A 70,762-nucleotide genomic window follows, 5' to 3' on the forward strand; every position below is an offset into this window, starting at 1 on the left:
CGGATCCTATTTCTGTGCCAAATCTGCTGATGCTGGTTGGGGTGCTGCTGGTGCTGGTTATGGTGATGACCCTGGTGGTTTCTCCACATCGACCCCCCCAGTCCCCAGAGCCCAGACCCTTCCCCCAGACCCCAACCCCAGACCCAGCTCTTGACCATTGATCCCAGCCTGGCACTGCCTTGGCCCCAGTTCTCACCCGCTGACCCCAAACCACAACTCCTGACCCCAAATCTCCACTTTCTTCCCCAAAACCTTGCAATGAAGGTTGGGATTTGAGGCCAAGGGTCCAGATTTGGGGACAAAGGTCGAGTATTGCGGGACGGTTCTGGGGAAACAGTCCAAGGTTAGGGAAAGGCCAAGATTAGGGAAAAATGTTCAAACCTGGGGAGAAACTCCCATTGGGAAGCGGTGAGAGAGTTTTGGGATCATGGTCGAGATTTGAGGGCAGTGCTTGGGATTTGGGAGAAGGATCAGAGAATGCTGGGGTGTTTGGGGACACAGTGGTGGGTGTCTGGAACCAGGACCACAGTCAGAAAGAGGACAAACCGCAGCAGATGCAGCAACAGCATAAGTACCACCAGCACCAGCACATCTGGCACAGAAATAGGATCCGGAATCCTCGTCCTTGCGGTTCGTCATGGCCAATGAGAGGCCAGAAAGATGAGGGGGATTTGGGGCAAATGGTCAAAAAGGGGACGATGTACAACACTGGAGCAATCATGGTGGAGTTTGGCCATGAAATAGCCAAGATTTGAGGGCAATGGATGGGATTTTGTGAGAGGAACAGAAAATTCTGGGACTTTGAGGGCTCTGGGGTGGCCGCTCAGGACAATGACCAGGAGCAGCAACATAAGCAACATAAACAACACCACGAGCACGGACACCACAACCAGAATCAACGCGTTTGGCACAGAAATAGGATCCGGAATCCTCGTCCTTGAGGTTGTTCATGGTCAGCGTCACCGAGCTCTGCCCGTTGTCCCTGGAGATCGTGAACCGGCCCTTGACCGAATCCGCGTAGCCGATGTTTCCACCATCGTTTTTGATCCCCGCGACGTATTCCAGCCCCTGCCCGGGTCTCTGGCGGATCCAGAACATGGAGAAACTCCCAAAACTGAATCCAGACCCTCGGCAGAGGAGGCGCAGGGACCCCCCGGGGGGCTGGAGGTCCCCCCCGGACTCCAGCAGGGTCACGGCCGCCCGGAGCCCTGCGGGGAAAAGGGGAGATGGGGATGAGGAGATGGAAACATCAGGCTGAGGTGTCTAATTAATAAATGAATGGATTTGGCCTAATTGCAGGGTTTACAACGTTTTGTGACACTGGAAGGCTCCAGTAGAAATTGGGGTCCAGACAAAGGGAGTTTGGTACAAAACCAGAGAAGGCTTGGGGATGAGGGATTGGCCGTGACCCTGCTGGAGTCCGGGGGAGACCTCCAGCCCCCCGGGGGGTCCCTGCGCCTCCTCTGCCGAGGGTCCGGCTTCAATTTCGGCAGTTTTTCCATGGAATGGGTGCGCCAGAGACCCGGGCAGGGGCTGGAGTGGATCGCGTGGATCAGGAACGACGCTGCCAGCACCGACTACGCGCCCTCAGTCAAGGGCCGGTTCAGGATCTCCAGGGACAACGGGCAGAGCTCGGTGACGCTGACCATGAACAACCTCAAGGACGAGGATTCCGGATCCTATTTCTGCGCCAAAACTGCTGGTGCTGGTTGGGGCAATGCTGTTTGACCCCATCCCCGTTACCGCGTCCCCACTTGTCCCCATGCCCAGGACACTTCCTTCCACCTCTTGACTCCATCTTTTACCTCCATGGACCCAAATCTGTCTCATTGTCCCCAAATCTCGACCATTTGCACCATGTTTTGCGGACCTTGTTTGTGACTTGGAGCCAGCAGCTGAGGTTTGGCGCCAACAGCTGAGATTTGGGGCAGAACCAGCTGAGTTTGGGCCCAATGGTCACAAGTGAACCCCGCTGAGATCTGGGGCACCAAAGGCAGAGTTTGGGGGATGAACCTTTGAGATTTGGGTCAAATGATCAAAACTGCAGAGAAATGTGAGACTGGAGACAATGATGGCGAAGTTTGGGGGAAAACGGTCAAGATTTGATGCCAAGAGTAATAATTTGGGGGTAGAATGTGGGAATTTTGGGATGTTTGTGGACAGCGTGTCTCAGGGCCAAGTGCACCCATATCGGCAGCATAAAGAGTGATGAAAGTCGATCCACAAGCAGTGCTGGAACATTTGGCACAGAAATAGGATCCGGAATCCTCCTCCTTGAGGCTGTTCACGTGTTTTGGGAAAAATGGGTGATTCCTGCAGAGCTCACGAGAGGATTTCACCCCAAAACCGAGGAGCAGCACCAAGGCACGGCGCCCGGGGAGGGAGCAGTGAGGCGCCAGAGGGGAGGGAGGAGAAGACGCCGAGATTTTGGGGCTCTGCAGCCTCCCCCCACTTCCTTCCTGGCAGCTGCAGGGGCCCGGGCAGGCCGGGGCAGGAAAACAAAAAGTTCTGGGTTTGTGTCATCTTTAACACCTGCGTTTCACGGAGCCGTGTCCAGGTCCTGAGTGGCTCAGCAGAATGTCAGCTGCAGAAAAAGGGGAGATGGGCTTTTCTGCAGATGGGAGATGGGAGATGAGGAGCCAGATTGGCTGTGGGGCTGAACTGGGAGGGCCAGCTGGAAAAAGGGGCAGGACCCACCTGGGAGGACCAGGACAAGCAGCAATATGACAAGAAAGTGTCAAAATTTGGGGCCAAGAGTCAGGATTGGGGTCACTGTTTGAGCTGTTCCCATCCCCATCTCCCCTTTTCCCCGCAGGGCTCCGGGCGGCCGTGACCCTGCTGGAGTCCGGGGGGGACCTCCAGCCCCCCGGGGGGTCCCTGCGCCTCCTCTGCCGAGGCTCCGGGTTTGATTTTGGACGAACCACTTTGGTGTGGATCCGTCAGGGGCCTGGGAAGGGACTGGAATACGTGGCAGGGATGGACTACGATGATGGCACCACCAGATACGCGCCATCGGTCAAGGGCCGGGTCAGGATCTCCAGGGACAAGGGGCAGAGCTCGGTGACGCTGACCATGAACAACCTCAAGGACGAGGATTCCGGATCCTATTTCTGCGCCAAACATTTTGGTGCTTGGGCTGGTTATGGTGCTGATGGTTTTGGCCTCGCCTCCATGGCTTGGACGCCACCTGTCCCGTGTTTCCAGGTCCCTCTTTCAAAGTTCCACCCTTGACCCAATCCTCCAGGATTTTTCTCATTCAGCTTCTCCAAATTGACTGAATTCACAGAATTCACAGATTTTACAGAATTCGCTGAATTAACGGAATTCACAGCATTCACAGCATTCACAGAACCCACAAAATTCACAAAATTCACAGAATTCACAGGTTTGGAAGAGGCCTCCAAGCTCATCATCGAGTCCAGCCCAGCCTCAACACCCCAGCCCTGGCCCCCAGTGCCAGGAGATGAGATTTGGGGTGAGGAGATGAGATTTGGGGGCAGGAAATGGGATTTGGGGCCAAGAGATGAGATTTGGGGTGAGGAGATGAGATTTGGGGCCAGGAGATAAAATTTGGGGCCAGGAGATGAGATTTGGGGCTAAAACAGTTCAAGGCTGGGACAAAGAGACAACAACGGGGTCAAAATTTCTTTGGAAGTGTCTGGGATATGCAGAGAAGTGGAGACGCAGGGATTGGATCGGGGGAAAACCCAAATCTGATGAATGAACAATGCGAAAAGCAGCAGCCCAACCACCAGCACCAGCATATTTGGCACACAAATAGGATCCGGAATCCTCGTCCTTGAGGTTGTTCATGGTCAGCGTCACCGAGCTCTGCCCGTTGTCCCTGGAGATCGTGACCCGGCCCTTGACCGAGGGCGCGTACCAGGTGCTGCCACCACTGCTACTGATATATGCGATGAATTCCAGCGCACTCCCGGGTCTCTGACGTATCCAGTACATCCCATAATTCCCAAAACTGAACCCAGACCCTCGGCAGAGGAGGCGCAGGGACCCCCCGGGGGGCTGGAGGTCCCCCCCGGACTCCAGCAGGGTCACGGCCGCCCGGAGCCCTGTGGGGAAAGGGGAGATGGGGATGAGGGGATGGAAAGCTCAGGCGATGGTGTCCAATTCATTAATGAGTGGATTTGGGCTAATTGTATGGTTTAGGACATTTTACGATACTGGAAAGATCTGTTCGAGATTCAGGGCCAGACAAAGGGAGTTTGGTACAAAACCAGTGATGGTTTGGGGATGGGAGAATGGCCGTGACCCTGCTGGAGTCCGGGGGGGACCTCCAGCCCCCCGGGGGGTCCCTGCGCCTCCTCTGCCGAGCGTCCAGTTTTGATTTTGGCAGTTTTGGGATGGGCTGGTATCGCCAGAGACCCGGACAGGGGCTGGAATATGTAGCACGGATCAGTGACACTGGTGGCTACACCGAGTACGTGCCATCGTTCAAGGGCCGGTTCACGATCTCCAGGGACAACGGGCAGAGCTCGGTGACGCTGACCATGAACAACCTCAGGGACGAGGATTCCGGATCCTATTTCTGTGCCAAAGCTGCTGGTGCTGGTGGTGCTGCTCCTGCTGGTTAAATTGTCGACACGGGTGGTGTCCCTACTCCCATCCCTCAAATCTCCCCCTGTCCCCAGAGCCCAGACCCTTCCCCCAGACCCCAACCCCAGACCCAGCTCTTGACCATTGATCCCAGCCTGGCACTGCCTTGGCCCCAGTTCTCACCCGCTGACCCCAAACCACAACTCCTGACCCCAAATCTCCACTTTCTTCCCCAAAACCTTGCTCTGAAGGTCGGGATTTGAGGCCAAGGTCCAGATTTGGGTCAGGGTGGGGGATTTGTGTCAGCGGCTGATGCTGGGAAGGCAAAATAAAGATTTGGGGAAACCCGGGGCAAGTTCTGGCACCAAACCATTTGGGTTTTGGGCAGAACCTGTTGGGGATGTTGGCTCCGTGGTTGGTGTTGGTGGAAATGGGGCAGATCTGGTTCCATTGGTCAAGAATGAGCTCAAGATTTGAGGTTTGAGGGAAGGGTCTGGGGTGTGGGGCAGGGGGGGCTCAGGCAGGGCTGGTGCCAACCCCGGCAAGGTCAATCTGAGCATCAGCATCAGCGCTACCAGTATGAGGAGATTTCACACAGAAATAGGATCCGGAATCCTCGTCCTTGAGGTTGTTCATGGTCAGCGTCACCGAGCTCTGCCCGTTGTCCCTGGAGATCGTGAACCGGCCCTCGACTGACGGCGCGTAGTAGGTGCTGCCACCTTTGCTGATACTCGCGACAGATTCCAGCCCCTGCCCGGGTCTCTGGCGATGCCAACCCATCCCAAATTGTCCGAAATCAAACCCGGACCCTCGGCAGAGGAGGCGCAGGGACCCCCCGGGGGGCTGGAGGTCCCCCCCGGACTCCAGCAGGGTCACGGCCGCCCGGAGCCCTGCGGCACAAAGGGGAGATGAGACGATGAACCATATCAGGGTGTGGCTGGTGCTGGGCGTGGTCAGATCCAGAGAGAGTCGGGACCCACCTGGCAGAACCAGCAGGAGCAGGAGGAAGAGGATGAAGAAATACAAGGGTCACAATTTGGGGCCAAGAGTCAAGATTTGTGGTCAGTGTTTGAGCTGTTCCCATCCCCATCTCCCCTTTTCCCCGCAGGGCTCCGGGCGGCCGTGACCCTGCTGGAGTCCGGGGGGGACCTCCAGCCCCCCGGGGGGTCCCTGCGCCTCCTCTGCCGAGGGTCCGGGTTCGATTTTGGCAGTTTTGGAATGGGCTGGATGCGCCAGAGGCCCGGGCAGGTGCTGGAATTTGTTGCCGGCATCAGCAAAAGTGGTGTCGACATCAACTACGTGGATTCAGTCAAGGGCCGGTTCAGGATCTCCAGGGACAACGGGCAGAGCTCGGTGATGCTGACCATGAACAACCTCAAGGACGAGGATTCCGGATCCTATTTCTGTGCCAAAAGTGCCCGCACTGGTGTTGCTGCTGCTAATAATGGTGACGATTCCGGTGGCAGCGCCACTGCAGACCCTGTGCCCAAAAACCTCCCTAAGTTCCCACAATCTGCCTTCAAATCTTTACCTTCGGCACCAAATCTTGACCGTTTTCCTGCAAAATCCGCCATCATTTTCTCCACTCTCATATTTCTCTGCAGTTTTGATCATTTGACCCAAATCTCAAAGGTTCATCCCCCAAACTCTGCCTTTGGTGGCCCAGATCTCAGCGGGGTTCACTTGTGACCATTGGCACCAAACTCAGCTGGTTCTGCCCCAAATCTCAGCTGCTGGCTCCAAACCTCAGCTGCTGGCTCCAAATCTTAACCACGGTGTTAAAACTTTGGTGAAAATGGTTGAGATTTGTGGACAATTGGCCAGATTTCTGTTTGTGGGGATCAACAATGGGGTCAAGGGTTAGAGGGAATAATCTGGGATTTGGGGTCAGGTGGGGACACATTGATGGGGACATGGCCCAAAAAAGAACCAGCATGAGCTTCCCAACCACCACCATCATAAGCATTTTTGGCACAGAAATAGGATCCGGAATCCTCGTCCTTGAGGTTGTTCATGGTCAGCGTCACCGAGCTCTGCCCGTTGTCCCTGGAGATCGTGAACCGGCCCTTGACTGAGGGCGCATATCTGGTACCGCCACCATTGCTGTAGATCCCTGCGATGTATTCCAGCCCCTGCCCGGGTCTCTGGCGGATCCAGAACATGGTGTGGCTGCCGAAATCGAAGCCGGAGGCGCGGCACAGCAAGGTCAGGGACCCCCCGGGGGGCTGGAGGTCCCCCCCGGACTCCAGCAGGGTCACGGCCGCCCGGAGCCCTGCAGGGAAAAGGGGAGATGGGGATGAGGAACGGGGTTGGTCGAGGCCTCGGAGTGAGTGTGGCCAGATCCAGAGAAATGGGGTGAACCACTTGGGAAGTCAGCAGGATCAGCAGGATAACAAGAAAATGTCACAATTTGGGGCCAAGAGTCAAGATTTGTGGTCAGTGTTTGAGCCGTTCCCATCCCCATCTCCCCTTTTCCCCGCAGGGCTCCGGGCGGCCGTGACCCTGCTGGAGTCCGGGGGGGGACCTCCAGCCCCCCGGGGGGTCCCTGCGCCTCCTCTGCCGAGGGTCCGGCTTCGATTTCGGACAATTTGCGATGGGCTGGTATCGGCAGAGACCCGGGCAGGCACTGGAGTATATCGCAGACATCAGTAGCAGTGGCAGCACCGCCTACGCGCCCTCGGTGCAGGGCCGGGTCACGATCTCCAGGGACAACGGGCAGAGCTCGGTGACGCTGACCATGAACAACCTCAAGGACGAGGATTCCGGATCCTATTTCTGCGTGAAATCTCCTTATACTGGTGGTGCTGCTGGTGCTGGTTATGGTGACGACACTGGTGGTTTCTCCACATCCACCCCCCTGTCCCCAGAGCCCAGACCATTCCCCCAGACCCCAAGCCCAGACCCAGCTCTTGACCATTGATCCCAGCCTGGCACTGCCTTGGCCCCAGTTCTCACCCGCTGACCCCAAACCACAACTCCTGACCCCAAATCTCCACTTTCTTCCCCAAAACCTTGCTCTGATGGTCGGGATTTGAGGCCAAGGGTCCAGATTTGGGGACAAAGGTTGAGTATTGTGGGACGGTCCTGGGGAAACAGTCCAAGGTTAAGGGAAAGGCCGAGATTTGGGAAAAATGTTCAAACCTGGGGAGAAACTCCCATTGGGAAGCGGTGAGAGAGTTTTGGGTACATGGCCGAGATTTGAGGGCAGTGGTTGGGATTTGGGAGAAGGATCAGAGAATGCTGGGGTGTTTGGGGACACAGTGGTGGGTGTCTGGAACCAGGACCAGAGTCAGAAAGAGGAGAAACCGCAGCAGATGCAGCAACAGCATAAGTACCACCAGCACCAGCACATCTGGCACAGAAATAGGATCCGGAATCCTCGTCCTGGAGGTTCCTCATGGCCAATGAGAGGCCAGAAAGCTGAGGGGGATTTGGGGCAAATGGTCAAAATGGAGACGAAGTCGAACACTGGAGCAATCATGGTGGAGTTTGGCCATGAAATAGCCAAGATTTGAGGACGATATAAGGAATTTTGTGAAAGGAACAGAAAATTCTGGGAGTTTGAGGGCTCTGGGGTGGCAGCTCAGGACAATGACCAGGAGCAGCAACATAAGCAACATAAACAACACCACCAGCACTGACACCACAACCAGAATCAACGCATTTGGCACAGAAATAGGATCCGGAATCCTCGTCCTTGAGGTTGCTCATGGTCAGCGTCACCGAGCTCTGCCCGTTGTCCCTGGAGATGGTGAACCGGCCCTGCACCGACGGCGCGTAGCCGATGTTTCCACCGTCGTTTTTGATCCCCGCAACGTATTCCAGCCCCTGCCCGGGTCTCTGGCGAACCCAGAACATGGAGAAACTCCCGAAATCGAACCCGGAGCCTCGGCAGAGGAGGCGCAGGGACCCCCCGGGGGGCTGGAGGTCCCCCCCGGACTCCAGCAGGGTCACGGCCGCCCGGAGCCCTGCGGGAAAAAGGGGAGATGGGGATGAGGGGAACGGGGTTGGTCGAGGCCTCGCAGTGAGTGTGGCCAGATCCACAGAAATGTGGTGGACCCACATGGGAGGTCAGCAGGGCAAGCAGGATAACAAGAAAACGTCACAATTTGGGGTCAAGAGCCAAGATTTTTGGTCAGTGGTGGAGTTTTGCCGACTCCGGGCGGCCGTGACCCTGCTGGAGTCCGGGGGGGACCTCCAGCCCCCCGGGGGTTCCCTGCGCCTCCTCTGCCGAGGCTCCGGGTTTGATTTTGGCAGGTATGACATGCACTGGGTGTGCCAGAGACCCGGGCAGGGGCTGGAATTCGTCGCAGCGATCGACAGCAATGGCGGCACCAACTACGCACCCTCGGTGCAGGGCCGGGTCACGATCTCCAGGGACAACGGGCAGAGCTTGGTGACGGTGACCATGAACAACCTCAAGGACGAGGATTCCGGATCCTATTTCTGCGCCAGAAACGCTTATGATGTTTGGAATGTTGCTGCTGGTTATGGTGACGATGCCAGGGATGGTCCTTCCCCAATCTCTGAGTCCCCCCTGTCCCCAGAGCCCAGACCCTTCCCCCAGACCCCAGCCCCAGACCCAGCTCTTGACCATTGATCCCAGCCTGGCACTGCCTTGGCCCCAGTTCTCACCCGCTGACCCCAAACCACAACTCCTGACCCCAAAGCTCCACTTTCTTCCCCAAAACTTAGCACTGAAAGTGGAGATTTTGGGTCAACTTTGTGGCCAGGAGCTGAGAATTTGGGGCAGGACCTGTCCAAGGCTGGGACACAGGGTCAGGAATGGAGTCAAGGATTGGGGTTGGGGGGAAGGGTCTGGGCTCTGGGAACAGCAGGGACTCGGAGATGGGGCTGGAGACACCAGAGGAGTTGTCAATATAAGCAGCACTATAAGCACCACCGGTATTAGGAGATTTCCCGCAGAAATAGGATCCGGAATCCTCGTCCTTGAGGTTGTTCATGGTCAGCGTCACCGAGCTCTGCCCGTTGTCCCTGGAGATCCTGAACCGGCCCTGCACCGACGGCGCGTACCAGGTCCAACCACCATTGTTGGTGATACTTGCGACGTATTCCAGCACCTGCCCGGGTCTCTGGCGATACCAGCCCATCCCGAAACTGCCAAAATCAAAGCCAGAGCCTCGGCAGAGGAGGCGCAGGGACCCCCCGGGGGGCTGGAGTTCCCCCCCGGACTCCAGCAGGGTCACGGCCGCCCGGAGCCCTGCGGCACAAAGGGGAGATGAGACGATGAACCATATCAGGGTGTGGCTGCTGGTGGGTGTGGTCAGATCCAGAGAGAGTCGGGACGCACCTGGCAGAACCAGCAGGAGCAGGAGGAAGAGGATGAAGAAATCCAAGGGTCTCAATTTGGGGCCAAGAGTCAGGATTTTGGGTCAATGTTTGAGCTGTTCCCATCCCCATCTCCCCTTTTCCTGCAGGGCTCCGGGCGGCCGTGACCCTGCTGGAGTCCGGGGGGGACCTCCAGCCCCCCGGGGGGTCCCTGCGCCTCCTCTGCCGAGGGTCCGGGTTCGATTTTGGACAATTTGCAATGGGCTGGATGCGCCCGAGACCCGGGCAGGGGCTGGAATACATCGCTGATATTAGCAATGGTGGCACCACCTGGTACGCGCCATCGTTCAAGGGCCGGTTCACGATCTCCAGGGACAACGGGCAGAGCTCGGTGACGCTGACCATGAACAACCTCAAGGACGAGGATTCCGGATCCTATTTCTGTGCCAAACGTGTTGATGGTTATGCTGGCAATGCTGATGCTGCTGTTTTTGGCGACAATTCTGGCCCCACCTCCACGATAGTCCCCAAATGTTTCCAATCTCAGCCATTCTTCACCCAATTCCCAGCCCTTTTCTTCCAGTCTTGGTCATTTTCCCCCAAACTCCCTCCTTCCTGCCCCAATTCTCAATTATTTATCCCAGTTTTGACCATTTCTCCCCAATCTCAGCCTTCCCCTCGCCCTTGGGCCCTTTGCCCAGAACCGTCCCCCAAATCCCAGCCTTTCACCCCAGATTTCCGCTCCCTTCCCTTGTGACCATCGGCCTGAAAATCCCTCTGGGGCAGCCCCAGATCTGCACCCCTGGCGCCAAACCCTGGCTGCTGCGGCCACCCAGGCCTGAGGGTTTGCCCCAACAATTGGCACCAGCGGTGAAGAGGAGGGGCTGAGAGCTGAGAATTTGGGGGAAAATGGGGGAGATTTGGGGCAGAACCAGTTCAGAGCTGGGACAGGGGACAGGAACGGGGTCAGGGGCTGGGGTTTGGGGGAAGGGTCTGGGGCACGGGGACAGGTGGGGACAGAGACACTGGGATGGGATCAAAATGTTCAAAGCAGCAGCACCATCATACCAACCAGTATAAGCAGTTTTGGCGCAGAAATAGGATGAACAACCTCAAGGACGAGGATTCCGGATCCTATTTCTGTGCCAAATGCATTGATGGTGGTTGTGCCAATCGTGATGGCACTCTTGGTGTTGCATTTATTGCTGATTCTGGTCTTGGTCCCAAACCCCCGCCTCTTTGTACCCAAATGTCCCAGAATTCCCTCATCCTTCCCCCAAATCCCAGCTCTTCACCGCAAATCTCACCCATTTTTCCCCCAAACTCCTCCCATGCTGCCCCAACTCTGGAGTTTCCCCCCAATTTTGACCATTTCATCCCAATCTTGGCCTTCCCCTCTGTCCTGGTTTGGAATGGGGGGTAATTCAGGGCAGTGACACAAAGCTTTTTCTGCAGCTGGCATTCTGCTGAGCCACTCAGAACCTGGACACGGCTCCGTGAAACGCAGATGTTAAAGATGACACAAACCCAGAACTTTTTGTTTTCCTGCCCCGGCCTGCCCGGGCCCCTGCAGCTGCCAGGAAGGAAGTGGGGGGAGGCTGCAGAGCCCCAAAATCTCGGCGTCTTCTCCTCCCTCCCCTCTGGCACCTCACTGCTCCCTCCCCGGGCGCCGTGCCTTGGTGCTGCTCCTCGGTTTTGGGGTGAAATCCTCTTGTGAGCTCTGCAGGAATCACCCATTTTTCCTAAAACACGTGAACAGCCTCAAGGACGAGGATTCCGGATCCTATTTCTGTGCCAAATGTTCCAGCACTGGTTGTGGATCGACTTTCATCACTCTTTATGCTGAAAATGTGGGTGCACTTGGACCCCAGACACTCTGTCCACAAACATCCCAAAATTCCCACATTCTACCCCCAAATCATTAGTCTTGGCATCAAATCTTGACCGTTTCCCCCCAAAATCTGACATCATTGTCTCCAGTCTCACATTTCTCTGGAGTTTTGATCATTTGACCCAAATCTCAAAGGTTCATCCCCAAAACTCTGCCTTTGGTGCCCCAGATCTCAGCGGGGTTCACTTGTGACCATTGGGCCCAAACTCAGCTGGTTCTGCCCCAAATCTCAGCTGTTGGCACCAAACCTCAGCTGCTGGCTCCAAGTCACAACCAAGGTCCCCAAACCTTGGTGCAAATGGTTGAGATCTGGGGACAATGGGGCTGATTTTGGTCTGTGGGGGTAAAAAATGGAGTCAAAAGGTGGAAGGAAGTGTCCTGGGCATGGGGACAAGTGGGGACACGGTAACGGGGATGGGGTGAAACAGCATTGCCCCAACCAGCACCAGCAGTTTTGGCACAGAAATAGGATCCGGAATCCTCGTCCTTGAGGTTGTTCATGGTCAGCGTCACCGAGCTCTGCCCATTGTCCCTGGAGATCGTGAACCGGCCCTGCACCGAGGGCGCGTACCAGGTGCTGCCACCACTGCTGCTGATCCCTGCGATGTATTCCAGCGCCTGTCCGGGCCTCTGGCGGATCCAGTACATGTCAAAATTCCCAAAAGTGAACCCAGACCCTCGGCAGAGGAGGCGCAGGGACCCCCCGGGGGGCTGGAGGTCCCCCCCGGACTCCAGCAGGGTCACGGCTGCCCGGAGCCCTGCGGCACAAAGGGGAGATGAGACGATGAACCACATCAGGGTGTGGCTGGTGCTGGGCGTGGTCAGATCCAGGGAGAGTCGGGACCCACCTGGCAGAACCAGCAGGAGCAGGAGGAAGAGGATGAAGAAATCCAAGGGTCACAATTTGGGGCCAAGAGTCAGGATTTTGGGTCAATGTTTGAGCTGTTCCCATCCCCATCTCCCCTTTTTCCCGCAGGGCTCCGGGCGGCCGTGACCCTGCTGGAGTCCGGGGGGACCTCCAGCCCCCCGGGGGGTCCCTGCGCCTCCTCTGCCGAGGGTCCGGCTTCGATTTCGGTCGATTCAGTTTGATGTGGAGTCGCCAGGGGCAGGGGAAGGGGCTGGAATACGTTGCAGGGATTGACAGCGATGGATACACCCAGTACCCGTCATCGTTCAAGGGCAGGGTGACGATCTCCAGGGACAACGGGCAGAGCTCGGTGACGCTGACCATGAACAACCTCAAGGACGAGGATTCCGGATCCTATTTCTGTGCCAAATCAACTGGTGCTGGTTGGACTGCTGGTGCTGGTCTTGTTGACAACGGGGATGGTGTCCTCACCACATCTCCGACTCCCCCCCTGTCCCCAGAGCCCAGACCCTTCCCCCAGACCCCAGCCCCAGCCCCAGCTCTTGACCATTGATCCCAGCCTGGCACTGCCTTGGCCCCAGTTCTCACCCGCTGACCCCAAACCACAACTCCTGACCCCAAATCTCCACTTTCTTCCCCAAAACTTAGGACTGAAAGTGGAGATTTTAGGACGAGGATCAAGATTTGGGACAACTTTGTGGCCAGGAGCTGAGAATTTGGGGCAGGACCTGTCCAGGGCTGGGACACAGGGACAAGGATGGGGTCAAGGGTTGGGGTTTGGAGGAAGGGTCTGGGCTTTGGGGACAGGGGGGACTCGGAGATTGGGGATGGAGCCAGCACCGCCACGTTCACTACGACCAGGATCAGCAGTGTAAGCCCCAGCAGATTTGGCGCAGAAATAGGATCCGGAATCCTCGTCCTTGAGGTTGTTCATGGTCAGCGTCACCGAGCTCTGCCCGTTGTCCCTGGAGATCGTGAACCGGCCCTGCACCGACGGCCCGTACTCAATGAAACCACCATCCCTGTGGATCCTTGCGATAAATTCCAGCCCCTGCCCAGGTCTCTGGCGATACCAGGCCATCCCAAAACTGCCGAAACTGAACCCAGACCCCCGGCAGAGGAGGCGCAGGGACCCCCCGGGGGGCTGGAGGTCCCCCCCGGACTCCAGCAGGGTCACGGCCGCCCGGAGCCCTGCGGGGAAAAGGGGAGATGGGGATGAGGAACGGGGTTGGTCAAGGCCCCGGAGTGAGTGTGGCCAGATCCGGAGAAATGGGGTGAACCAGTTGGGAAGTCAGCAGGATCAGCAGGATAACAAGAAAATGTCACAATTTGGGGCCAAGAGACAGGATTTGGGGTCACTGTTTGAGCTGTTCCCATCCCCATCTCCCCTTTTCCCCGCAGGGCTCCGGGCGGCCGTGACCCTGCTGGAGTCCGGGGGGGACCTCCAGCCCCCCGGGGGTCCCTGCGCCTCCTCTGCCGAGGGTCCGGGTTCAATTTTGGAAGCTACGACATGTACTGGGTTCGTCAGAGACCCGGGCAAGCGCTGGAACTCATCACGTGGATCTACTACAATGGTGGCAGCACCTACTACGCGCCCTCGGTGCAGGGCCGGTTCACGATCTCCAGGGACAACGGGCAGAGCTCGGTGACGCTGACCATGAACAACCTCAAGGACGAGGATTCCGGATCCTATTTCTGCGCCAAAGCTGCTCGTGGTTACTATGCTAATCCTGCTGCTGAGAGTTTTGAGCCCATCCCTCTCCCCATGTCCCCCCCTGTCCCCGTGCCCCAGACCCTTCCCCCAAACCCCAGACCTTGACCCCACTCCTGTCCCCTGTCCCAGCTCTGAACTGGTTCTGCCCCAAATCTCCACCATTTTCCCCCAGATTCTCAACTCTCAGCCCCTCCTCTTCACCGCTGGTGCCAATTTTTGGGGCAAACCCTCAGGCCTGGGTGCCCGCAGCAGCCAGGGTTTGGTGCCAGGGGTGCAGATCTGGGGCTGCCCCAGAGGGATTTTCAGGCCGATGGTCACAAGGGAAGGGAGCGGAAATCTGGGGTGAAAGGCTGGGATTTGGGGGACGGTTCTGGGCAAAGGGCCCAAGGGCGAGGGGAAGGCTGAGATTTGGGATAAATGGTCAAAACTGGGATAAAAAGTCAAGAGCTGGGCCCGGAAGGAGAGAGTTTGTTGGAAAACGGCCAAGACTGAAAGAAAATAGCTGGGAATTGGGGAAAGAATGGCTGGGATTGGAAACATTTGGGGACCACCATGGAGGTGGGGCCAGAATTGTTGCGAAAAATAGCAGCAACAGCATTGCCAGCATAACCATCAACACGTTTGGCGCAGAAATAGGATCCGGAATCCTCGTCCTTGAGGTTGTTCATGGTCAGCGTCACCGAGCTCTGCCCGTTGTCCCTGGAGATCGTGAACCGACCCTTGACCGAATCCGCGTACCAGGTGCTGCCACTGCTGCTGATTTCCGCGATGTTTTCCATCGCCTTCCCAGGTCGCTGGCGGTACCAGGCCATCCCAAAACTCCCGAAACTGAACCCAGACCCTCGGCAGAGGAGGCGCAGGGACCCCCCGGGGGGCTGGAGGTCCCCTCCGGACTCCAGCAGGGTCACGGCCGCCCAGAGCCCTGCGGGAAAAAGGGGAGATGGGGATGAGAGGATGGATCTGGGCGTGGCGGGTGTGTGGGATCCACCCGGGAGAGTCAGCAGGAGCAGGTGGAGGAGGATGATGAACTCCAAGTGTCACCATTTCAGGCCAGGATTGAGGATTTGGGTCAATGTTTGAACTTTCTTCATCCCCATCTCCCCTTTTCCCCGCAGGGCTCCGGGCGGCCGTGACCCTGCTGGAGTGCGGGGGGGACCTCCAGCCCCCCGGGGGGTCCCTGCGCCTCCTCTGCCGAGGGTCCGGGTTCGATTTCGGGAAATTTTGGATGTTCTGGATCCGTCAGAGACCCGGGCAGGGGCTGGAATTTGTTGCCGGCATCAGCAAAAGTGGTGTCAACACCGACTACGCGGATTCAGTCCAGGGCCGGTTCACGATCTCCAGGGACAACGGGCAGAGCTCGGTGACGCTGACCATGAACAACCTCAAGGACGAGGATTCCGGATCCTATTTCTGCGCTAAATCTCCTTATACTGGTGGTGCTGGTGCTGGTTATGGTGACGACACTGGTGGTTTCTCCACATCCACCCCCAGTCCCCAGAGCCCAGACCCTTCCCCCAGACCCCAAGCCCAGACCCAGCTCTTGACCATTGATCCCAGCCTGGCACTGCCTTGGCCCCAGTTCTCACCCGCTGACCCCAAACCACAACTCCTGACCCCAAATCTCCACTTTCTTCCCCAAAATCTTGCTCTGAAGGTCGGGATTTGAGGCCCAGGCCCAGATTTGGGTCAGGGTGGGGAATTTGTGTTCAGCGGCTGTGCCTGGGAGCCCAAAGTGGAGAATTGGGGCTGAATAGGGTGAGTTTTGGGGCCAAACCAGTTGGGTTTTGGGTGGAACCATGCAGGGGTTTTGGGGTCTGTGGTCACAATTGTTGGAAATGGGGGAGACCTGAGACAAAGGGTCAAGGGGTGAGGTTTGGGGGAACGATCCAGGCTTTGGGGACAGGTGGGGACACTGAGATGTGGGTGATTCCCCCAGGAGCACCTTCACCATCAGCAGCAGCATACCCACTATTAGCACCAGCAGATTTGGCGCAGAAATAGGATCCGGAATCCTCGTCCTTGAGGTTGTTCATGGTCAGCGTCACCGAGCTCTGCCCGTTGTCCCTGGAGATCCTGAACCGGCCCCTGACTGAGGGCGCGTATCTGGTGGTGCCATCATCGTAGTCCATCCCTGCCACGTATTCCAGTCCCTTCCCAGGCCCTTGGCGAATCCACATCAGACTGGTTCGTCCAAAATCGAACCCGGACCCTCGGCAGAGGAGGCGCAGGGACCCCCCGGGGGGCTGGAGGTCCCCCCCGGACTCCAGCAGGGTCATGGCCGCCCGGAGCCCTGCGGGGAAAAGGGGAGATGGGGATGGGAACAGCTCAAACACTGACCCAAATCCTGACTCCTGGCCCCAAATTGAGACCCTTGTATTTCTTCATCCGCTTCCTCCTGCTCCTGCTGGTTCTGCCAGGTGGGTCCCGACTCTCCCTGGATCTGACCACACCCAGCACCAGCCACACCCTGATATGGTTCATCGTCTCATCTCCCCTTTTTCCCGCAGGGCTCCGGGCGGCCGTGACCCTGCTGGAGTCCGGGGGGGACCTCCAGCCCCCCGGGGGGTCCCTGCGCCTCCTCTGCCGAGGGTCTGGGTTCAATTTCGGGAGCTCCTACATGAGCTGGATCCGCCAGAGACCTGGGCAGGCGCTGGAGTGGATCGCAGGGATCTACCCTGATGGCAGCACCTTCTACGCGCCCTCGGTGCAGGGCCGGTTCACGATCTCCAGGGACAACGGGCAGAGCTCGGTGACGCTGACCATGAACAACCTCAAGGACGAGGATTCCGGATCCTATTTCTGTGCCAAAAACGCTGATGGTTGTTGTGCTCCTGCTGCTGGTGATGATATTGGTTATGGTGATGTTGGTTATGGTGGCGCTGGCCACGACCCTATGGTTGAGTCTCCCTGTTGTCCCGAAACCCAGACCTTCCCTAAAACCTCCTCTTCTGACCCTTTGTCTCAAGTCTCCCCCATTTCTACCAATGGTGACCATAGACCCCAAAGCCCCGAACGGTTCTGCCCCAAACCCAATAGCTTTGGCCCCAAAACACTGCCCAATTCTGCCCCAAATCTCCACTTTGGGATATCAGACACAGCTGCTGACATAAATCCTCAGCCTTTGTCCCCAAATCTGGACCTTCGCCTCAAATCCCGACCATCAGAGCAGAGTTTTGGGGAAGAAAGTGGAGATTTGGGGTCAGGAGTTGTGGTTTGGGGTCAGCGGGTGAGAACTGGGGCCAAGGCAGTGCCAGGCTGGGATCAATGGTCAAGAGCTGGGTCTGGGCTTGGGGTCTGGGGGAAGGGTCTGGGCTCTGGAGACAGGGGGGTGATTGTGGGGGATGGGGTGGGGACACCACCTGTGTCGACAATATAACCAGCAGGAGCAGCGCCACCACCAGGAGCTTTGGCACAGAAATAGACGGCGGAATCCTCGTCCTTGAGGTTGTTCATGGTCAGCGTCACCGAGCTCTGCCCGTTGTCCCTGGAGATCGTGAACCGGCCCTGCACCGAGGGCGCGTACTCGGTGTAGCCACCAGTGTTGACCCCTGCGATAAATTCCAGCCCCTGCCCGGGTCTCTGGCGCACCCAGCCCATCCCAAAACTGCCAAAACTGAACCCGGAGCCTCGGCAGAGGAGGCGCAGGGACCCCCCGGGGGGCTGGAGGTCCCCCCCAGACTCCAGCAGAGTCACGGCAGCTCCCCCATCCCCAAACCTTCACTGCTTTTCCCCAAACTCCCCTGATTTTGTCCCAAATCTCAACCAGAGCTTTCCTGTATCCTAAGGTGCCCCAATTTCTTCAATTAGCCTCACTCCATGCATTAATGAATTGGACACCTCCACTTGAGATTCCATCCCCTCCTCCCCATCTCCCCTTTTTCCCGCAGGGCCCCGGGCGGCCGTGACCCTGCTGGAGTCCGGGGGGGACCTCCAGCCCCCCGGGGGGTCCCTGCGCCTCCTCTGCCGAGGGTCCGGGTTCAGTTTCGGCAGTTTTGATGTCCAATGGGTGCGACAGAGGCCCGGGCAGGGGCTGGAGTGGATCGCTCTTGTCACCAGCAGTGGTGGCACCACCCAGTACGCGCCATCGTTCAAGGGCCGGGTCACGATCTCCAGGGACAACGGGCAGAGCTCGGTGACGCTGACCATGAACAACCTCAAGGACGAGGATTCCGGATCCTATTTCTGCGCCAAATGCGGTGCTGCTGGTTGGGGTCCTGCTGCTTGACCCCATCCCTGTCACCGTGTCCCCCCTGTCCCCGTGCCCCAGACCCTTCCCTGCATCCCCTGACCCCATTCCTGACCCTCTGTCCCACCCTGGCTCTGCTCTGGCCCCAAATCTCAGCTCCTGGCCCCAAATCAGGGCCGCTTTCACCCTCAGCTCAGCCTTGGCCCTCAAATGCCAACCACTGCCCCCAGACTTGGCCACTTCTGCCCCAAATCTGCCCTGCTGGCACCGAGTCACAGCCACCCACCCAAACCTGGCCCAGTGGCCTCACATCGGCACTTTTGGCCCAAAATTTGAGTTCTTGATCTCTCACCTCAAACCTTGACCCAAATCTTGACCAACTCAATGTAATTTGGGGAAGGAGGGCAGTGGGTGAGGCCCAGAGGTGACATTTGGGGCAGAGCCAGTGCAGGGCTGGGACAAAGGGTCAGGAGTGGGGTCAGGGGCTGGGGTTTGGGGTCAGGGTCTGGGGAAAATGGAGAGAGGTGGGAACCTGGGGAGAGGGACGGGGCCAAAACCATGAGCAGCATTAACATTTCCAGTAGCAGTGGTTTTGGCGCAGAAATAGACGGCGGAATCCTCGTCCTTGAGGTTGTTCATGGTCAGCGTCACCGAGCTCTGCCCGTTGTCCCTGGAGATCGTGAACCGGCCCTTGACCGACGGCACGTAGTAGGTGCTGCCACCAGTGTTGATGCTCCCGACCCACTCCAGCGCCTGCCCGGGTCTCTGGCGAACCCAATCCATTTCAAAACTCCCGAAATTGAACCCAGAGCCTCGGCAGAGGAGGCGCAGGGACCCCCCGGGGGCCTGGAGGTCCCCCCCGGACTCCAGCAGGGTCACGGCCGCCCGGAGCCCTGCGGCACAAAGGGGAGATGAGACGATGAACCATATCAGGTGTGGCTGGTGCTGGGTGTGGTCAGATCCAGGGAGAGTCGGGACCCACCTGGCAGAACCAGCAGGAGCAGGAGGAAGAGGATGAAGAAATCCAAGGGTCACAGTTTGGGGCCAAGAGTCAGGATTGGGGTCCATGTTTGAGCTGTTCCCATCCCCATCTCCCCTTTTTCCCGCAGGGCTCCGGGCGGCCGTGACCCTGCTGGAGTCCGGGAGGGACCTCCAGCCCCCCGGGGGGTCCCTGCGCCTCCTCTGCCGAGGGTCTGGCTTCGATTTCGGACGATTCAGTTTGATGTGGAGTCGCCAGGGGCAGGAGAAGGGGCTGGAATACGTTGCAGGGATTGACAGCGATGGATACACCCGGTACCCGTCATCGTTCAAGGGCAGGGTGACGATCTCCAGGGACAACGGGCAGAGCTCGGTGACGCTGACCATGAACAACCTCAAGGACGAGGATTCCGGATCCTATTTCTGTGCCAAATCCACTGGTGCTGGTTGGACTGCTGGTGCTGGTCTTGTTGACAACGGGGATGGTGTCCTCACCACATCTCCGAGTCCCCCCGTCCCCAGAGCCCAGACCCTTCCCCCAGACCCCAAGCCCAGACCCAGCTCTTGACCATTGATCCCAGCCTGGCACTGCCTTGGCCCCAATTCTCACCCGCTGACCCCAAACCACAACTCCTGACCCCAAATCTCCACTTTCTTCCCCAAAATTTGCTGTGAATTTTCGCATTTGACGTTAAGGTCCCGATTTGGGTCAGAATTGGGGATCTGTGTCAGCGGCTGCGACTGGGAGGCCAAACTGGCGATTTCGGGCAGAATCGGGCAAGTTTTGGGGCCAAAGCAGTTGGGTTTTGTGCAGAACCAGGCAGGGGTTTGGGGTCTTTGATCACCATTAATGGAATATGGGGGAGACTTGGAGGAAAGGGTCAAGGGCTGGGGTTTGGGGGAAGCGTCTGGGCTTTGGGGACAGGTGGGGACACTGAGATGGGGGTGGTTCCACCGCTGCTGGCGTCTTCACTGGAAGCAGATGGAGCCCAATCAGCAGCATAGACAGATCTGGCGCAGAAATAGGATCCGGAATCCTCGTCCTTGAGGTTGTTCATGGTCAGCGTCACCGAGCTCTGCCCGTTGTCCCTGGAGATCGTGACCCGGCCCTTGAACGATGGCGCGTAGAGGGTGCTGCCACCAGTGTTGCTGATCCCCGCGAGCCACTCCAGCCCCTGCCCGGGGCTCTGGCGCACCCAGAACATGTTGTAGCTCCCAAAATCGAACCCAGACCCTCGGCAGAGGAGGCGCAGGGACCCCCCGGGGGGCTGGAGGTCCCCCCCGGACTCCAGCAGGGTCACGGCCGCCCGGAGCCTGCGGGGAAAAGGGGAGATGGGGATGAGGGGATGGATTGGCTGTAGGGCCCTAAGTGGGTGTGGCCAGTTGAAAAAATGTGCTGAACCCACCGGGACTGGTCACCGGGATCAGCAGGATGACAAGAAACTGGCAGAATGTGGGGCCAGGAGTCAGGATTTGGTGTCAATGTTTGAGCTGTTCCCATCCCCATCTCCCCTTTTCCCCGCAGGGCTCCGGGCGGCCGTGACCCTGCTGGAGTCCGGGGGGGACCTCCAGCCCCCCGGGGGGGCCCTGCGCCTCCTCTGCCGAGGGTCCGGGTTCAGTTTTGGCACTTATGGCATGCACTGGATCCGCCAGAGACCCGGGCAGGAGCTGGAATGGGTTGGAGGCATCAACAATGATGGTGTCAACACCTACTACGCGCCGTCGGTGCAGGGCCGGTTCACGATCTCCAGGGACAACGGGCAGAGCTCGGTGACGCTGACCATGAACAACCTCAAGGACGAGGATTCCGGATCCTATTTCTGTGCCAAACACGTTTATTCCCGGAATGCTGACACTGCTGACAGTTTTGGCCCCGCCCCATGGCCGTGTCCCCAGCTGTCCCCAGACCCCTCCCTGGCCCAGCCCTGGCCCCTCTGGCCCCATCGGGGCTGCTCAATCTCTCCAGGGATGCCCGGCGCCAGATGTTCTGGTTTTGTTTTGCCAAATTCAGATTTCCCCAAATTCAGATTTCCCCAATTTTCAGATTTCCCCAATTTTCACATTTCCCCAATTTTCAGATTTCCCCAATTTTCACATTTCCCCAATTTTCAGATTTCCCCAGTTTTCAGATTTCCCCAAATTCAGATTTCCCCAATTTTCACATTTCCCACCCAACGTGCTGCTGCGTGTGCTGGGCTCGGCGCTGGCCAATCACCCGTGCCCTCATTTCCTGCTCTGGGACAGGATTGGGAGAAAGCCAAAGCAGGCTGAAAACCTTCAAAAGGACATTTATTAAAAGTAACGAAGAGAAAAAGCCAAGAATCCAAACAAACCCCTCCGAACGCTTCTCCTCCTCCCTCAAACTCTCCTTTCCCCCTGACAATGAAACAAAACCCAAAATTTCCACTCAGTTTGCCACCTCTAAACCAGTCTTTCCTCAGCTCCCTGGGAGAGAATTCCCTCTTGTTAAGGTGATGGAGGCTTCTTTATGAGAGGAAAAACCCGTTTTTGGTGGTTTTTGATTTCATCGGGAGCCCTGCCACGGTGAAATCCCTCCCGTTGTCACCAGCCTTCCCACAGCTTGTCACGGGCCGGCTTTTGGGGCATTGATTTAAAGACGAGCTGTTCAAAGGCAGAATTCTCATTACCTGTCTCTAAAATCGTCCTCACCCCTGCGAACAGAAATATTTTATTATTTTTAATTCTCCTGGAAGGCCAGGACTGCCCTGCTCTGCCCAAACTCCTCACGGGATCACGGCCGTGCCAACATCTGCTCCTCTCAGCCTGGCGGCCTCGGCTCGAGGTCAGTTTGGGCATTTCCATCTCCCCACGGTTTCACCTGTTTGGGGAAAAATGGGTGATTTCTGCAGAGCTCACAAGAGGATTTCACCCCAAAACCGAGGAGCAGCACCAAGGCACGGCGCCCGGGGAGGGAGCAGTGAGGCGCCAGAGGGGAGGGAGGAGAAGACGCCGAGATTTTGGGGCTCTGCAGCCTCCCCCCACTTCCTTCCTGGCAGCTGCAGGGGCCCGGGCAGGCCGGGGCAGGAAAACAAAAAGTTCTGGGTTTGTGTCATCTTTAACATCTGCGTTTCACGGAGGCGTGTCCAGGTTCTGAGTGGCTCAGCAGAATGCCAGCTGCAGAAAAAGCTTTGTGTCACTGCCCTGAATTGCCCAGCACGGCCACGGCCGCTCCCCCATCCCCAAACCTTCTCTGGTTTGTACCAAACTCCCTTCGCCTGGCCCCAAATCCCCAACAGAACTTTCCAGAATCAAAAAAGGCCTTAAACTCTGCAATTAGCCCAAATCCACTCATTTGTTAATTAGACACTTCTGCTTGAGGTTTCCATCCCCTCATCCCCATCTCCCCTTTTCCCCACAGGGCTCCGGGCGGCCGTGACCCTGCTGGAGTGCGGGGGGGACCTCCAGCCCCCCGGGGGGTCCCTGCGCCTCCTCTGCCGAGGATCTGGCTTCGATTTTGGGAAATTTGGGATGGAATGGGTGCGCCAGAGACCCGGGCAGGGGCTGGAACTCATCGCAGGGATCAACACTGGTGGCAGCACCGACTACGCACCCTCGGTGCAGGGCCGGTTCACGATCTCCAGGGACAACGGGCAGAGCTCGGTGACGCTGACCATGAACAACCTCAAGGACGAGGATTCCGGATCCTATTTCTGCGCCCGATCTGCTGATGGCAGTTGGGGTAACAGTGCTGGTCATGGTGACTATGACAGTGCTGACGCCACCTCCTGGTTGAAGTCCCCACCCATCTTCAACTTATCACCATTGATCCCAGCCTGGCACTGCCTTGGTCCCAGTTCTCACCCGCTGACCCCAAACCACAACTCCTGACCCCAAATCTCCACTTTCTTCCACAAAACATTGCACTAAAAGTGGACATTTTAGCATAAGGATGAAGATTTCCTTCAACATTGTGGCCAAGACCGGGGATTTTGGGGCAAGACCTGTCCAGGGTTCGGACACAGGGACCAGGGTGGGGTCAAGGGCTGGGGTTTGGAGGAAGGCTCTGGGCTTTGGGGACAGGTGGGGACACTGAGATGGGGGTGGTTCCACCGCTGCTGGCGTCTTCACTGGAAGCAGATGGAGCCCAATCAGCAGCATAGACAGATCTGGCGCAGAAATAGGATCCGGAATCCTTGTCCTTGAGGTTGTTCATGGTCAGCGTCACCGAGCTCTGCCCGTTGTCCCTGGAGATCGTGAACCGGCCCTTGAACGATGGCGCGTAGAGGGTGCTGCCACCAGTGTTGCTGATCCCCGCGAGCCACTCCAGCCCCTGCCCGGGGCTCTGGCGCACCCAGAACATGTTGTAGCTCCCAAAATCGAACCCGGACCCTCGGCAGAGGAGGCGCAGGGACCCCCCGGGGGGCTGGAGGTCCCCCCCGGACTCCAGCAGGGTCACGGCCGCCCGGAGCCCTGCGGGGAAAAGGGGAGATGGGGATGAGGGGATGGATTGGCTGTAGGGCCCTAAGTGGGTGTGACCAGTTGAAAATATGTGCTGAACCCACCGGGGCTGGTCACCAGGATCAGCACTATGACAACAAACTGGCACAATTTGGGGCCAGGAGACAGGATTTTGGGTCAATGTTTGAGCTCTTCCCATCCCCATCTCCCCTTTTCCCTGCAGGGCTCCGGGCGGCCGTGACCCTGCTGGAGTCCGGGGGGGACCTCCAGCCCCCCGGGGGGTCCCTGCGCCTCCTCTGCCGAGGGTCTGGGTTCAGTTTTGGCAGTTTTGTCATGTACTGGGTTCGACAGAGGCCCGGGCAGGGGCTGGAGTGGCTCGCAGGGATCAGAAACAATGGAGCTTACACCTACTACGCGCCATCGGTCAAGGGCCGGTTCACGATCTCCAGGGACAACGGGCAGAGCTCGGTGACGCTGACCATGAACAACCTCAGGGACGAGGATTCCGGATCCTATTTCTGTGCCAAACGTTCTACTGGTAGTTATGGTACTGATAGTGCTGCTCGTATTGGGCACAGTGCCGTCAGCGATCCCACTCCCATGATTTTCACTGAATATCTGCAATCTCCAGCGATCCTTTCCACAAATCCCAGCTTTTGTCCTCAAATCTTTGCTGATTTCCTACAGTCCACAATGGAACGTTCCAGATGAATCCACCCTTAGATCCATCCCAACGCATTCCTGGGGCTCTGGCGCACCCAGCTCCTGTCAAAATTCCCAAAATCCAATACAGAGGTTCAGAACCCCCTGGGGGTCTCCCCATCCCATTCCTGCCCCTGCTGGGCACGCAGCGTTTGGGGTTTGGGACCAGCCCCGGCATCGCCACCACAACCGGCGCCGCCAGGAGCAGCGCTGATGTACCAGCCGCTGGTGAAACGCCTGGCGCAGAAATAGGATCCGGAATCCTCGTCCTTGAGGTTGTTCATGGTCAGCGTCACCGAGCTCTGCCCGTTGTCCCTGGAGATCCTGACCCGGCCCTCGACCGACGGCGCGTATCTGGTGTCGCCACCGCTGCTCTCGATGGCGGCCACGAATTCCAGCGCCTGCCCGGGTCCCTGGTGGATCCAGAACATGGTGTGGCTGCCGAAATCAAACCCAGAACCTCGGCACAGCAAGGTCAGGGACCCCCCAGGGGGCTGGAGGTCCCCCCCCCACTCCAGCAGGGTCACGGCCACCCGGAGCCCTGCGGGGAAAAGGGGAGATGGGGATGAGGGGATGGATCGCGGCGTGGGCTGGAGTGGGCGTGGTGCTGTGGAGGTGGGTGGATCCCAGGTATTGAGTGCCAGCAGCGCCAGGACCAGGAGAATTGGGAGGTCCAAAGGTCACAGTTTGGGGCCAAGAGTCAGGATTTTTGTCACTGTTTGGGCTTTTGCCTTCCTCATGTCTTCTTATTTTTCCCGCAGGGCTCCGGGCGGCCGTGACCCTGCTGGAGTCCGGGGGGGACCTCCAGCCCCCCGGGGGGTCCCTGCGCCTCCTCTGCCGAGGCTCCGGGTTCAGTTTTGGAAGCTACGACATGTTCTGGATCCGCCAGAGACCCGGGCAGTCGCTGGAATACGTCGCGTGGATCTGGAACACCGGAACCAGCACCGCCTATGCACCCTCGGTGCAGGGTCGGTTCACGATCTCCAGGGACAACGGGCAGAGCTCGGTGACGCTGACCATGAACAACCTCAAGGACGAGGATTCCGGATTCTATTTCTGTGCCAAATGTTCCAGCATTAGTTGTGGATCGACTTTCATCACTCTTTATGCTGACAATGTGGGTGCACTTTGCCCCCAGAGACTCTGTCCACAAACAGCCCAAAATTCCCACATTCTACACTCAAATCATTACCCTTGGCATCAAATCTTGACCGTTTTCCCCCAAACTCCACCATCATTGTCTCCACTCTCACATTTCTCTGGAGTTTTGATCATTTGACCCAAATCTCAAAGGTTCATCCCCAAAACTCTGCCTTTGGTGCCCCAGATCTCAGCGGGGTTCACTTGTGACCATTGGGCCCAAACTCAGCTGGTTCTGCCCCAAATCTCAGCTGCTGGCTCCAAACCTCAGCTGCTGGCTCCAAGTCTCGACCAAGGTCCCCAAACCTTGGTGCAAATGGTTGAGATTGGGGAATAATGGGGCTGATTTTGGTCTGTAGGGGTCACCAATGGGGTCAAGCGTCAGAGGGAATAATCGGGGATTTGGGAACAGGTGGGGACACATTGATGTGGCCAGACTGGGAGGTGGGTGGGAAACACCTGGGAGGGCCAGCAGGAGCAGGTGAATGAGGATGAATGGGAGGTCCAAGGGTCAGGATTTGGGGCCAAGAGTCAAGATTTGTGGTCAGTGTTTGAGCTGTTCCCATCCCCATCTCCCCTTTTCCCCGCAGGGCTCCGGGCGGCCGTGACCCTGCTGGAGTGCGGGGGGGACCTCCAGCCCCCCGGGGGGTCCCTGCGCCTCCTCTGCCGATTGTCCGGGTTCAGTTTCGGACAATTTGCAATGGGCTGGATGCGCCAGAGACCCGGGCAGGGACTGGAGTGGGTCGCAGGGATCAGCAGCACCGGTGGCGACACCAGATACGCGCCGTCAGTTCAGGGCTGGGTCAGGATCTCCAGGGACAACGGGCAGAGCTCGGTGACGCTGACCATGAACAACCTCAAGGATGAGGATTCCGGATCCTATTTCTGTGCCAAATCTGTTGATTCTGATGCTTATCTTTATGCTGCTCATGGCTGTCCTTTCGGCCCTGTCGCTGTCACCGTGTCCCCCCCTGTCCCCGTGCCCCAGACCATTCCCTGCATCCCCTGACCCCACTCCTGACCCTCTGTCCCACCCTGGCTCTGCTCTGGCCCCAAATCTCAGCTCCTGGCCCCAAATCAGGGCCGCTTTCACCCTCAGCTCAGCATTGGCCCTCAAATCCCAACCACTGCCCCCAGACTTGGCCACTTCTGCCCCAAATCTGCCCGGCTGGCACCGAGTCACAGCCACCGACCCAAACCCGGCCCAGTGGCCTCACATCGGGACTTTTGGCACAAAATTTGAATTCTTGACCCCTCACCTCAACCTTTTGCCCAAATCTTGACCAATTCAATGTAATTTGGGGAAGGAGGGCAGTGGGTGAGGCCCAGAGGTGACATTTGGGGCCAAGGCAGTGCAGGGCTGGGACAAAGGGGCAGGAGTGGGGTCAGGGGCTGGGGTTTGGGGACAGGTGGGGACACAGCGATGGGGCCAACACCCGTCACAACCAACGTCACCACCATACCCAGCACTAGCACCACCATAACTGTCGTAATGTTTTCCGCAGAAATAGGATCCGGAATCCTCGTCCTTGAGGTTGTTCATGGTCAGCGTCACCGAGCTCTGCCCGTTGTCCCTGGAGATCGTGAACCGGCCCTTGACCGACGGCGCGTAGCCGATGTCGCCACCATTTCTGTTGATCGCTGCGAGGTATTCCAGCGCCTGCCCGGCTCTCTGGCGAACCCACTGCATGTCAAAACTCCCGAAATTGAACCCGGACCCTCGGCAGAGGAGGCGCAGGGACCCCCCGGGGGGCTGGAGGTCCCCCCCGGACTCCAGCAGGGTCACGGCCGCCCGGAGCCCTGCGGGAAAAAGGGGAGATGGGGATGAGGCAAAAGCCCAAACAGTGACCCAAATCCTGACTCTTAGCCACAAACCGTGACATTTGGACCTCCCAATTCTGTTGGTCCTGGCGCTGCTGGCACTCAATACCTGGGATCCACCCACCTCCACAGCACCACTCCCACTCCAGCCCACACCGTGATCCATCCCCTCATCCCCATCTCCCCTTTTCCCCGCAGGGCTCCGGGCGGCCGTGACCCTGCTGGAGTGCGGGGGGGACCTCCAGCCCCCCGGGGGGTCCCTGCGCCTCCTCTGCCGCGGCTCTGGCTTTGATTTCGGCAGTTTTGCCATGGAATGGGTGCGCCAGAGACCCGGGCAGGGGCTGGAGTGGCTCGCGTACATCAGCAGCAGTGGTGGCAGCACCTGGTACACGCCCTCGGTGCAGGGCCGGGTCACGATCTCCAGGGACAACGGGCAGAGCTCGGTGACGCTGACCATGAACAACCTCAAGGACGAGGATTCCGCCGTCTATTTCTGCGCCAAAAGTGCTGATAATTGTTGTGCTGCTGCTGCTGCTTTTCGTGAAGGCGCCGGCGGCGGTGGATCCACCCCCATCTCAGTGTCCCCACCTGTCCCCAAAGCCTGGATCGTTCCCCCAAACCTCAGCCCTTGACCCTTTGTCTCAAGTCTCCCCCATTTCTACCAGTGATGACCAAAGACCCAAAAACCACAACTGGTTCTACCCAAAACCCAACTGCTTTGGTCCCAAAACTCGCCCAATTCTGTCCCAAATCTCCAGTTTGGGTTCCCAGTCCCAGCCGCTGACACACATGTGCTATTCTGACCCAAATTGAGACCTTAACCTCAAATCCCAACCTTCAGAGCAAGGTTTTGGGGAAGAAAGTGGAGATTTGGGGTCAGGAGTTGTGGTTTGGGGTCAGCGGGTGAGAACTGGGGCCAAGGCAGTGCCAGGCTGGGATCAATGGTCAAGAGCTGGGTCTGGGGCTGGGGTCTGGGGGAAGGGTCTGGGCTCTGGGGACGGGGGGGACTCGGCACTGGGCTTGGAGCCAAAGCCACAGGCATCATTAGCACCAGCACTATTAGAACAGGTCCTGGCACAGAAATAGGATCCGGAATCCTCGTCCTTGAGGTTGTTCATGGTCAGCGTCACCGAGCTCTGCCCGTTGTCCCTGGAGATCGTGAACCGGCCCTTGACCGAGGGCGCGTAGAAGGTGCTGCCACCACTGCTGTAGATCCCCGCGATCCACTCCAGCCCCTGCCCAGGTCTCTGGCGCATCCAGCACATGTTGTAGCTCCCGAAATTGAACCCAGAGCCTCGGCAGAGGAGGCGCAGGGACCCCCCGGGGGGCTGGAGGTCCCCCCCGGACTCCAGCAGGGTCACGGCCGCCCGGAGCCCTGCGGCACAAAGGGGAGATGGGGATGGGAACAGCTCAAACATTGACCCCAATCCTGACTCTTGGCCCCAAACTGTGACCCTTGTATTTCTTCATCCTCTTCCTCCTGCTCCTGCTGGTTCTGCCAGGTGGGTCCCGACTCTCCCTGGATCTGACCACGCCCAGCACCAGCCACACCCTGATATGGTTCATCGTCTCATCTCCCCTTTGTGCCGCAGGGCTCCGGGCGGCCGTGACCCTGCTGGAGTGCGGGGGGGACCTCCAGCCCCCCGGGGGGTCCCTGCGCCTCCTCTGCCGAGGCTCCGGGTTCGATTTTGGGAAATTCTGGATGGGCTGGTATCGCCAGAGACCCGGACAGGGGCTGGAATATGTAGCAGAGATCAGTGAGAATGGTGGCAGCACCTACTACGCGCCCTCAGTCAAGGGCCGGTTCACGATCTCCAGGGACAACGGGCAGAGCTCGGTGACGCTGACCATGAACAACCTCAAGGACGAGGATTCCGGATCCTATTTCTGTGCCAAACCTGCTAATCCTGGTTGGGGTGCTGCTGGTGCTGGCTATGTTGACAACATGCGTGGTTTCTCCACATCCACCCCCTGTCCCCAGAGCCCAGACCCTTCCCCCAGACCCCAAGCCCAGACCCAGCTCTTGACCATTGATCCCAGCCTGGCACTGCCTTGGCCCCAATTCTCACCCGCTGACCCCAAACCACAACTCCTGACCCCAAAGCTCCACTTTCTTCCCCAAAACCTTGCTCTGAAGGTTGGGATTTGAGGCCCAGGCCCAGATTTGGGTCAGAATTGGGGATTTGTGTCAGTGGTGGCTGCCTTGGGCCTACCCCGCAGATTTGGGCGGAGTTGGTCGAGTTCCAGGCCGGGGATCCCGGCAGAGGGGCCGGGTCCAGCTCAGGAGCCAAAATGGCCCCGAAAGGGCCCCGAGCTGAGGTTTGGGGCCAGGAGCTGAGAATTTGGGGCAGGGCTGGGACACAGGGTCAGGAGTGGGGCCATGGGCTGGGATTTGAGGAAGGTTTGGGGAAAATGGCGAGAGTTGGGGATATAGAGCTAAGCAGGGACCAAGAGCAACACGCCCAACATAAGCAGCAGAAGTGGCACAACAACTGTAAACACCCTTGGTGCAGAAATAGGATCCGGAATGCTCGTCCTTGAGGTTGTTCATGGTCAGCGTCACCGAGCTCTGCCTGTTGTCCCTGGAGATCCTGACCCGGCCCCGCACCGAGGGCGCGTAGCCGATGTTGCCCCCGTTGTTGCTGATCCCAGCCACGAACTCCAGTCCCTGCCCGGGTCTCTGGCGCATCCAGCCCATGTTGAAATCCCCAAAACTGAACCCGGACCCTCGGCAGAGGAGGCGCAGGGACCCCCCGGGGGGCTGGAGGTCCCCCCCGGACTCCAGCAGGGTCACGGCCGCTCTCCCATCCCCAAAGCTTCTCTGGTTTTCCCCAAACTCCCCTGATTTTTTCCCAGATGTCCACCAGAGATTTCCTGCACCCTAAAGGTGCCCCAAACTGTTCAATTACCCTCAATCCAGACATTAACGAATGGGACGCCTCCACTTGAGCTTTCCATCCCCTCATCCCCATCTCCCCTTTTCCCCGCAGGGCTCCGGGCGGCCGTGACCCTGCTGGAGTCCGGGGGGGACCTCCAGCCCCCCGGGGGGTCCCTGCGCCTCCTCTGCCGAGGGTCCGGGTTCAATTTCGGCAGTTTCACCATGTTCTGGATCCGTCAGAGACCCGGGCAGGCTCTGGAATACGTCGCGGGGATCAATAGCAATGGTGGCGGTACCAGATACGCGCCCTCAGGCAAGGGCCGGTTCATGATCTCCAGGGACAACGGGCAGAGCTCGGTGACGCTGACCATGAACAACCTCAAGGACGAGGATTCCGGATCCTATTTCTGTGCCAAAAATGCTTATGATGGTGGTTGTTGGGATGCTCATGCTGGTTCTTTTTTTGGCCTTGTCCCCATCAATGTGTCCCCACCTGTCCCCAAATCCCCGATTATTCCCTCTAACCCTTGACCCCATTGTTGACTCCTACAGACCCAAATCAGCCCCATTATTCCCAAATCTCGACCATTTGCACCAAGGTTTGGTGGCCTGGGTGGAGACTTGGAGCCACCAGAGGAGATTTGGGGTGGAACCAGTTCGGGACTGGGACACGGGGACAGGAACGGGGACAAGGGCTGGGGTTTGGGGAAGTCTGGGGACATGGGGAGAGGTGGGGACACGGTAACGGGAATGGGGTCAAAATCATAGGCAACAGCCTCCCAACCAGTACCAGCATCAGCAGATTTGGCACAGAAATAGGATCCGGAATCCTCGTCCTTGAGGTTGTTCATGGTCAGCGTCACCGAGCTCTGCCCGTTGTCCCTGCAGATCCTGACCCGGCCCTGCACCGAGGGCGCATAGGCGGTGCTGCCGCCCGTTTTCCTGATCCCCGCGATGAGTTCCAGCCCCTGCCCGGGTCTCTGGCGGATCCAGAGCATGGCGTAATTCCCAAAATTGAAGCCGGAGCCTCGGCAGAGGAGGCGCAGGGACCCCCCGGGGGGCTGGAGGTCCCCCCCGGACTCCAGCAGGGTCACGGCCACCCGGAGCCCTGCGGGGAAAAGGGGAGATGAGACGATGAACCATATCAGGGTGTGGCTGGTGCTGGACGTGGTCAGATCCAGGGAGAGTCGGGACCCGCCTGGCAGAACCAGCAGGAGCAGGAGGAAGAGGATGAAGAAATCCAAGGGTCTCAATTTGGGGCCAAGAGTCAGGATTTGGGTCAATGTTTGAGCTGTTCCCATCCCCATCTCCCCTTTTCCCCGCAGGGCTCCGGGCGGCCGTGACCCTGCTGGAGTCCGGGGGGGACCTCCAGCCCCCCGGGGCGTCCCTGCGCCTCCTCTGCCGAGGGTCCGGCTTCGATTTCGGACGATTCATTTTGATGTGGAGTCGCCAGGGGCAGGGGAAGGGGCTGGAATTCGTTGCAGGGATTGACAGCGATGGATACACCCGGTACCCGTCATCGTTCAAGGGCAGGGTGACGATCTCCAGGGACAACGGGCAGAGCTCGGTGACGCTGACCATGAACAACCTCAAGGACGAGGATTCCGGATCCTATTTCTGTGCCAAATCCACTGGTGCAGGTTGGACTGCTGGTGCTGGTCTTGTTGACAACGGGGATGGTGTCCTCACCACATCTCCGAGTCCCCCCCGTCCCCAGAGCCCAGACCCTTCCCCCAGACCCCAGCCCCAGACCCAGCTCTTGACCATTGATCCCAGCCTGGCACTGCCTTGGCCCCAATTCTCACCCGCTGACCCCAAACCACAACTCCTGACCCCAAATCTCCACTTTCTTCCCCAAAATCTTGCTCTGAAGGTCGGGATTTGAGGCCAAGGGTCTAAATTTGGGGAAAAATGTTGAGGATTTGTGTCAGCAGCTCTGGCTGGGATCCCAAAGTGGAGATTTGGGGAAGAATCGGGTGAATTATGGTGCCAAACCAGTTGGGTTTGTGGTGAGCACTCAAGATTGGTGGAAATGGGGGAGATGTGAGACAAAGGTTCACGGGCTGAGGTTTGGGGGAAGGATCTGGGGTTTGGGGACAGGTGGGGACACTGAGATGGGGCCAGGGATCCACCACTGGCGTCGTCACCATGAGCACCAGCAGCAGCACAACAACTAGCAGCACTTTTGGCACAGAAATAGGATCCAGAGTCCTCGTCCCTGAGGTTGTTCATGGTCAGCGTCACCGAGCTCTGCCCGTTGTCCCTGGAGATCGTGAACCGGCCCTGCACCGACGGTGCGTAGACGGTGTAAGCACCAGTGTTGATACTCGCGACCCACTCCAGCGCCTGCCCAGGTCTCTGGCGAACCCAATCCATTTCAAAATTCCCAAAGTTGAACCCGGAGCCTCGGCAGAGGAGGCGCAGGGACCCTCCGGGGGGCTGGAGGTCCCCCCCGGACTCCAGCAGGGTCACGGCTGCCTGGAGCCCTGCGGGAAAAAGGGGAGATGGGGATGAGGGGTAAAAGCCCAAACAGTGACAAAAATCCTGATTCTTGGCCCCAAACCGTGACATTTGGACCTCCCAATTCTCCTGGCGCTGCTGGCACTCAATACCTGGGATCCACCCACCTCCACAGCACCACTCCCACTTCAGCCCCCGCCCCGATCCATCCCCTCATCCCCATCTCCCCTTTTCCCCGCAGGGCTCCGGGCGGCCGTGACCCTGCTGGAGTCCGGGGGGGACCTCCAGCCCCCCGGGGGGTCCCTGCGCCTCCTCTGCCGAGGGTCTGGGTTCAGTTTTGGGAGCTCCTCCATGTACTGGGTGCGCCAGAGACCCGGGCAGGCGCTGGAATACGTGGCAGGGATCTAGAGCAATGGTGGCACCACCAACTATGCGCCCTCGGTGCAGGGCCGGGTCAGGATCTCCAGGGACAACGGGCAGAGCTCGGTGACGCTGACCATGAACAACCTCAAGGACGAGGATTCCGGATCCTATTTCTGCGCCAAAGCTGCCGGTGCTTATGGTGATGGTGCTGCTGGTTATGGTCGATGAGTTAGTGTTTCGGGTTTTGGCCACGTGCTTGTCACCAGGAGCCCACCTCGCCCAAAAGCACACATTTTTGTCCAAACCCTCATCCCTTCATCCAGATCTTCGTCCCTCATCTCAAGTCTCCCCCACTTGCACCAATGGTGACCACTGAACCCCAGTCCTCACTCGGTGGTTTTGGCATCAATCCCAACTGGCCCCAAAACTCACCCGATTCTGCCCCAATCCTCCGTTTTGGGCTCCCAGCCACAGCCTCTGACCCAAACCTCACCCTTTTCCCCCAAATCTCGACTCTTTGGGCAATTCTGGGGGACGAGGTTGAGATTTGGGGGCAGGAATTGAGTTTGGGGCCAGAACCAGGGGAGGGTTTGGGGCCAGTGGGCAAAGTTGGTGCCAACGGGGAAGGTTTGGGACAAAGGGTCAGGGCTGGGGCAGTGAGGGTTGGGAGAAGGGCCTGGGGACAGCCGGGGACACGGATGGGGTTGAAACCCCAAACGCCAACCCAACCACACGGAGTTAAACCAATATCATGGGCGGCATTCCAAGCAGCAAAAGAATCTTTGGCGCAGAAATAGGATCCGGAATCCTCGTCCTTGAGGTTGTTCATGGTCAGCGTCACCGAGCTCTGCCCGTTGTCCCTGCAGATCCTGAACCGGCCCTTGAACGATGGCGCGTATCTGGTGGTGCCACCAGTGTTGATCCGTGCAATGAATTCCAGCCCCTGCCCGGGTCTCTGGCGATACCAGCCAATCCCAAAACTGCCCAAATTGAACCCGGACCCTCGGCAGAGGAGGCGCAGGGACCCCCCGGGGGGCTGGAGGTCCCCCCCGCACTCCAGCAGGGTCACGGCCGCCCGGAGCCCTGTGGGGAAAAAGGGGAGATGGGGATGAGGAACGGGGTTGGCTGAGGCCTCGCAGTGAGTGTGGCCAGATCCGGAGAAATGGGGTGAACCACTTGGGAAGTCAGCAGGATCAGCAGGATAACAAGTAAATGTCACAATTTGGGGCCAAGAGTCAGGATTTGTGGTCAGTGTTTGAGCTTTTGCCTTCCCCATCTCCCCTTTTTCCCGCAGGGCTCCGGGCGGCCGTGACCCTGCTGGAGTCCGGGGGGGACCTCCAGCCCCCCGGGGGGTCCCTGCGCCTCCTCTGCCGAGGGTCTGGCTTCGATTTTGGCAGTTTCACCACGTACTGGGTTCGCCAGAGACCCGGGCAGGCCCTGGAGTGGCTCGCGGGGATCAGCACTGGTGGCAGCACCGCCTACGCGCCCTCGGTGCAGGGCCGGGTCAGGATCTCCAGGGACAACGGGCAGAGCTCGGTGACGCTGACCGTGAACAACCTCAAGGATGAGGATTCCAGATCCTATTTCTGTGCCAAAAACACTTATGATGGTGCTGGTTGGGAAACTCATGCTAGTTCTTTTTTTGGCCATGTCCCCATCAATGTGTCCCCACCTGTTCCCAAATCCCCGATTATTCCCTCTCACGCTTGACCCCACTGGTGACCCCTACAGACACAAATATGTCTCATTGTCCCCAAATCTCGACCATTTGCACCAAGGTTTGGGGACCTTGGTTGAGACATGGAGCCAACAGCTGAGGTTTGGTGCCAACAGCTGAGATTTGGGGCAGAACCAGCTGAGTTTGGGCCCAATGGTCACAAGTGAACCCCGCTGAGATCTGGGGCACCAACGGCAGAGTTTTGGGGATGAACCTTTGAGATTTGGGTCAAATGATCAAAACTGCCGAGAAATGTGAGACTGGAGACAATGATGTCAGATTTTGGGGGGAAATGGTCAAGATTTGATGTCAAGTGTAATGATTTGGGGGTAGAATGTGGGAATTTTGCGATGTTTGTGGACAGAGTCTCTGGGGGCCAAGTGCACCCACATTTTCAGCATAAAGAGTGATGAAAGTCGATCCACAACCAGTGCTGGAACATTTGGCACAGAAATAGGATCCGGAATCCTCCTCCTTGAGGCTGTTCACGTGTTTTGGGAAAAATGGGTGATTTCTGCAGAGCTCACAAGAGGATTTCACCCCAAAACCGAGGAGCAGCACCAAGGCACGGCGCCCGGGGAGGGAGCAGTGAAGCCCCAGAGGGGAGGGAGGAGAAGACGCCGAGATTTTGGGGCTCTGCAGCGTCCCCCCACTTCCTTCCTGGCAGCTGCAGGGGCCCGGGCAGGCCGGGGCAGGAAAATAAAAAGTTCTGGGTTTGTGTCATCTTTAACATCTGCGTTTCACAGAGCCGTGTCCAGGTCCTGAGTGGCTCAGCAGAATGCCAGCTGCAGAAAAAGCTTTGTGTCACTGCCCTGAATTACCCCCCATTCCAAACCAGGACAGAGGGGAAGGCCAAGATTGGGATGAAATGGTCAAAATTGGGGGGAAACTCCAGAGTTGGGGCAGCATGGGTGGAGTTTGGGGGAAAAATGGGTGAGATTTGCGGTGAAGGGCTGGGATTTGGGGGAAGGATGAGGGAATTCTGGGACATTTGGGTACAAAGAGGCGGGGGTTTGGGACCAAGACCAGAATCAGCAATAAATGCAACACCAAGAGTGCCAGCACGATTGGCACAACCACCATCAATGCATTTGGCACAGAAATAGGATCCGGAATCCTCGTCCTTGAGGTTGTTCATGGTCAGCGTCACCGAGCTCTGCCCGTTGTCCCTGGAGATCCTGAACCGGCCCTGCACCGATGGCGCGTAGCCGATGTTTCCACCGTCGTTTTTGATCCCCGCGACGTATTCCAGCGCCTGCCCGGGTCTCTGTCGGATCCAGAACATGGAGAAACTCCCAAAATCGAACCCAGACCCTCGGCAGAGGAGGCGCAGGGACCCCCCGGGGGGCTGGAGGTCCCCCCCGGACTCCAGCAGGGTCACGGCCGCCCGGAGCCCTGCGGGAAAAAGGGGAGATGGGGATGGGAACAGCTCAAACACTGACCCAAAATCCTGATAATTTTCCCCAAATTTTGACGTTTTCTCATCATTTTGCTGCCCCTCCAGGTGGGCCCCGCCCCTTTTTCCAGCTGGCCACGCCCCCTTCATGCCCTCAGCCAATCCGGCGCCTCATCCCCGTCTCCGCTTTTTTAAATTATTAGCAATAATTAATTATTGTAATAATTACTGTAATTAAACGCAGCCCTTAACGAGCCCCCGGCAGGTGCCGAGAGCTGCAGCTGCAGCCGGGCCCCGAAAGCGAAACTGGGGCCAAATTTGGCTTTTTTGGGGCTTTTTGGGGCTTTTTTTGGGGATCCCCCGAGGGGCCCAAATTTGGGGCTTTTTGGGGTTTTTTAGGGTGCCTTGAGAGGCTCAAATTTGGGGCATTTTGGGGCTTTTTAGGGTTCCTTGAGAGGCTCAAATTTGGGGTCTTTTAGGGCTTTTTTGGGGTCCCCTGAGGGGCCCAAATTTGACTTTTTTGGGGCATTTTGGATCCTCCGAGGGGCCCAAATTTGGGGCATTTTTAGGCATTTTGGGGTTCCATGAGGAGCCCAAATTTGGGACATTTTGGGGCTTTTTGGGGCCATTTAGGGTTCCTCCAAGGGACCCAAATTTGGGGCATTTTCAGGCATTTTGGGGTCTCCTGAGGGGCCCAAATTTGGGGCATTTTGGGGCTTTTTGGCGTTCCCTAAAAGGCTCAAATTTGGGGCATTTTGGGGCTTTTTGGGGTCTTCCGAGGAGCCCAAATTTGGGGCATTTTGGGGCATTTTGGGGCCGTTTAGGGTTCCTCCAAGGGACCCAAATTTGGGGCATTTTGAGGCATTTTGGGGTTCCCCGAGGGCCCCAAATTTGGGGCATTTTGGGGTCTCCCGAGGGGCCCAAATTTGACTTTTTTGGGGCATTTTTGGATCCTCCGAGGGGCCCAAATTTGGGGCATTTTGGGGTTCCCAGAGGGAACAAACTTTGGGGCATTTTGAGGCATTTTGGGGTCTCCTCAGGGGCCCAAATTTGGGGCATTTTGGGGCTTTTTGGCGTTCCCTAAAAGGCTCAAATTTGGGGCATTTTGGGGCTTTTTGGGGTCCCCCGAGGGACCCAAATTTGGGGCATTTTGGGGTCCCCTGAGGGGCCCAAATTTGGGGCATTTTGGGGCTTTTTGGGGTCTCCCGAGGGAACAAAATTTGGGGCATTTTGGGGCCTTTTGGGGATCCCCCGAGGTGCCCAAATTTGGGGGCATTTTGGTGTTTTTTAGGGTTCCTTGAGAGGCCCAAATTTGGGGCATTTTGGGGCATTTTTGGATCCCCTGAGGGGCCCAAATTTGGGGCTTTTTGGGGACTTTTGGGATCCCCCAAGGAGCCCAAATTTGGGACATTTTGGGGCTTTTTGGAGTTTGCTGAGGGGCCCAAATTTGGGGCTTTTTGGGGTCGCCCGAAGGCTCTAAATTTGGGGCATTTTGGGATCCCCTGAGGGGCCCAAATTTGGGGCCTTTTGGGGCATTTTGGGGTCCCCCGAGGGGCCGAAATTTGGGGCATTTTGGGATCCCCCTAGGTGCCCAAATTTGGGGCATTTTGGGGCCATTTAGGATTCCTCCAAGGGACCCAAATTTGGGGCATTTTGGGGCATTTTGGGATCCCCCAAGGTGCCCAAATTTGGGGCATTTTGGGGTCCCCCGAGGGGCCCAAATTTGACTTTTTTGGGCCTTTTGGGAATCCCCCGAGGGGCCCAAATTTGGGGCATTTTGGGGTTAACAGAGGGAACAAACGTTGGGGCATTTTGAGGCATTTTGGGGTCTCCTGAGGGGCCCAAATTTGGGGCATTTTGGGGCATTTTGGGGCATTTTGGGGTCTCCCAGGGAACCCAAATTTGGGGTATTTTGGGGATCCCCGAGGGGCCCAAATTTGGGGCTTTTTGGGGTTCCCTGAGAGGCTCAAATTTGGCTTTTTTGGGGCATTTTTGGATCCCCCGAGGGGCCCAAATTTGGGGCCTTTTGGGGCTTTTTGGGGATTTCCCGAGGGGCCCAAATTGGGGCTTTTTGGGGTTCCCTGAGAGGCTCAAATTTGGGGCATTTTGGGGCATTTTGGGGTCACTGAGGGGCCCAAATTTGGCTTTTTTGGGGCATTTTTGGATCCTCCGAGGGGCCCAAATTTGGGGCATTTTGGGGTCCCTTGAGGGGCCCAAATTTGGGGCATTTTGAGGCCTTTTTGGGGTCCCCCGAGGGCCCCAAATTTGGGGCATTTTGGGGCCTTTTTTGGGGTCTCCCGAGGGGACCAAATTTGGGGCATTTTGGGGTTTTTTAGGGTTCCTTGAGAGGCTCAAATTTGGGGCATTTTGGGGCTTTTTGGGGTCCCCCGAGGGGCCGAAATTTGGGGCATTTTGGGGTTCCCTGAGAGGCTCAAATTTGGCTTTTTTTGGGGCATTTTTGGATCCTCCAAGGGGCCCAAATTTGGGGCATTTTGGGGTTCCCAGAGGGAAAAAAAATTGGGGCATTTTGGGGCTTTTTGGGGTCTCCCGAGGGAACAAAATTTGGGGCATTTTGGGGCATTTTGGGATCCCCTGAGGAGCCCAAATTTGGGGCTTTTTGGGGACTTTTGGGATCCCCCAAGGAGCCCAAATTTGGGACATTTTGGGGCTTTTTGGAGTTTGCTGAGGGGCCCAAATTTGGGGCTTTTTGGGGTCGCCCGAAGGCCCCAAATTTGGTGCATTTTGGGGCATTTTGGGGTCTCCCGAGGGACCCAAATTTGACTTTTTTGGGCCTTTTGGGAATCCCCCGAGGGGCCCAAATTTGGGGCATTTTGGGATTCCCAGAGGGAACAAAATTTGGGGCTTTTTGGGGTCACCGAGGGCCCCAAATTTGGGGCATTTTGGGGTCCCCTAAAGGGCCCAAATTGGGCGTTTTTGGGGCCTTTTTGGGGCGTTTTTGGGGCCTTTTGGGATCCCCGGGAGGCGGCGCCGGGCCCAGGACGAGAGAGAAAAACCCGGGCGGAGCCTCGGGCTCGGCCACGGCCACGGAGGTTTGGTTTGATTTTAATTAAAATTCTGAATTTTAATTTTGATTTATTTTGTGTTTTTCATTCGAGTTCTTATTTTGCTTTAATATTACATTTGTTTTTTCTTAAATTTAATTTTAGCTCTAATTGCAGCTTTGGTTTTATATTTCTTTAATTTTGGTGTTATTTTGATTTTGATTTTAGTGTTATTTTATTTCTGTTTTCAACTTTTTATTTCGGTTTTATTTTGCTTTTTAATTTATTTTTAACTTTAACCTTATTTTTTATTTATATGTTTTATTTTTATTTTATTTTTATTTTAATTTCAATTTCATGTTTAATTTTACTTTTCATTGTATTGATAAATTTAATTTTATTTTACTTTTATTTTAAATCTAATTATTGTTTAATTTTAATTGTATTTCTATTTCTATTTCTAACTTTTTATTTCAGTTTTGATTTTTAATTTATTTTTAACCTTAATTTTAACCTTATTTTTTATTTATAAGTTTTATTTTTATTTTATTTTAATTTCAATTTTAGGTTTAATTTTACTTTTCATTATATTGATAAATTTAATTCTATTTTACTTTTATGTTAAATGTATTTTACTTTTATTTTAAATCTAATTATTGTTTAATTTTAATTGTATTTCTATTTCTATTTTTAACTTTTTATTTCAGTTTTATTTTGATTTTTAATTTATTTTTAACCTTAATTTTAACCTTATTTTTTATTTATAAGTTTTATTTATATTTTATTTTAATTTCAATTTCAGGTTTAATTTTACTTTTCATTATATTGATAAATTTAATTCTATTTTACTTTTATGTTAAATTTATTTTACTTTTATTTTAAATCTAATCATTGTTTAATTTTAATTGTATTTCTATTTCTATTTCTAACTTTTTATTTCAGTTTTATTTTGATTTTTAATTTATTTTTAACCTTAATTTTAACCTTATTTTTTATTTATAAGTTTTATTTTTATTTTATTTTAATTTCAATTTTAGGTTTAATTTTACTTTTCATTATATTGATAAATTTAATTCTATTTTACTTTAATGTTAAATTTATTTTACTTTTATTGTAAATCTAATCATTGTTTAATTTTAATTGTATTTCTATTTCTATTTTTAACTTTTTATTACAGTTTTATTTTGATTTTTAATTTATTTTTAACTTTAATTTTAACCTTATTTTTTATTTATATGTTCTATTTTTATTTTATTTTAATTTCAATTTTAGGTTTAATTTTACTTTTCATTATATTGATAAATTTAATTCTATTTTACTTTTATGTTAAATGTATTTTACTTTTATTTTAAATCTAATTATTGTTTAATTTTAATTGTATTTCTATGTTTAATTTTTAGTTTTATATTTTAATTCGAATTTTTATTTTAACTTTGAATTTATTTTTATTTTTAAATTTTAATTTCAACTTTTAATTTTTATTTATTTCTTACGATAAGTTTAATATCATTTTATTTTTAATCTTAATTTCATATTTGTTTTTATTATTAATTTTAGTTTTAATTTTATTATCATGATTACTGTTCATTTTAATGAAACTTTTTTTTGGGGTAATTTTTAAAAACTCAGGTTTATCCAATTTACTGGATTTTCGTAATTTATTTATTTCAATTATTTTAATTATTTACCTTAATTTAAGTCATTAGTTGCTGTTAATATTAATGTTTTATTATTTTCAAAACAATTGCTAAATTTACTATTAAGTTTATTACTACTATTATTATTATTAAATTTTATTTTTGTTTTTATTATTTTAATTCTTTATCTCAATAATTTTCTTAATTATTTTTAATTAATTTCTGTGTGATTCATTGATTCCATTTTCATTTATTAGCTTCAATTATTTTCGACACTTTGCAATCATTTTCATTATTTTTCCTCAATTAAATCTAAATTTTAATTTAGTTTAATTTAGATTTATTTAATTTATTTAAATTAATTTTAATTTAATTTAAATTTATTTCATTTTATTATTTAATTTAACTTAATATAGTTTAATGTAATTTTCCATTAGTTTATTTTTTATTTATTTTAGTTAATTTACTTTGATTTTAATTTATTTAATTCAATGTAATTTATTTAATTACTTTTATCGTTAATTCCTTTTATTATTAATTTATTAACTTTGTTTAATTGAGGTTTGTCAGCAACTTAATAATTTTTAAATTTATATTTTAATGCTGGAATAATAAAATATTAATAATATTGAGAATAAATTAAGTATTAATAATATTAATATTATCAATAATTATTTTATTTTATTTTATTTTATTTTATTTTATTTTATTTTATTTTATTTTATTTTATATTTATTTTATTTTATTTTATATTTATTTTGTTTTATTTAATATTATTTTATATTTATTTTATTCTATATTTGTTTTATTTTATTTTATTTTATTTTATTTTATTTTATTTTATATTTTATTGTATTTTATTTTACATTTATTATATTTTATTCTATTTTATTTTTAATTATTTTATTTTTTTTCTTTCAGTGTTTTAACCGATTTCTTTCTTAAAGTTAAATTTTAGTAATCGATATTGATTAGTAATAAAACCTTTATGTTAATAAATTTATTTTAATTTATTTTAATAAAACCTTTATTATTTAATTTATTTTAATTAAAAAAAAATAAATAATTTCATTTTCTTCCGGTGTTTTTCGGGTTTTTTTGCCGTTGGAATCGTTCGGAATTTTTGTGATAAAGTCAAATAAAATGGAATTAAATGGAATTAAACAATTGTAATAAAAGAGATGAAAAACATGAAAAAATAACAAAATAAAATGAAAAATTCAGTACAATAAAATAATTCAACAGAATTGGATTTATTTTATTTTATTTTATTTTATTTTATTTTATTTTATTTTATTTTATTTTGTTTTATTTATTAAAAATTATTATTTTATCCTTACTTATATTTTAATTTTAATTTAATTTAACTTTATGTTATTTTATTTTATTTTATTTTATTTTATTATTCAAATTTATTATTTTATCCTTACTTATATTTTAAATTTTTTAAAATTTATTTTAATTTAATTTAATTTAGTTTAATTTAATTTATTTTCTTTATTATTTATAGAATAATTTATTTTTATTTTATTTAAAAATGATTTATTTTATTTTATTTTATTTATTAAAATTTATTATTTTATTATTACTTATATTTTTATTTAATTTAATTTTAATTTAATTTTAATTTATTTTAAATTTAATTTATGTATTAAAATTTATTTTTATTATTATTTATAGAATAATTAGTTTTTATTTTATTTAAAAATTATTTATTCATTTAATTTAATTTAACTTTATTTTATTTTATTTTATTTTGTTTTATTTTATTTTATTTTATTTTATTTTATTTTATTTTATTTTATTTTATTTATATATTTAATTTCTTTTTAATTTCACCCGACATAAATCAAAATTAAAAAATACCTGGAATAAAAAACCGAATGAAAAATAAAAGGAAATTAAAATTATAAATAATTAAAATTAACACAAATGACGCATAATTAATTGCTATAAAATAAATTATTTAATTTAAATTGTATTACTTGCAAATTAAAATGAGGAAATTAAATAAAGGAAAACAAATGGAATTAAGAGGAAAAGTTGAAAAAGGAAAAGTAAGATGTAAAAATAAATAAAAATAAATAAAAATAAAATAAAAATAATTATTATAAAATTAAAATAAAATTTAATTGAAATAAAAAATAATTAAATTAAAATTAAATTAAAAATAAAAATAAAAATAAAATTTAAAATAAAAATAAAAATAAAATTAAAAATAAAAATAAAATTAAAAATAAAATTTAAAATAAAATTAAAATTAAAAATAAAATTTAAAATAAAATTATAATTATATTAAGTGAACTGTAATTTTAAATGAAATTTAATTTTAAATTAAATTTAATTAAAATATGATACAATAAAAATATAATGGATAAAATAAAGGAATTAAAAGAAAAAAATAAATAAAATTAAAATAAAATAAAAATAATGTGAAAAAAGGGAATAAATTGAATTAGTAACTTTAAATTTTAAAATATAAAATGGAATTAATGAAAAGAAAACATTGAATAAAAGGAATAAAAATAAAATTATAAAAATAGAAAATGGTGAAAACAGAGACAGGAAATTGATGCAAATTCAAGAGGAAATGGGGGAAAAAACAGAAATAAAATGAAATTAGTGCAGAGAAATTCATTAAATGAAGGAAAGAAATAAAATAAAATAAAATAAAATAAAATAAAATAAAATAAAATAAAATAAAATAACTAAGATTAATCCGGGAAATAAATCCCAAAATGTGATAAAATTAAAGAAATGTGGATGAATTTTTCTAAAAAGTAAATTAAATAATTAAAAACAAAATTATATAAAATTAAATTAATTTATAAAAATTATATTTTTTCTGATTAAAATTATATATTTATATTTATGTAATTTGTAAATGTATAATAATTGTACTAAATATAATAAATTTACCAGTTTTTATTGATTTAAAATATAAATTTATATTTCTGTTAATTGAAATCAATATAATAAATTTATATATTTTTATTATTTAAAATTTAAAACGTTTATTAATTGTATAATTTTCTAATTAATTGAGAATAATACAAATAATTATGTTTTTATAACTTAAAATATTTATTAAGCATATAAATTTATATTAATTTTGATTAATAAAATAAATTTATAGTTTTTTATTAACTGAGAAAATTTAGAATTTTTATTAATTAAAATAATACATTTTCACTAATTAAAATAATATTATCAATAGATTGGGCATTATTAATTGAGAAACACATTTTTATTTTAATGATTATATTAATTGAAGTTAATAATAGAAATAAAACATGTCTATTAATTAAAAATAAGTTTCTATTACTTCAAATTAAAATAATTATGCAAAACAAACCCCAATTAAAAATAATAAAACTGCAGTTAATTCAAATTAAACAAAATAAATTCCAAAATATCATCAAAATAACGATAAAATCCCAAATAAATTAATTACAATTTAAAAATTAATTAAAATAAACCCCAGTCCCCTGAGACTCTGCAATTTCCCGCCTCCCCCTCTGATTGGTCGAGAGGAAAGGGCGGGAACCAATCAGCGGCGTGCGCGGGAAGAGCGGGCTCCCCCCTCCCGTTCTGCCCGGCAACGCGCTCTGATTGGCCGAGCGCCTTCGCGGGGAACCAATCAGCGCATTTGGCGGGAAGAGCGGCCTGGGGTGGGTAAATCTGCCCAGAGACGGCTTCTGATTGGTCCGGACGCGCCCCGGGGAGCCAATCAGAGGCAAGGATCGCCGGGACACCGCCCCGAATTCCCTGAGGGCGCCCCAAAATCCCCCCCAAAAACCCCAAAATCGCCCCAAAATCGCCCCCAAATCCCTTTCAGGACCCCCAAAATCCTTTAAGGGTCCCCCGAAAACCCAAAAATCCCTTCTAGGACCCCAAAATCCCACTCAGGACCCCAAATCTGCCACAAAATCCCCTCAGAGCCCCCAAAATAACTTCAGAACCCCAAAATCACCTCAGAACCCCCGAAATTCACCCAAAGTCCCCAAATCCCCCCAAAATCCTCCTGGGACCCACAAAAAATCCCAAAATCCCCCTCAGAAAATCCCAAAATCCCCCTCAGAACCCCAAAATTCGCCCCAAAATCCCCTCAGAGCTCCAAAATCCCTTCGAGGACCCCAAAATCCCACTCAGAACCCCCCAAATTCACCCAAAATCCCCAAATCCCCCCAAAATCCTCCTGGGACCCACAAAAAATCCCAAAATCCCCCTCAGAAAATCCCAAAATCCCCCTCAGAACCCCAAAATTCGCCCCAAAATCCCCTCAGAGCTCCAAAATCCCTTCGAGGACCCCAAAATCCCACTCAGAACCCCCCAAATTCACCCAAAATCCCCAAATCCCCCCAAAATCCTCCTGGGACCCACAAAAAATCCCAAAATCCCCCTCAGAAAATCCCAAAATCCCCCTCAGAACCCCAAAATTCGCCCCAAAATCCCCTCAGAGCTCCGAAATCCCTTCGAGGACCCCAAAATCCCCTCAGGGGTCCCAAAAAATCCCGAAATCTCTTCCAGGACCCCAAAATCCCCCTCAGAATCCCCCAAATTCACCGAAAATGCCCAAATCCCCCCAAAATCCTCCTGGAAACCACAAAAAATCCCCCAAAATCTCCCCAAAATCCTCCTGGGACCCCCCAAAAATCCCCAAATTCCCTTCAGGACCCCCAAAATCGCCTCAGAGACCCCAAAATCCCACTCAGAACCCCCCAAATCCCCCCAAAATTTCCCCCGGATCCCAAAATCTGCAAATCCTCTCCGAATCACCCCAAAATCCCTCCCCGGACCCCCAAAATTCCCTCAAATCCCCCGAAAATCCCAAGATTCCCCCCCAAAAAACCCAAATCCCCCCCAAAATCCCCCAAAATCCTCCTGGGACCCCCCAAAAACCCCAAAATCCCCTCCAGGACCCCTCAAATCCCCCCAAACCCCCCCAAAAATCCCAAAGTCCATCAAAAACCCAAAATTCCCCCAAAATTTCCCCGGGACCCCCAAAAAAATTCCCCCCAAACCCAAAAATCCCCCCAAAACCCCAAAATTTCCCCCAAAAATCCCCAAAAAAATCCAAAAATCCCCCTAAAAATCACAAAATCCCCCCAAAATTTCCCCGGGACCCCAAAAATCCCAAAAATACCCCCAAAATTTCCCCCAAATCCCCCAAAATTCCAAAAATCCCCCCCAAAATCCCCAAATCCCCCCCAAAAATTCAAAAATTCCCCCAAATTCCCCCAAAAATCCCAAATTCCCCCCCCCAAAATCCCCCCAAAAATCCAAAATCCCCCCCAAAATTTCCCCAGGACCCCCAAAATTCCACGAATTCCCCCAAAATCCCCAAATCCCCCCCAAAAATCCCCCCCGGCCGCCCCTTCCCCGTGGGTGACGTCACCGCTGTCGCGCCAGGCGCCCCCTCCCCCGCGGTGACGTCACTTCCCCTCCCCCATCCATGGCCGAGCCCGGAGGTTCGGAACGGACTCGAAACCGCGCGGATTCACCCCAAAAAAATCGGGGTTTTTGGGGGGATTTTGGGGCGGAAAATCGGGATTTGGGGGGGGGGGGGGGGTTGGGAAAATCGGGATTTTTTGGGGGGAAAAATGGGGGTTTTGGGGATGAAAAACGGGATTTTAGGGGGGAAAACCGCGAAATTTTGGGGGGATTTTGGGGCAGAAAATGGGAATTTTGGGGCAGAAAATCGGGATTTTGGGGAATTTTAGGGAATTTGGGGCAGAAAATGGGAATTTTGGGGGGAAATAAAGCGATTTTGGGGCAGAAAATTGTAATTTTGGGGAATTTTGGGGGGGAAATCTGGGATTTTGGGGCAGAAAATGGGAATTTTGGGTTTTTTTAGGGAATTTTGGGGGGAAATCTGGGATTTTGGGTCAGGAAATGGGAATTTTGGGAGGATTTTAGGCATTTTGGGGCAGAAAATGGGAATTTTGGGGGGAAATAGAGGGAATTTTTGGGGGAAATAAAAGGATTTTGGGGCAGAAAATGGGAATTTTCGGGAATTTCGGGGGGAAATCTGGGATTTTGGGGCAGAAAATGGGAATTTTGGGTCAGAAAATGGTAATTTTGGGGGGATTTTAGGGGAATTTTGGGGGGTTTTTAGGGAATTTTGGGGGGAAATCAAGGGATTTTGGGGGAAAAAAAAGGGGGATTTGTGGCTGAAAAAATGGATTTTTTTGTGGGGGGAAAAATGGGAATTTTGGGAAAAAAAATCGGATTTTGGGGGGAAAAAGGGGGGTTTTGGGAAAATCGGGATTTTTTTGGGGAAAAATGAGGGGTTTAGGGGAAAAAAGGGATTTTTTGGGATAAAAACCGGAATTTTAGGGGAGAAACCCACGAAATTTTGGGGGGATTTTAGGGAATTTTGGGGGGAAATAGAGGGATTTTTTGGGGTCGAAAAAGGGGATTTGGGGAAAAAACGGGAATTTGGGAGGAAAAAGGGGGATTTTGGGGCATAAAAATGGGGAGTTTTTGGGGGGAAAGCCTGGATTTGGGGGGTTGGGAAATGGGATTTTTTTGGGGGGGAAAAAGGGGAATTTGGGGGGGAAATGGAATTTTGGGGGGAAAAAGAGGGATTTTGGGAAAAACCGAGGTTTTTTGGGGGAAAAAAGAGGGATTTGGGGGGGGTTTGAATGGGGATTTTTGGGGGAAAATCCCGGGATTTTCGATGGAAATAATGGGGATTTTGGGGTAAAAAATGGGGATTTTTTTGGGAAAAAAGGGATTTTGGGAAAAATGGGATTTTTTTCAGGAAAAAAAATTGGGATTTTTTGGGGTAAAAGGGGATTTTTTGGGAAAAAATTGGCATTTTTGGTGGGATTTAGGGAATTTTTTTGGGGAAAAAGGGATTTTTTGGGGGGAAATGGGGATTATTTTGGGGGAAAAAGGAGATTTGAGGGAGATTTTTATGGGAGGAAAACCGGGGGGATTTTGGGGTGAAAAAATGGGATTTTGGAGATAAAAAGAGGGAATTTGGGGCGTTTTTTTTGCTGCTTTTTTGGGAATAATTTAATTTTTGGGGATGAATGTGGGGTTTGGGTCAATTTGACATTTTTGGGTGGGAATTTTGGTGTTTTTTGGGGGGAAAAATTGGGAATTTTGGGGTAAAAAATGACAATTTTGGGGTGATAATGACAAATTTGGGGTGAAAAATGTTGATTTGGGGTGAAAAATGTTGATTTTGGGGTGAACAATAATTCTGATGCGAATAATTACAATTTTAGGGCGACTAATGACAATTATGGGGTGAATAACAATGATTTTGGGGTGAAAAACGACAGCTTTGGGCAAATTATGGTTTTAGGGTGAATAATTGTAGTTTTAGGGTGAACAAAGACAATTTTGGGGTGAATAATGGAAATCTTGGGGTGACTATAATTTTGGGGTAAATAATGACAATTTTGGGGCGAATAATTCCAATTTCATACTAAAATCCTTCAATTTTGGCCAAATCACCCCAATTTTTATCTGAAACACTCAATTTTGGCCAAATCACCCCAATTTTGGGCTGAAATGTTCCAATTTTGGCCCAATCACCCCAATTTTGGCCACATCACCCCAATTTCGGGCTGAAACCCCCAAATTTTGTGCTGAAAACCCCAATTTTGGGCCAAATCACCCCAGATTTGGTCAAATCACCCCAATTTTGGGCTGAAACCTCCAAATTTTGAGCCAAAATCCCCAATTTTGAGCCAAAGCACCCCTATTTTGGCCCAATCACCCCAATTTTGGCCAAAAATCCCCAATTTAAGGCTGAAACTCCCAAATTTTGGCCAAATCACCCCAATTTTGGCCAAATCACCCCAATTTTGGCCAAATTCTTCCAATTTTGGGCTGAAAACCCCAAATTTTGACCTGAACCCCCAATTTTGGGCCAAATCACCCCAATTTTGGCCAAATCCTTCCAATTTTGAGCTGAAACACCCAAATTTTGACCTGAAACCCCCAATTTTGGGCCAAATCATCCCAATTTGGGCCAAATCACCCGAATTTTGGCCAAATTCTTCCAATTTTGGGCTGAACCCCCCAATTTTGGCCCAATCACCCCAATTTTGAGCCACATCTCCCCAATTTTGGCCAAATCCCCCCAGTTTTGGGCTGAAACCCCCAATTTTGGGCAAAATCACCCCAATTTTGAGCCAAATCTCCCTAGTTTTGGCCAAATCCCCCCAGTTTGTGGCTGAAACCCCCAATTTTGGTCTGAAACCCCCAATTTTGGCCAAATCACCCCAATTTTGATCTGAAACCCCCAAATTTTGGCCCAGTCACCCCAATTTTGAGCCAAATGACCCCAATTTTGGCCAAATCCCTCCAACTTTGGGCTGAAACCCCCAATTTTGGTCTGAAACTCCCAATTTTGGGCCAAATCATCCCAATTTGGGCCAAATCACCCCAATTTTGGCCAAATTCTTCCAATTTTGAGCTGAAACCCCCAATTTTGAACCGAAACCCCCAATTTTGACCCAAATCACCCCAATTTTGGCCCAATCACCCCAATTTTGGCCAAATCACCCCAATTTTGAGCCAAATCCTTCCAATTTTGAGCTGAAACCCCCAATTTTGAGCCAAATCACCCCAATTTTGGCCAAATCCTTCCAATTTTGAGCTGAAACCCCCAAATTTTGACCTGAAACCCCCAATTTTGGGCCAAATCACCCCAATTTGAGCCAAATCACCCAAATTTTGGCCAAATTGCCCAAATTTTGAGCCAAAACCCCCCAATTTTGGTCTGAAACGCCCAAATTTTGACCTGAAACCCCCAATTTTGGGCCAAATCACCCAAAGATTGGCCGAATCCCCCCAATTTTGGTCTGAAACCCCCAAATTTTGGCCCAATCACCCCAATTTTGAGCCAAATCACCCAAATTTTGGCCCAATCACCCAATTTTGGCCAAATCGCCCAAATATTGGCCAAATCCCCCCAATTTTGGTCTGAAACCCCCAAATTTTGGCCAAATCACCCCAATTTTGGCCAAATCCTTCCAATTTTGCCCCGAACCCCCCAGATTTCGCCCCGAACCCCCCAAATTTCGCCCCGAAACCCCCCTAACTCCTCTCTTTCTCTCTCTCTCTCCCCTCCCCCAGCCCCCGCCGCCCCCTCCCCGCCCTCCCCGCCGCCGGCGCCGGAGCTGCGGCTGATCCTGGAGGAGCTGCGGCAGCTGCAGCAGCGGCAGCTCCTGCAGCTGCGGCTGACGCAGGACATCTGCCGCCAGCTGCTGCTGCTGGGGGCGCTCGAGGGGCCCCCGAAGCCCCCCGGGCCCCCCCGGCGGCTGCTGCTGCTGCCCCGCCCGCCCCGCCCCAGGGCGCCGCGCGCCGGCGTCGCCGCCGCCCTGGCGTCCACGCTGGGCTCCGTCTCCTCGCTGGCCTCCTCCTTGGGTTCGGCGGCAGCGTTGGGGTCAGCGTTGGGTGTTTCGTCATCGTTGGGGCCAACGGGGTCAACGTTGGGCCCGGCGTTGGGTTCTTCGTCATCGTTGGGGTCAACGTTGGGTGTTTCGTCATCGTTGGGGTCAACGGGGTCAACGTTGGGCCCGGCGTTGGGTTCTTCGTCATCGTTGGGGTCAACGGGGTCAACGTTGGGCCCGGCGTTGGGTTCTTCGTCATCGTTGGGGTCAACGTTGGGTGTTTCGTCATCGTTGGGGTCAACGGGGTCAACGTTGGGGTCAACGTTGGGTTCTTCGTCGTCGTTGGGGTCAACGTTGGGTGTTTCATCATCGTTGGGGTCAACGTTGGGTTCTTCGTCATCGTTGGGGTCAACGTTGGGTTCAGCGTCATCGTTGAGGTCAACGGGGTCAAGGTTGGGCCCGGCGTTGGGTTCTTCATCATCGTTGGGTTCAACGGGTTCAACGTTGGGTTCTTCGTCATCGTTGGGTTCAACGTTGGGTTCTTCGTCATCCTCGAGGTCAACGGGGTCAACGTTGGGCCCGGCGTTGGGTTCTTCGCCATCGTTGGCCCCAAAGTTGAGTTCAGCGCCATCGTTGGCGTCAACGGGGTCAACGTTGGGTTCTTCGTCAACGTTGGGCCCAGCGTTGGGTTCCTCGTTGGGTTCTTCACCGACGTTGGGTTCCTCGTCATCGTTGGGGTCAAGGTTGGATTCTTCGGCGGCATTGAGGTCAACGGGGTCAACATTTGGCTCAACCTTGGGTTCTTCATCATCGTTGGGGTCAACGGGGTCAGCGTTGGGTTCTTCGCCGTCGTTGAAGTCAACGGGGTCAAGGTTGGAGTCATCGTTGGGGTCTTTGTCGTCGTTGAGGTCAACGGGGTCAACGTTGGGTTCTTTGTCATCGTTGGGCCCAACGTTGGGTTCAGTGCCATCGTTGAGGTCAACGGGGTCAGCGTTGGGTTCTTCATCATCGTTGGGCCCGGCGTCGGGTTCTTCGTCATCCTTGAGGTCAACGGGGTCAACGTTGGGTTCCTCGTCATCGTCGGGGTCAACGTTGGGTTCCTCGTCAACGTTGGGCCCGGCGTCGGGTTCTTCGCCGTCGTTGAAGTCAACGGGGTCAAGGTTGGAGTCAACGTTGGGTTCTTCATCATCGTTGGGCCCAACGTTGGGGTCTTCATCATTGTTGGGGTCAACGGGGTCAACGTTGGGTTCAACGCCATCGTTGGGCCCAATGTTGGGTTCATCATTGGGTTCTTCGTCAACGTTGGGTTCTTCGCCATCGTTGGGGTCAACGTTGGGTTCAACGCCATCGTTGGGGTCAACGGGGTCAACGTTGGGTTCCTCGTTGGGTTCTTCATCATCGTTGGGTTCATCATTGGGTTCTTCGTCAACGTTGGGTTCTTCGTCAACGCCGGGCCCAACGTTGGGCCCCGCCGGCGCGGCGCGGCCCCGGCACGGCCGCGGCTCCTGCGGGAAGCCCGCGGGCGAGCGGCCCTTCCGCTGCGACCTCTGCGGCGCCCGCTTCGCCGCCCGCGGCAACCTCCGGGCGCACCTGCGGCGGCACCGGCAGCGCGGCCACGCCCCGCGGCGCCGGGGGGGCGACGGCGGCCAGGTGAGACGGGGGCGGGGCCATTGGGTCAATGTTGGGGTCAATGGCGGTCATTGGGTCAAGGTTGGGGTCATTGGGTCACGGTTGGGGTCATTGGGTCAAGGTTTGGGGTCATTGGGTCAAGGTTGGGGTCAATGGGTCAATGTTGGGTCAATGGGTCAAGGTTGGGTCAATGGGTCAAGGTTGGGGTCAATGGGTCAATGTTGGGTCAATGGGTCAAGGTTGGGGTCATTGGGTCACGGTTGGGGTCATTGGGTCAAGGTTGGGGTCAATGGGTCAAGGTTGGGTCAATGGGTCAAGGTTGGGTCATTGGGTCAAGGTTTGGGGTCAATGGGTCAATGGAGGGGTCAATGGGTCAAGGTTGGGGTCAATGGGTCAATGGAGGGGTCAATGGGTCAAGGTTGGGTCATTGGGTCAAGGTTGGGGTCAATGGGTCAAGGTTGGGTCATGGGGTCAAGGTTTGGGGTCAATGGGTCAAGGTTTGGGGTCAATGGGTCAAGGTTGGGTCATTGGGTCAAGGTTTGGGGTCATTGGGTCAAGGTTGGGGTCATTGGGTCAAGGTTTGGGGTCAATGGGTCAAGGTTGGGGTCAATGGGTCAAGGTTGGGGTCAATGGGTCAAGGTTGGGTCAATGGGTCAAGGTTGGGGTCAATGGGTCAATGTTGGGGTCAATGGGTCAATGTTGGGGTCAGTGGTCACTCTGATTGGTCAGTGGTCACTCTGATTGGTCAGTTGGTCACTCTCAGTGGTCAGTGGTCACTCTGAGTGGTCAGTGGTCACTCTGGGTGGTCAGTGGTCACTCTCAGTGGACAGTGGTCACTCCCAGTGGTCAGTGGTCACTCTGAATGGTCAGTGGTCACTCTGAATGGTCAGTGGTCACTCTGAGTGGTCAGTGGTCACTCTCAGTGGTCAGTGGTCACTCTGATTGGTGAGTGGTCACTCTGGGTGGTCAGTGGTCACTCTGGGTGGTCAGTGGTCACTCCCAGTGGTCAGTGGTCACTCCCAGTGGTCAGTGGTCACTCTGATTGGTCATTGGTCACTCTGGGTGGTCAGTGGTCACTCTGAGTGGTCAGTGGTCACTCTGGGTGGTCAGTGGTCACTCTGATTGGTCAGTGGTCACTCTCAGTGGTCAGTGGTCACTCCCAGTGGTCATTGGTCACTCTGATTGGTCAGTGGTCACTCTGAGTGGTCAGTGGTCACTCTGATTGGTCAGTGGTCACTCTGATTGGTCAGTGGTCACTCTCAGTGGTCAGTGGTCACTCTGATTGGTCAGTGGTCACTCTGGGTGGTCAGTGGTCACTCTGATTGGTCAGTGGTCACTCTGGGTGGTCAGTGGTCACTCTGGGTGGTCAGTGGTTACTCTCAGTGGTCAGTGGTCACTCTGATTGGTCAGTGGTTACTCTCAGTGGTCAGTGGTCACTCTGATTGGTCAGTGGTCACTCTGGGTGGTCAGTGGTCACTCTGATTGGTGAGTGGTCACTCCCAGTGGTCAGTGGTCACTCTGGGTGGTCAGTGGTCACTCCCAGTGGTCAGTGGTCACTCCCAGTGGTCAGTGGTCACTCTGGGTGGTCAGTGGTCACTCCCAGTGGTCAGTGGTCACTCTGATTGGTCATTGGTCACTCTGGGTGGTCAGTGGTCACTCTGAGTGGTCAGTGGTCACTCTCAGTGGTCAGTGGTCACTCTGATTGGTCAGTGGTCACTCTCAGTGGTCAGTGGTCACTCCCAGTGGTCATTGGTCACTCTGATTGGTCAGTGGTCACTCTGAGTGGTCAGTGGTCACTCTGATTGGTCAGTGGTCACTCTCAGTGGTCAGTGGTCACTCTGGGTGGTCAGTGGTCACTCTGGGTGGTCAGTGGTCACTCTGATTGGTCAGTGGTCACTCCCAGTGGTCAGTGGTCACTCTGATTAGTCAGTGGTCACTCTGAGTGGTCAGTGGTCACTCCCAGTGGTCAGTGGTCACTCCCAGTGGTCAGTGGTCACTCTGATTGGTCAGTTGGTCACTCCGCCCTCATTGGTCTCTCTTCTCCCCCCACAGGTCCCCCCGGAAGTGACCACGCCCCCTCCGCCTCAGGCCACGCCCCCTCCGCCTCCGGCCACGCCCCCTCCACCCAGCCCCGCCCCTCACGCCCTCCAACCAAGTCCCGCCCACCCCACCGCAAGCCACGCCCCCTCCCCCAAGCGCCGCCTGCTGTGCTCCGCCCACGAGGAGGCCCCGCCCCCCGCGGCCGGCCACGCCCCCAGGGCGCCGGGCCCCGCCCCCGAGCCGCGGGAATTGGCGGGGGAATCGGAATTTCCGGAATTTTCCCAGCCCCGCCCCTCCCCCGCCGGCCGGGGCGGCTTCCGGAACGTTCCGGGGGAAAGTCCCTCAAATCCGGGCGGGGACGGCCCAAATTTGGGGGAGAATTCCGCGGTTTTGGGGGAAAATTCCGCAATTTTGGGGGAAAATTCCTCAAATTTGGGCCAAAATTCTGCGGTTTTGGGGGAAAATTTCACAATTTTGGGGGAAAATTCCTCAAATTTGGGCAAAAATTCCACGGTTTTGGGGGGAAATTCCACAATTTTGGGGGAAAATTCCACAATTTTGGGTGGGAATTCCTCAAATTTGGGCGGAAATGTCTCAATTTCAGGCAGAAATTCCTCAAATTTGGGCCAAAATTCCGTGGTTTTGGGGGAAAATTCTGCAATTTTAGGTGGGAATTCCACAAATTTGGGTGGAAATTCCTCAGTTTTGGGTGGGAATTCCTCAAATTTGGGGGAAAATTCCACAATTTTGGGTGGAAATTCCTCAATTTTGGGTGGAAATTCTCCAAATTTGAGCAGAAATGTTCCAAATGTAGGTGGAAATTCCAATTTGGGTGGGAATTCCTCAGTTTTGGGTGAAAATTCCTCAAATTTGGGTGGGAATTCAGTAATTTTGGGTGAAAATTCCTCAAATTTGGGCGCGAATTCCTCAATTTCGGGTGGAAATTCCGCAGTTTTCGGCGAGAATTCTTCAAATTTGGGTGGAAATTCCTCAATTTCGGGCGGGAATTCCTCAATTTCAGGTGGAAATTCCTCACAATTGGGCGGGAATTCCGCGATTTTGGGTGGAAATTCCCCAAATTTGGGTCTCGATGAGGGAGACCCCGAAACTCCGGGGGAGTGATTTGAGGGGGGGAGCCCCAAAATCCCCCAAAAATCCCCTAATAAACCGATTAAAACCCCTTGCTGACCCCCCCTCGTCCTCCCGCGTGTGATTTGGGGGTGAGGGGGAAGAACGGAGCCCCCCGGGGGACAGCGGGACCCCAAAAATCGAAAGAATTCGCCCCAAAATCGGCCTCGCAAAATGGCGGCGCCCTCAACAAAGATGGCGGCGCCCTCACTAGGGCGTGGCCAGCGCGCAAAATGGCGGCGGTTGCCGTGGAAACGGTGCCCGCACTCAAAATGGCGGCCTGCCCTTAAAGGGGCGTGGCCAGCGCGGGAAAATGGCGCGCGTTGCCGCGGCAACGGAAGGCGGGGGAAATGCCCGGCTTCAAAATGGCGGCGCTCGCCTCAGCGCCCTCACCGGGGTTCAAAACGCCGCGGGTCGGCTCCGGAGTAAAACGGCCGCGGAAACGGCACGGGGTGGGGGATTCCGCGGTGTTAAAGCCGCCGGTTGCCATGGAAATTGCGGGAATTCCGCGGTTTTTTTGCGGGAATTGTGCGCCGGTGTTTGTGAGGGAGGGGGGGGTTTTGCCAGCTCTCAAAATGGCGGCGGTTCCCATGGGAACGACGGGGTGCCAGTACACAAAATGGCGGCGGCGCCGATTGATATTAACGGGAGCGCCATAACTCAAAATGGCGGCGGTTACCATGGAAATAACAGGGTGCCAGTACTCAAAATGGCGCCGGTGTAATACGAAATAAAGGACGATGCCCAAACTCAAAATGGCGGCGCCCACCCCGGAAATACCGCCGGCTGCCCGCGCTCAAAATGGCGACGCTCCCCGTTGAAAAGAACGGGTTTGCCCACACTCAAAATGGCGGCGGCGGCCTCGCGGCTCTTGTGGCAGCTTCCGCTTTGTGCTCCGTGAGGCGGGAGCGGGAGCGGGAGGGCCGCGGCCGCTCTCTGTCGCGACAGGATCGCGAGCGGGGGCCATGTCGGACACCTGGAGCTCGATCCAGGCGCACAAGAAGCAGCTGGACTCGCTGCGGGAGCGGCTGCAGCGGCGGCGCAAGCAGGACCCGCTGGGCGCCGCCGGTGAGGGCCCGGGCCGTGAGGGGACGGCGGGAGTTAAAGGGTTAATGTGGGGGGGAAAGGGTAATTAAAGTGTTAATGAGGGGGGGAAAGGGTAATTAGGGGGTTAATGTTGGGGGGAAAGGGTAATTAGGGGGTTAATGTGGGGGGGAAAGGGTAATTAGGGGGTTAATGAGGGGGGAAGGGGTAATTAAAGGGTTAATGAGGGGGTAATTGGGTTAATGAGGGGGGAAGGGGGTAATTAAAGGGTTAATGTGGGGGGAGGTGGTAGTTAAAGTGTTAATGAGGGGGAAAGGGTAATTAGAGGGTTAATGAGGGGGGAAGGGGTAATTAGGGGGTTAAAGAGGGGGGAAGGGGTAATTAGGGGGTTAAAGAGGGGCTAATTGGGTTAATGAGGGGGGAGAAGGGGTAATTAAAGGGTTAATGTAGGGGGGAAGGGGTAATTAAGGTGTTAATGAGGGGGAGTGGGTAATTAAAGGGTTAATGAGGGGGGAGGTGGTAGTTAAAGGGTTAATGAAGGGGGAAGGGGTAATTAGGGGGTTAATGTGGGGGTAATTAAGGGGTTAATGTGGGGGGGAGGGGGTAATTAAAGGGTTAATGTGGGGGGAATTGGGTTAATGGGGGAGAAGGGGTGATTAAAGGGTTAATGAGGGGGGGAAGGGGTAATTAGGGGTTAATAGGGGTTAATTAATAGAGGTGAATTAATCATAGCGATTGATTAGTAATAGGGATTGTAATAGGGATTAATTAATGATAGGGATTAATAAATAATAGCGGTTAATTAACAATAGGGATTAATATTGTGGGTTAATTAGTAACGGGGTTAATTAATAGGGATTAATTAATAACAGTGGTTAATTAACAGTATAGTTAATTAGTAATAGGAACTAATTAATAATAGGGGTCAATTAGTAATAGGTACTAATTAATAATAGGGGTTAGTTAGTAACAGGAATTAATTAATAATATGAGTTAATTAATTATACAGATTTGAATAGGGATTAATTAATAGTAGGGGCTAATTGATGATAGAGGTAAATTAATAATAGGGACTAATTAGTAATAGGGGTTTAATAGGGATTTAATGAAGAGTGGGGCTCTAATTAAGGATAATTAACTCACAATGGGGGGTAATTAATAATGGGAGTTAATTAAGAACTGGGGGATAATTAAGAATAAGGGCTAATTAAGACACAACTAATTAATAATTAGTTAGGAATGCAGATCAATTAGGACCTAGTTATTAATTAGCCCCTCCCCCCACAGACCCCCGCCATGACCTCGCCCTGACCACGCCCCCCCGCACCTCCAGCCCCGCCCCCCCGGGCCCTGCCCAGCCCGGCCCCGCCCAGGGGGGCGTGTCCTCGCTGTGCCCCGCCCCCGGCCCCGCCCCGTCCCCGCCCGGGGGCGCCGAGGGGGTCCCGGGGGAGCCCCCGGAGCCGGACCCGGCGCTGGAGCGGCGGCTGCTGCTGCACCTGTCCGACCTGGCCACGCCCCTGCCCGCCGACGCCGCCGCCATCCGCGAGAGCATCGCCGCGGTGAGGGGGGGACACACCTGGGGAGACACCTGGGGGGACACCTGGGGGGTGGGGACACACGTGGGACACACCTGGGGAGACACCTGGGGGGACACCTGGGGGGTGGGGATACACCTGGGTAATGGGGGACACACCTGGGGGGACAGGACACACCTGGGGGGACACCTGGGGGGTGGGGACACACCTGGGGACACACCTGGGCACACCTGGGTAATGGGGGACACACCTGGGGGGACAGGACACACCTGGGGGGACACCTGGGGGGACAGGACACACCTGGGATTGGGGGACACACCTGGGGACACACCTGGGCACATCTGGGTAATGGGGGACACACCTGGGCACACCTGGGCACACCTGGGATTGGGGGGATACACCTGGGGACACACCTGGGCACACCTGGGCACACCTGGGATTGGGGGGATACACCTGGGGACACACCTGGGCACACCTGGGTAATGGGGGACACACCTGGGGGGACACCTGGGGGGTGGGGACACACCTGGGGACACACCTGGGTAATGGGGGATACACCTGGGGACACACCTGGGGGGACACCTGGAGGGTGGGGACACACCTGGATAAGGGGGGACACACCTGGGGACACACCTGGGGACACACCTGGGGACACACCTGGGGGGACAGGACACACCTGGATAAGGGGGGACACACCTGGGCACACCTGGGGACACACCTGGGGGGACAGGACACACCTGGATAAGGGGGGACACACCTGGGCACACCTGGGCACACCTGGGTAATGGGGGACACACCTGGGTAATGGGGGACACACCTGGGCACACCTGGGCACACCTGGGTAATGGGGGATACACCTGGGGACACACCTGGGGGGACACCTGGAGGGTGGGGACACACCTGGATAAGGGGGGACACACCTGGGGACACACCTGGGGACACACCTGGGGACACACCTGGGGGGACAGGACACACCTGGATAAGGGGGGACACACCGGAGGACACACCTGGGATGGGTGGGACACACCTGGGGACACACCTGGGGACGGGTGGGACACACCTGGGCATGGGGGAACACACCTGGGGATGTCTAGATGCCCCCATGTGTCCCCAGGTACCACCCAGGTGTATCCAGGTGTACCCATGTGTCCCCAGGTGCCCCCCAGGTGTAGCCAGGTGTCCCCCAGGTGCCCCCCAGGTGTCCCCAGGTGTATCCAGGTGTCCCCCAGGTGTCCCCAGGTGTTCCCAGGTGCCCCCCAGGTGTTCCTAGGTGTCCCCCAGGTGCCCCCAGGTGCCCCTCAGGTGTATCCAGGTGTCCCCAGGTGTATCCAGGTGTCCCCCAGGTACCCCCCAGGTGTATCCAAGTGTCCCCAGGTCCCCCCCCAGGGGTATCCAGCTGCCCTCAGGTGTCCCCAGGTGCCCCCAGGTGTCCCCCAGGTACCCCCCAGGTGCGCCCCAGGCTCACCCGTGCCCCCTCCCCTGCGGCAGGGCGACGCCCAGGTGACGCTGCGGGCGGTGGAGAGCCTCCTGCACAAGTTCGCGGCGCAGGAGCTGATCGAGGTGCGCCGGGGGCTGCTCCACGACGGCCCCGCCCTCGTCACCTCCGCCGACCACTCCAAGCTGGCCGCCATGGCCGCCGGCGCGGCCGCCGCGGCGGCGGGGCGGCGCCGGGGGGCGGAGCCCGGGGGCGGGGCAGGGGGCGGGGCCGGGGAGGGGAAGGAGGCCAAGAGGTGTCGGCGGGCGGCGGCGTCGGACGTGGACCTGGAGATCGAGAGCTTGCTGAGCCAGCAGTCCACCAAGGAGCAGCAGAGTAAGAAGGTGAGGGCGGGGCTTGGGGGTGGGCGGGGCTCGGGAGGGGGCGGGGATTCAAAATGGCGGGGTTTCAAAATGGTGGTGTTCCAAAATGGCGGGGTTTCAAAATGGCGGGGTTTCAAAATGGTGGCGTTCCAAAATGGTGGGGTTTCAAAATGGTGGCGTTCCAAAATGGTGGGGTTTCAAAATGGTAGCGTTTAAAAATGGCGGTGTTTCAAGATGGCAGTGTTTCAAAATGGTGGCATTTCAAGATGGTAGGGTTTCAAAATGGTGGGTTTTCAAAATGGTGGCGTTTGAAAATGGCAGCATTTCAAGATGGCAGGGTTTCAAAATGGCGGGGTTTCAAAATAGCACTTTAATATGTTAGCATTTCAGGATAATGGGGTTTCAAGATGGTGGAGTTTCAAAATGGTGGTGTTCCAAAATGGTGGAGACTCGAAATAGCGGGGTTTCAAAATGGTGGCATTTCAAGATGGCGGCATTTCAAAATGGTGGGTTTTCAAGATGGCGGGGTTTCAAAATGGCGGCGTTTCAAGACGGTGGGGTTTCAAGATGGCGGTGTTTCAAAGTGGCTGGGTTTCAAAATGGCAGGGTTTGAAAATGGCAGTGTTTCAAAGTGGCAGGGCTTCAAAATGGTGGCATTTCAAGATGGCGGCATTTCAAGATGGCAGGGTTTCAAAATGGCAGTGTTTCAAAATGGTGTTTAAAAACGGCGGCCTTTCAAGATGGGGGGATTTCAAAATGGCGGAGTTTCAAAATGGCGGTATTTCAAAATGGCGGCGTTTCAAAATGGCACTTTGATATATCAGCATTTCAGGGTAACGGGATTTCAAGATGGTGGGGTTTCAAAATGCTGGTGATTCAAAATGGTGGCATTTCACGATGGCGGGATTTCAAAATGGCGGGGTTTCAAAATGGCGGGTTTTCAAGATGGCGGGTTTTCAAGATGGCGGAGTTTCAAAATGGCCGGGTTTCAAAATGCAGGGTTTCAAGATAGTGAGGTTTCAAAATGGCGGGGCTTCAAAATGGCGGGGTTTCAAAATGGTGGCATTTCAAGATGGCGGCATTTCAAGATGGCAGATTTTCAAAATGGCGGGTTTTCAAAATGGCGGGGTTTCAAGATGGCGGGTTTTCAAGATGGAGGCGTTTCAAAATGGCCGGATTTCAAAATGGCGGCATTTCAAAATGGCGGCGTTACAAAATGTGGATGGAGCCCAGAGGTTGTGGGTGGGATTTTAAGTGTGGTGGGTGGAGCCTAGTGTCAATGGGTGTGGCTTAACAATGGTGGGTGGAGTCTAGAAGTGGTGGGTGGGATTTTACCTGCGGTGGGTGGAGCCTCACAACATTTGGTGTGGTTTAATGAGGTGGGTGGAGTCTAGAGATTGTGGGTGGAGCCTAGAGCTTGTGGGCGGGATTTTATGTGTGGTGGGTGGAGCCTCACAGTGCTGGGTGTGGTTTAATGAGGTAGGTGGAGTCTGGAGATGGTGGGTGGAGTCTAGAGCTTGTGGGTGGGATTTTACCTGCGGTGGGCGGAGCCTAACTGTGCTGGGCGTGGTTTAATGAGGTGGGTGGAGTCTAGAGATGGTGGGTGGAGTCTGGAGATGGTGGGTGGAGTCTAGAGATGGTGGGTGGGATTTTAAGTGCAGTGGGCGGAGTCTAGAGCTTGTGGGTGGGATTTTACCTGTGGTGGGTGGTGCCTCATGATGCTGGGCGTGGTTTAATGAGGTGGGTGGAGTCTAGAGATGGTGGGCGGAGCCTAGAGCTTGTGGGTGGGATTTTAAGTGTGGTGGGTGGGGCCTCGCTATGCTGGGCGTGGTTTAACAATGTGGGTGGAGTCTAGAAGTGGTGGGTGGAGTCTAGAGCTTGTGGGTGGGATTTTTCTTGCAGTGGGCGGAGCCTCATGGCACTGGGCGTGGTTTAATGAGGTGGGTGGAGTTTAGAGATGGTGGGTGGGGTTTAAGGGAGGTAGGTGGAGTCTGGAGCATGTGGGTGGAGTCTAGAGCTTGTGGGTGGGGTTTTACCTGCGGTGGGTGGAGCCTAACTGCACTGGGTGTGGTTTAATGAGGTGGGTGGAGTCTAGAGATGGTGGGCGGAGTCTAGAGCTTGTGGGTGGGATTTTACCTGCAGTGGGCGGAGTCTAGAGCTTGCAGGTGGGGTTTTAAGTGTGGTGGGCGGAGCTTGGCAGCACTGGGCGTAGTTTTATGAGGTAGGTGGAGTCTAGAGATGGTGGGTGGGGTTTTAAGTGTGGTGGGTGGAGCCTAGAGCTTGTGGGTGGGATTTTAAGTGTGGTGGGTGGAGCCTCACAGTGCTGGGTGTGGTTTAGTGAGGTGGGTGGAGTCTAGAAATGGTGGGCGGAGTCTGGAGCATGTGGGTGGAGTCTAGAGCTTGTGGGTGGGGTTTTACCTGCGGCAGGCGGAACCTAACTGCGCTGGGCGTGGTTTAATGAGGTGGGTGGAGTCTAGAAGTGGTGGGTGGAGTCTAGAGATGGTGGGTGGAGTCTGGAGATGGTGGGTGGAGTCTAGAGATGGTGGGTGGGATTTTAAGTGCAGTGGGCGGAGTCTAGAGCTTGCGGGCAGGATTTTAAGTGTGGTGGGCGGAGCCTTGTGATGCTGGGCGTGGTTTAATGAGGTAGGTGGAGTCTAGAGATGGTGGGCGGAGTCTAGAGCTTGCGGGCGGGATTTTAAGTGCGGTGGGTGGAGCCTCACAATACTGGGCGTGGTTTAATGAGGTGGGTGGAGTCTAGAAGTGGTGGGTGGAGTCTAGAGCTTGTGGGTGGGGGTTTACCTGTGGTGGGCGGAGCCTAACTGCGCTGGGCATGGTTTAATCAGGTGGGTGGAGTCTAGAGATGGTGGGCGGAGTCTAGAGATGGTGGGTGGAGTCTAGAGCTTGTGGGTGTGATTTTACATGCAGTGGGCGGAGTCTAGAGCTTGTGTGTGGGGTTTTAAGTGTGGTGGGCGGAGCTTCACAGCCCTGGGCGTGGTTTAATGAGGTGGGTGGAGTGTAGAGATGGTGGGTGGGGTTTAAGGGAAGTAGGTGGAGTCTAGAGCTTGTGGGCGGGGTTTTAAGTGTGGTGGGTGGAGTCTCACAGTGCTGGGTGTGGTTTAATGAGGTAGGTGGAGTCTAGAGATAGTGGGTGGAGTCTAGAGGTGGTGGGTGGGGTTTATGGGAGGTAGGTGGAGTCTAGGCATGGTGGGCAGAGTCTAGAGCTTGTGGGTGGGGTTTTACCTGTGGTGGGCGGAGCCTCATGGCACTGGGCGTGGCTTAATGAGGTGGGTGGAGTCTAGAAGTGCTGGGTGGAGTCTAGAGCTTATGGGTGGGGTTTTACATGTGGTGGGTGGAGTCTAGACATGGTGGGCGGAGCCTAGAGCTTGTGGGTGGGGTTTTACCTGCGGTGGGAGTGGTTTAACGGGGTGGGCGTGGTTTACCGGGGTGGGCGTGGCCCGTACCTGTGCCCAGGTGAGCCAGGAGATCCTGGAGCTGCTGAACACCACCACGGCCAAGGAGCAGTCCATCGTGGGCGGGGCCTAGAGCTTGTGGGTGTGGTTTAACAGGGTGGGTGTGGTTTACCGGGGTGGGCGTGGCCCGTACCTGTGCCCAGGTGAGCCAGGAGATCCTGGAGCTGCTGAACACCACCACGGCCAAGGAGCAGTCCATCGTGGAGAAGTTCCGCTCGCGCGGCCGCGCCCAGGTGCAGGAGTTCTGCGACCACGGCACCAAGGAGGAGTGCGTCAAGGCCTCGGGCGCCGAGCGGCCCTGCCGCAGGCTCCACTTCCGGTCAGTGCGGGGGAATTACTCACGTTTTGGGGGTTTTATTTGGGTTTTAAAAAAATCATTATTATTAGTGTTTTTATTCATTTTTTTTAAACTTTTATTTGTGAAATTTAAAATTTTTTTAAATCTTAATTTTTGTTTTATATCTATTTATTATGTTATGTATAATATATAGTGTAATATCTTGTAATGTGTTATAATATAATATATCATAATACAGTATAACTTAATATAATATATATGATATGATGTTGTATTATATTCTACTATATTGTATTTTATTATATTACATTATATCATATTGTATTATATTATATTATATTATATTATATTACATTGCATTACGTTACATTTATTTACATTATATTATATTATATTATATTATGTTATGTCATGTTATGTTATATTATGTTATGTTATATAATTATAATCGGCATAATATAATGTAACATAATTGATAGAATATGATGAATGCAATAATGATACATAAGTTGTTACACATAATATATAATACAATATAATGTTGTGTATAATATGATATGGTGTAATATATTGCAATGTAATATAGTATCATATATCATAATATAATATAGTGTAATATAATATATATTATGATGCTGCTTATTATACTATATTACATCATATTATATTATACTATATTACATTATATTATATTATACTGTATTACATTATATTATATTAAATTAATTACATTATATTATATTATACTATATTACATTATATTATATTATACTATATTACATTATACTATACTATATTACATTATATTATGTTATATTTTATTATAGTATATTTCACTATATCATAATTATGTTATATTATATCATATTACATTACATTATATCATATCATATCATATTATATTTTATTATAGCATACTAATATTATATTATATCATACTAATATTTCATTATATTATATTATATTATACTGTATTATATTATACTGTATTATATTATATTATATTATATTATATTATATTATATTATATTATACTATATTATATTATATTACATTATATTATGTTATATTTTGTTATAGTATATTTCAGTATATCATGTTATATCATATTATATCATATCATATCATATTATATTATATATTATATTATATTTATTATGTTATATCATATTACATTATATCTTATTATTTTATTGTATCATACTAATATTATATCATATCATACTTATATTATACCATACTTATATTATATTATTATTATATTATATTATATTATATTATATTATATTATATTATATTATATTATATTATATTATATTATATTATATTATATTATATCATACTAATATTATACAATATTATGTTACATTATATTACATTATATTATAAATATGTTGTATTATATTATATTATATTATATTATATTATATTACATTTTATTATATTATATTGTATTATGTTATGTTATATTAAATTATATTATAATTACATTAGATTGTATATTATGTTATATTATATCATACCATATCATATCACATTACATTTTAATTTTTCTCCCCGCTGCAGCCGCATCATCAACAAGCACACGGACGAGTCTCTGGGCGACTGCTCCTTCCTCAACACGTGCTTCCACATGGACACGTGCAAGTACGTGCACTACGAGATCGACGCCTGCGCGGCCACGCCCCCGCGCGGCAGCCCCGCCCCGCCGCGGCCCCGCCCCCGCTCCCCGCCCCCGGCCCCGCCCGCGCGCCGCCCCGACGCTGGCGCCGACCGCCTCTTCCCCCCGCAGGTACCTGGCAATTATTTTAATTGTTTTTAATTTTTTTAATGATTTTAATTGGTTTTTGGGGGTGTTGGCTCTCCTCGCCACAGGTGAATTGGGAATTGTTTTAATTAATTTAATTATTTTAATGATTTTTTGGGGTGTTTGTGTTTCTCTTTGGTGGGCGCCGATCGCGTCTTCCTGCCACAGGTACATTAGGAATTGTTTTAATTATTTTTAATTATTTGAATTATTTAAATTAATTTTTGGGGGTGTTGGGCGCCGATCGCCTCAGGTAAATTGGGAATTATTTTAATTATTTTAATTATTTTAATGATTTTAATTGGATTTTTGGGGGTGTTGGTGGGCGCCAATCGCCTCAGGTAAGTTGGGAATTATTTTAATTGTTTTAATGATTTTAATTATTTTAATGATTTTAATTGGATTTTTGGGGGTGTTGGTGGGCGCCGATCGCCTCAGGTAAATTGGGAATTATTTTAATTATTTTATTGGGAATTATTTTAATTGTTTTAATTGGTTTTTGGGAGTGTTGGTGGGCGCCGACCACCTCTTCCCCCCGCAGGTACATGGCAATTAATTATTTTAGTTTTTCGCCGTTTTTTGCCGTTTTTTCCCATTTTCCCACTTTTTCTCCCCGTTTTCACAGTGGATCTGCTGCGACATCCTTTACATGTGTGTGTCCATTGTAGACAAGTTTCTGAGGAGTTTCTGACTCGATTCTGACCCCGTTTTTTGCCATTTTTTGCCGTTTTTCACCGTTTTTCACCGTTTTTGCCGTTTTTTCCTGTTTTCCCACTTTTTCTCCCCGTTTTCGCAGTGGATCTGCTGCGACATCCGCTACCTGGACGTGTCCATCCTGGGCAAGTTCCTGAGGCATTTCTGACTTGATTCTGACACCGTTTCTGACCCAATTTCTCCCGTTTTCCACCGTTTTTTGTCGATTTTCGCTATTTTTTTTCTAATTTACCCATTTTTGGCCGTTTTCTCCCCGTTTTCGCAGTGGATCTGCTGCGACATCCGCTACCTGGACGTGTCCATCCTGGGCAAGTTCCTGAGACATTTCTGACTTGATTCTGACTCCATTTTGTGCCATTTTTTTGCCGTTTTTTGTCGATTTTCGCTTTTTTTTTGCTATTTTACCCATTTTTGGCTGTTTTCTCCCCATTTTTTCAGTGGATCTGCTCCCACATCTGCTACCTGGACATGTCCATCCTGGACAAGCTCCTGAGGCATTTCTGACCCAATTTCTGACCCATTTTCCACCCGTTTTTTGCCGTTTTTCGCCGTTTTTCGATGTTTTTAGCCGTTTTTTCCCATTTTCTCACTTTTTCTCCCCGTTTTCGCAGTGGATCTGCTGCGACATCCACTACCTGGACGTGTCCATCCTGGGCAAGTTCCTGAGGCATTTCTGACCCAATTTCTGACCCATTTAGTACCCGTTTTTCACCGTTTTTTTGCCGTTTTTCGCAGTTTTTCACCGTTTTTCGCCGTTTTTTCCCGTTTTCCCACTTTTTCTCCCCGTTTTCGCAGTGGATCTGCTGCGACATCTGCTGCCTGGATGTGTCCATCCTGGACAAGTTCCTGAGACATTTCTGACTTGATTCTGACTCCATTTTGTGCCATTTTTTTGCCGTTTTTTGCAGTTTTTTGCCGTTTTTCGATGTTTTTCGCCGTTTTTTCCCATTTTCTCACTTTTTCTCCCCGTTTTTGCAGTGGATCTGCTGCGACATCCGCTACCTGGAAGCGTCCATCCTTGCTAAGTTTCTGAGACATTTCTGACTTGATTCTGACTCCATTTTGTGCCATTTTTTCGCCGTTTTTTGTCGATTTTCGCTATTTTTTTGCTATTTTTCCCATTTTCCCACTTTTTCTCCCCGTTTTCGCAGTGGATCTGCTGCGACATCCGCTACCTGGACGTGTCCATCCTGGGCAAGTTCCTGAGGCATTTCTGACTCAATTCTGACCCCGTTTTTTGCAATTTTTTTGCCGCTTTTCACCGTTTTTCACCGTTTTTCGATGTTTTTTGCCGTTTTTTCCCATTTTTTCACTTTTTCTCCCCGTTTTCGCAGTGGATCTGCTGCGACATCCGCTACCTGGACGTGTCCATCCTGGACAAGTTCCTGAGGCATTTCTGACCCAATTTCTGACCCATTTTCCACCCGTTTTTCACCGTTTTTTGCCGTTTTTCGCCGTTTTTCACCGTTTTTGCCGTTTTTTCCTGTTTTCCCACTTTTTCTCCCCGTTTTCGCAGTGGATCTGTTGCGACATCCACTACCTGGACGTGTCCATCCTTGCTAAGTTTCTGAGACATTTCTGACTTGATTTTAACTCCATTTTCTGCCATTTTTTTGCCGTTTTTCGCCGTTTTTCACCGTTTTTCGCCGTTTTTTGCCATTTTTTCCCATTTTTCCCCTTTTTCTCCCCGTTTTCTCAGTCGATCTGCTGCGACATCCGCTACCTGGACGTGTCCATCCTGGACAAGTTCCTGAGGCATTTCTGACCCAATTTCTGACCCATTTTCCACCCGTTTTTTGCTGTTTTTCGCTGTTTTTCGATGTTTTTAGCCGTTTTTTCCCATTTTCCCACTTTTTCTCCCCGTTTTCGCAGTGGATCTGCTGCGACATCCGCTACTTGGATGTGTCCATCCTGGACAAGTTCCTGAGACATTTCTGACTTGATTTTGACTCCATTTTCTGACATTTTTTTGCCGTTTTTTGTCGATTTTCGCTGTTTTTTTGCTATTTTACCCATTTTTGGCTGTTTTCTCCCCATTTTTTCAGTGGATCTGCTCCCACATCCGCTACCTGGATATGTCCATCCTGGACAAGTTCCTGAGGCATTTCTGACCCAATTTCTGACCCATTTTCCACCCGTTTTTTGCCGTTTTTCGATGTTTTTAGCCGTTTTTTCCCATTTTCCCACTTTTTCTCCCCGTTTTTGCAGTGGATCTGCTGCGACATCCGCTACCTGGACGTGTCCATCCTGGACAAGTTCCTGAGACATTTCTGACCCAATTCTGACCCCATTTTTTGCCATTTTTCATCGTTTTTCGTTGTTTTTTTGCCGTTTTTTGCCGTTTTTTCCCATTTTCTCACTTTTTTTCCCCGTTTTCGCAGTGGATCTGCTGCGACATCCGCTACCTGGATGTGTCCATCCTGGGCAAGTTCCTGAAGCATCTCTGACCCAATTTCTGACCCATTTTCCACCCGTTTTTCGCCGTTTTTTGTCGATTTTCGCTATTTTTTTGCTATTTTTCCCATTTTCCCACTTTTTCTCCCCGTTTTCGCAGTGGATCTGCTGCGACATCCGCTACCTGGATGTGTCCATCCTGGGCAAGTTTCTGAGGTGTTTCTGACTCATTTCTGACTCCGTTTTCTGCCTTTTTTGTGCCGTTTTTTCACCAGTTTTTGTCGATTTTCGCTATTTTTTTTCTAATTTACCCATTTTTGGCCATTTTTTCCCCATTTTCACAGTGGATCTGCTGCGACATCCGCTACCTGGACGTGTCCATCCTGGACAAGTTCCTGAGGCATTTCTGACCCAATTTCTGACCCATTTTCCACCCGTTTTTTGCCGTTTTTCGCCGCTTTTCGATGTTTTTCGCCGTTTTTTCCCATTTTCCCACTTTTTCTCCCCGTTTTCGCAGTGGATCTGCTGCGACATCCGCTACCTGGACGTGTCCATCCTGGACAAGTTCCTGAGACATTTCTGACCCCATTTCTGACCCATTTAGTACCCGTTTTTCACCGTTTTTTGTCAATTTTCGCTATTTTTTTTCTAATTTACCCATTTTTGGCCGTTTTTTCCCCATTTTTTCAGTGGATCTGCTGCGACATCCGCTACCTGGCCGTGTCCATCCTGGGCAAGTTCCTGAGACATTTCTGACTTGATTCTGACTCCATTTTGTGCCATTTTTTTGCCGTTTTTCACCGTTTTTCACCTTTTTTCACCGTTTTTTCCCATTTTCCCACTTTTTCTCCCCGTTTTCGCAGTGGATCTGCTGCGACATCCGCTACCTGGACGTGTCCATCCTGGACAAGTTCCTGAGGCATTTCTGACCCAATTTCTGACCCATTTTGCACCCGTTTTTTGCCGTTTTTTGCCGTTTTTCACTGTTTTTTCCCATTTTTTCACTTTTTGTCCCCGTTTTCGCAGTGGATCTGCTGCGACATCCGCTACCTGGACGTGTCCATCCTGGGCAAGTTCCTGAGACATTTCTGACTTGATTCTGACTCCGTTTTGCACCCTTTTTTCACCGTTTTTTGCCGTTTTTTGCCGTTTTTCGCCGTTTTTTCGCCGTTTTTTCCCATTTTCCCACTTTTTCTCCCCGTTTTCGCAGTGGATCTGCTGCGACATCCGCTACCTGGACGTGTCCATCCTGGACAAGTTCCTGAGGCATTTCTGACCCAATTTCTGACCCATTTTCCACCCGTTTTTTGCCGTTTTTCGCCGTTTTTTCGATGTTTTTAGCCGTTTTTTCCCATTTTCTCACTTTTTCTCCCCGTTTTCGCAGTGGATCTGCTGCGACATCCGCTACCTGGACGTGTCCATCCTGGACAAGTTCCTGAGACATTTCTGACTTGGTTTTGACTCCATTTTCTGACATTTTTTTGCCGTTTTTTGCCGTTTTTTGCCGTTTTTCGATGTTTTTCGCCGTTTTTTCCCATTTTCCCACTTTTTCTCCCCGTTTTCGCAGTGGATCTGCTGCGACATCCGCTACCTGGACGTGTCCATCTTGGACAAGTTCCTGAGGCATTTCTGACCCAATTTCTGACCCATTTAGTACCCATTTTTCACCGTTTTTTGCCGTTTTTTGCCGTTTTTCGCCGTTTTTTCGCCGTTTTTTCCCATTTTCCCACTTTTTCTCCCCGTTTTCGCAGTGGATCTGCTGCGACATCCGCTACCTGGACGTGTCCATCCTGGACAAGTTCCTGAGGCATTTCTGACCCAATTTCTGACCCATTTTCCACCCGTTTTTTGCCGTTTTTCGCCGTTTTTTCGATGTTTTTCGCCGTTTTTTTCCCATTTTCCCACTTTTTCTCCCCGTTTTCGCAGTGGATCTGCTGCGACATCCGCTACCTGGACGTGTCCATCCTGGGCAAGTTCGCCGTGGTGATGGCAGACCCGCCCTGGGACATCCACATGGAGCTGCCCTACGGCACGCTGACGGACGACGAGATGCGGCGCCTCAACATCCCCGTGCTGCAGGACGAGGGCTTCCTCTTCCTCTGGGTCACCGGCAGGTCCGCGGCCCCAAAACCCCAAAGATTCGCCCCAAAAAACACCCCGGGTTGGTGTCAGTCTGGGAGGGGTCAGTGCAGTTCCGTGGTGATCCCAAAAACCCAAAAATTTGTCCCAAATCCCTGAATTCATCGCTGAAAATCCCTGAGGATTGACCCCAAATCCATTGTGATCCCAAAAGCCTGGAATTTCACCCCAAAAAGCCCCAGGATTCACCCCCAAAACCACTGGGATTCGCCCCAAATCCCTGAGGATTTACCCCAAATCCATCATGACCCCAAAAACCTGAAGATTTGCCCTAAAAGTCCCCAAATTCACCCCAAAAAACCCCCGGGTTTGGTCTCAGTCTGGGAGGGTTCAGTGTAGATTTGTGGTGACCCCAAAATCCCAAAAATTCACCCCAAAATCTCTGAATTCATCCCT

The 70,762-nt window shown here is 51.7% G+C and overlaps 1 protein-coding gene and 4 gene segments (V, D, J or C); 2 read left to right on the top strand and 3 right to left on the bottom strand.

Annotated features, from left to right (window-relative positions):
- Positions 1–16,175: 16,175 nt before the first annotated feature.
- Positions 16,176–16,592, bottom strand: LOC135288874 (immunoglobulin heavy variable 3-23-like). The segment is given in 1 exon segment: positions 16,176–16,592. A coding segment is annotated over 1 exon segment (417 nt).
- Positions 16,593–19,000: 2,408 nt separating this feature from the next.
- LOC135288875 (Ig heavy chain V region 914-like) lies at positions 19,001–19,806 on the bottom strand. The segment is given in 2 exon segments: positions 19,001–19,395; positions 19,800–19,806. Coding segments are annotated over 2 exon segments (402 nt in total).
- Positions 19,807–28,500: 8,694 nt separating this feature from the next.
- LOC135288876 (Ig heavy chain V region 914-like) lies at positions 28,501–29,128 on the bottom strand. The segment is given in 2 exon segments: positions 28,501–28,937; positions 29,077–29,128. Coding segments are annotated over 2 exon segments (489 nt in total).
- Positions 29,129–34,151: 5,023 nt separating this feature from the next.
- LOC135288879 (Ig heavy chain V region 914-like) lies at positions 34,152–34,973 on the top strand. The segment is given in 2 exon segments: positions 34,152–34,158; positions 34,558–34,973. Coding segments are annotated over 2 exon segments (423 nt in total).
- A 21,094-nt stretch (positions 34,974–56,067) lies between these two features.
- METTL3 (methyltransferase 3, N6-adenosine-methyltransferase complex catalytic subunit) overlaps positions 56,068–70,762 on the top strand; it is a 34,479-nt gene continuing 19,784 nt past the window's right edge. Inside the window, exons 1-6 of the mRNA XM_064402224.1 lie at positions 56,068–56,236; positions 57,500–57,771; positions 59,236–59,565; positions 63,158–63,333; positions 64,879–65,104; positions 70,154–70,341. Coding sequence (XP_064258294.1) covers positions 56,134–56,236; positions 57,500–57,771; positions 59,236–59,565; positions 63,158–63,333; positions 64,879–65,104; positions 70,154–70,341 — 1,295 coding nt within the window. The 5' untranslated portion in view covers positions 56,068–56,133. The remainder of the gene's footprint in view (positions 56,237–57,499; positions 57,772–59,235; positions 59,566–63,157; positions 63,334–64,878; positions 65,105–70,153; positions 70,342–70,762) is intronic.

Source organism: Passer domesticus, chromosome 36, assembly GCF_036417665.1.
Source record: "Passer domesticus isolate bPasDom1 chromosome 36, bPasDom1.hap1, whole genome shotgun sequence".
Taxonomy (NCBI): domain Eukaryota; kingdom Metazoa; phylum Chordata; class Aves; order Passeriformes; family Passeridae; genus Passer; species Passer domesticus.